Source organism: Chenopodium album, chromosome 9, assembly GCF_948465745.1.
Source record: "Chenopodium album chromosome 9, dcCheAlbu1.1, whole genome shotgun sequence".
Lineage (NCBI taxonomy): Eukaryota > Viridiplantae > Streptophyta > Magnoliopsida > Caryophyllales > Amaranthaceae > Chenopodium > Chenopodium album.
This window is the reverse complement of record NC_137842.1, coordinates 8,923,274-8,995,362: the sequence shown is the minus strand read 5'-3', so window position 1 is coordinate 8,995,362 and position 72,089 is coordinate 8,923,274. Positions and strand designations below refer to the sequence as shown.

Below are 72,089 nucleotides of genomic sequence, written 5' to 3'. Positions count from 1 at the left end.
TGTACCTTGTGTTTAGTTCGGTAATTGATTTTTTTTCTTTTTTTTTTTTTTTTTGCGAATGAATTCGATGATCGATTGCAAAGGAAAGGAATGCTCATTGATGGAAAAGGTAAGAAATATGACACATAGACAGTACACATGGATAACGGGAACCTATGCTAGACTTATTAGGGGAGAGGGTTGAAACAAAAGAAGAAAAAAAAGCATGAAATCTTGTATGGAAACTTGTCTTGTACTTCGTCTTCATGGTTGCTTATGAATTACTTGTTACCGCTAGGGGGGACAAGAAATTTTTTGTTGTTGATTCTTTGATTAGAAGAAAAGAAGGAAGGAATGACGTTCCCCTTATTCTTCCAACTATTGCCTAGTGATTTTAGACTCAAGTATTGTATAAGGATGATTTCACTTAATGCATTCACTCAATACTTGGATTGGAAAGGAAGAGTGTATGAAACAATTTTGAAATCTGATGGGAAATACTCCACTCATTCCTATTACGACGGAAAATGACGTATGCATGGTCCTAATATACGATCATAAACAATATAGTGCATTACTCGAAGACAAAGTGTGTGCAATGACTCAACATGTGAGATTAGGTGAGTTTATTAAGACTCATAGTATGATCGCATGACTAGACATGAGGACGTTGTGAAAAACAAAGGACCTAATGACCAAATAGCACGGAAGACTAAAAGACAAACTAACTTGATTAATTTTGTCCAATTTTAATGTTTATGCTATTTACTAGGTGAAAACGGTCCATTGGCAATCGTTAGTCATAAACAAGATCAACCACAATCAAAGACAAAGAACACATGTTAAGGTTAGCACAAAAATCGATCACAAGAAACTAGGAAGAGGACTAGAATTCTAGAAGAGTTAGGACTCAAGGGTATATATATATTAAAAAAAAAAATAAAAAAATAAAAAAAAATCTATAATCCTATGTTATATGAGTTGACACGGATTAAAAGATTTGGCTAATACTAGCTTGACACAAAAAAATATAAAAATTTTTTTTTTAAAAAAAATAAAACAAAAGAAAGTTGACGCTAAAAAGACACCTAAACTGGACAGGCTGTAGTATATCGGTTATAACTTTTGATCTGTGACTCTGATTGGGACGAAACCAATTTCAATTGAAAGATAAAACTCTGGGCTACAGATCCGTATGTGTCACGACACGTAATTCTTTCTAGAACTCCGGATATGACCAAAACAATTTGACTCTTGTGCAGTATACGGGAATAAAAATCCGGGTGACTCAAAAATTTAAAAAAAATCTATGACTCGACTCTAAAAAAAAATAATAAAAAGGGTTTGATAAGAGAAAAAAAATATATATAAATAATTAAAAAAATTTAATAAAAAAAATGCACATATAAGCATATTGTCACGCATGATGCAATGAAGTTCGCAACCTAAAGTCAAGTTCTATGTTCGACTATGGTCAAGCTTTTGGGTGTCAAAGGGTACCATGGTTAAGAGTTTGGACGCGTTAGCAAGGCAGCCTCCCTTGAGGGTGCATGCCAACGGGCGGCTCTGCGAGTTCGTGATGAAATCGAACTCGACTCCATGGTTTGGGTGGATTTAAAAAAACTCGGATGAACCCTTATTGCCATGAGCGTTTTCGGGTTGATAGAGCTTAAATCCCCCGGGCTAGCCACCTACGTAGAACACGTACTATTGTGGCAAAATAGATAACCTAAAATGCATATGCATATGTGACAATGCCAATTAAATCGCAGGAATACAATTCAAGAATCTTTCAAGTCTCATCCACTCATCTTAATTAAATATCGATCACTCAAATCGATAAATAACCAAGAATCCTCCTCAGTGGAGTCGCCAAATTGTAGGCGTCGCTTGAAGTGCGCCTACATTAGAGCATGTGTGAATATGCTTGGCACTCTTAGGAAATAGGAATTGACATATACGATTAGGGATAAGGAAAGTAGGGAGCCGCCAACAAGTTTTTAAGGAACTTGTAAACCGTTTACGGATCCTTTAAGGCAACTACGAATAAGGGACAACGAAGGCAACAACGATTGACCCGTGAAGGTTACACCCCATTCATAATCCATGAGATTACTAACTCCATATGGTTCGGAACCACGAAAGGAGGATCGGGAATGATGGTACGAAGTGAGTCATGGAGTCACATTCGCCCGTATTGGCCTCTACTCGATTCTTAAAGTGAAAAGTGATTCCTGCGATCTCAAAGGCATACAAACAAAATATTCAATTTGCTCTAAACTATTATTAAGCTAAATTGGTTGAATATTAATGCAACACATAATTATAAAATATTTTTGATCACTTGAATTAACAAGAAGATTAAAAAGGAACCTAAACCGGTTGTCCAAATTATCTTACTAGGCGTGATTTTCAATTACATATTCCCTTTAAACATGCAATATGGTGATCAACAAATAATAGAATAAACATTAATATTGGAAGCAATTTAACCATAATATCATTAGTCAAATCAAATATAAAATAACCTAATCATGATGCTAGCAATATTAAAATAAAATAAGAGTAATTAAATTAATTAATTACTCACATTCCGCACGTTCCTTTAAATTGCTACATCATGAATAAACTATTAGTAACTTCAATAAAAGTAAGTCAAATGGAAATTAAATTAAATAAAGGTAGAGTTGATTTGGTCCAAACCCTAAGTTATTTGTACCTTTTACGCCTTGGTTTAAGGACGGAACCTCGGGTTAAGTATGGACTCCTTGGAGTGCTTAAGGGAAGAATGGTGTAATTAGGAATATAGGTTTAAAGCTTAGAATATGGGAGAGAGAGAAGAAGAATGATTTTTGGTGTAAAAGAGAGGAAGAGAGAAGGATTTGATGATGAAGCTTGTTGATTTTTAAAAAAGGGGTGATATGACCTCTATTTATAGGGAAAAAATAGGGTCGAAGAATCAAGAAAAGATCGAGTTCGAATCGGATTAAAACTCTTGCGATAGACAGCAGTTTTGCGGTTTTTGTTTTTATCATATCTTTTGATCCAGAAATCAGAATAAGATAAATAAGATATCGTTGGAAAGATATTGAAGTCAACTTTCTAACCCAATTAGAATAAAATGAAAATAATATGTATAAGTAAATATATGGCCGAAATAGTGGCACGGTGTCAGTTTTGGATAGAGTTTGACATTTTATTCATATCTTTTCCGTTATAACTCGGAATTGATATTATAATATATCATTGGAAAGATAATTTCAAGGGCTATCCAACCATATAAAATTTGGATAAAAAATATAAGGCACGAAAATAATATCTGTCTATCTTTGAACGTCTTTCAATTCGGATATAAATAGGACTTTAAAAAAAAAAGGAGTTTTATTCAATTTCAAACTCTTTAATCTTATCTTCTCAAAACGGATAATTAAGATCTTTTAGAAACTTATAGAAGCTTCCAATTAATCCTAATTGTTTTAGGAATTGGATTAAATCATTTGGACCCTCCACATGATCATTGGGTCGTAGGTAAGGTGGGCTCAGGTTCGGTTTGGGCTCAGTTTAATATTTTGGTCATAACTTATTCGTTATAACTCGGATTTGGGCTTATAATATATCGTTGGAAAGCTCTTTGAAATCCCCATAAAACTATTTAATCATTGGACCCAGATTATGGACCAAAATAAAATGGATTAAACGTTTTATAAAAAAGACACGAAATGAATGATTTTAAAAGACACGAAATGAACTATTTTGGGTTTAAAGGCACGAAAAGAGGAAAATAAATTATGGTTTGGGGAAATGGGCTAGAATTTGGGTTGTTTTATGAAATGGAAATATGGATTTAAGCACTCCAAGATTAAATACTCAACCCGACCAATAATAGCGGTGAAAGGTTGTTCATCTTCGGGTTTGGTTTTGGGGAGACATTTTTAGGTGTCTACAATCATCTATACTTTATATACTAAAAAGCGTTCCTAAAACAGAATATGTTCCACGTGTCACCTTTTTTAAGTTCGACATGTCAGCAATATGTGTCACATGTCATTATAAATATGGCATGTCACTTTCACATGTATTAGGTTTGCATCTAAAAAATTCTTATAACAAGACTTGAACTCAAGACCGACAAATCTTAAGTTAAGAGTCTTACCATCTTAGCCATTCATTATTTGCGTTTTTTTATCCAACAAAATTATAGTTAACTTAGATAAGTTAATTTGTGTCTTATTATAATATGTGTTTCCATTATGTAATGATTGAGTTTGACAACTAAAAAAATATTTATAATAAGACTTAAACTCGAAACCAACATGTCTTACTATCTAAACAGTCGGATTTGATTAGCAAATTAAACAAGTACAAACTAGCAATTCGGGGCATTGCGCGGGCCATACACTAGTTTAATTGATTAAAGGTTCGTATAAATATTTGAGGTAGAGTTGATAAAGGTTATTTTCATAGTACAACGTGTAATGTAGTTTTGAACTACATTTTTAAGTGAGCTACTTTATTAATTATTTTTGTATTATGATATGTAGTGATTACTTAGTTTTTTGCTGACGTGTGTCTGTCTGTTTGTTTTTTGTTCTACTTGTGTTTGTGTCCATGTATTTTTCTTATGGTGGCCATGCGACGGTCTATATTGGAATTTGTCCTGAATGGTGAGTAGTATAGATTATAATAGGTTGTCAAGTGATGACGTAGCTAGATAAAGGAGCTCGGGTGTTTCAATTAGTTCGTTATAACGAGTTTGTAAAGTTGTATAAATAGCTCACTTAGATTTTGGGTTGTACAGTTGGGATTATGTAAGCCTTAACACTTGATATGTTGTCAAGTGTGGTGGTGATACCTCCGATTAAGGTGTATGCTTTTGCAATTTTTGTAACACCCCAATAATTCTCTCGTTAAACCTGTGAGGACCCTGAACAATATTCAAGAGAACTACCGGCGTGCTACCGCCACGTGTTCAAACGTTAAGGCTTTATCAGAAAATAGCAGCGGAAAAACTAAATCAGTTATAAATAAGTTTCAAAACCAATGAATGAAACCATATTAAGTCATACAACTTGGAACCATTAAGGCCCTTATTCAAAACCCAATAAAAGTAGTAAGTGATTAAATTCAGTGTTCAAATAATTTCAAACCCAAAAGAAATAGTGTCGAATAAAATCGAATTAAAATAAATTCAAACTTGCAAAAGAAATAAAATGCAAACAACCAACTCTCTACTCAAGATCCCACAACCCTGATGAATGCTGCATGTGTAAGAACCTGTGGTAATTCTGCTCCCCAATATTACAAGTGTAATTGGATCGTCACAGGGTCATTGAAAGGCGAAGGCCGTGACCAAAGAAAGACACACACAAAAGCACGCAATCAGCAAAGCTGAGTACATACAAGCTGCAAAATAAATTAAGAAATCCATAACATGCTACTAATAATCAATCATCATGAACCATTAAATTATAGACTCAACACACGACTCAACTATTTATATTACTAAGACTCCATTAATTAATAATAGGTAAATCATTATTTTTATTCATTGGATTACGTAATAGACAAGGTTGTCCAACCCATGCTCCATTTGGAACATCAATAAAAGAAAAACCCCATGCCTCCTTTCGGAAACATCAATAAACATCCAACGACCACGGGCGCGACTCCGTGACCGTAGTTAGTATGAGATCTCACCTAACTCCTAGTTTTGAAAAATATTTGAAATAAGAGACTCGTAGATCAGACGGCCTCGAGAAAAGTACACGGCTAATACCCCATGTACCCCAACCCCTGATTGTCATTGCTCCAGAAGTGCACCAATCCAGAGTTTTATTGCTCATCCATCTTGCACTTTACGTGATTTACAGGTTTAGACTTGGTGATGACTCATATGCATAACAATACAATCAATCCAATATCAATTCAATCAAGTAAAACAACTTTTCAATTTCAATTCTTGATTTATTAGTGGCAAGCAACATTTATTATTTATTCCTTTACTACCTCGGTGTATAAACACCTTGAGTGCATAAGGCACCCCAAAACCTTAACCTCGTCTTAGAAGACTTAAATTCTTCCTTTACTCATCCTGCTTGCATAATCATGAATAAGTAATAAATTAATCATTACACCAATCATATACCTTTGCCTCTAAGCGCACCTTGCATAATTAGAGCACAAATAATACTTGCACTATAAAATAGTGCACGTCATACGAAATTCACAATGTATAACCAAACAATTTAACTCAGTCATCCCTATACATGATACTAAGTTCTCGATCCGTCGTCCTTAAACATGCACCTAAAAGAAAGGTTTCGTAACTTGTACGTACCTTGAGCAAACAAATTGGTATGCCACTTTACTAACTAGAAATCACCTTCAATAAACTCCTCTCCTAACCCAAATAATAACATCTCAATCAATACCCAATCAATCAAATTTACAGCAATACTAACTTACTTTAAAACCTTCAAAATCCAAATCAAACAACACTTTAAAACCTTCCCTTTAGTTTAAAATTAAAGGCTTATATATAGTTCTTTAAATTAAATTCATAAAAACCTTAAAATACACTCTTATACATGAAATTACAGCAAGTTTAAAGTCTAATAAAAATCTGAAAATTATTTTAAAACCCCTAATAATCTCCCTTTTTAATGGGTGATTAAACCCTCTTTATAAAACATCAAAAGTAGTACTTAGAAACTATTTCCAACACTTAAAAATTCAATAAAAACAAATATTTATGCTTAATTAACTTTAAACATAATTAATTTTATTAATCAAACTCAAGGATAATATTTTAAGTATAAAAAAACTTCGTTAAAATCAAAAACTGCCCGAAAATCATATTTAGAGGCTGAATTTGGCCACGAAAGGGTGGTGCTCACTACCAAAGGTAGGGTTGTACGCAGTTTGGTCTGACCGTAACCAAACCAGACCAAACCGCATTTTAGCGGTTTGGTTTGGTTTACGGTTTAGAAAAATACGGTTTTGATTCGATTTTTTGGGAAGTACGGTTTGCGGTTTGGTTTGGTTTTTCAAAAATTATAAACCAAACCAAACCGTAAACCAGTAAACCGCATTTTAATATTTATATAATTTCTAAATAAATTAAAATAGTTATTATATATTATAAAAAAAAATTAAATAAAAAAAAATGAAAAATTATTAGAAGACTATACAGTCAGTATACTACTATACTCTATACTCATTCTCAAATAGTTATTACATATTATGTATAATTTTTATTATGTGTTAGCACTTAGCACTTGATTAGTTGGTTGTTATTTTGATTAAAACTTTGTAGTATAATTTAATCCCTTTGGCCTAATTATTTGAACTTTATTATAAATTTATTAATATTAGACAATTTTTAGGAAAAAATGTCTCATCATAAACCGCAAACCAAACCGCACCAAACCGCATTATTACGGTTTGGTTTGGTTTGGTTTCAATATTAATATGGTTTGGTTTGGTTTGGAAAATTGACCAAACCGTATTTTGCGTTTTGGTTTGGTTTAGACTCAAACCGCACCAAACCAGACCATGTTCACCCCTAACCAAAGGTAGTGAGTCTTTCTTAAAACGTTGTTTCCACATGGAAAACACTACTTTTTCATCAAAATCGGATGAGTTCAGAATCTGATCGGGATTAAAACGGGATTAATATTAACGAACGAAAACCTAAAAATTAAAACACGAATCTATGTGTTCAAAATAATCTGGAATTAAGTTAAACTAATCAGTATTTATAATCACCAAAATTTCAAAACATCATTACTATAAAAGCCCTAAATCAATTGTTCATAAAAACCCTAAAATCATGATTTTCAATAAATTGAAACCCTAGGTTTATAATTCATAAAATATGAAATTTATAACATAAATATAATCTGAAATTTATAATATTTATACCATTAAAATATAATTTGATACTAAAAATATAATCTTTATACTAAAATCAAAACCCAAAACAATTAAATTAACATTAAGCAAAATAATGAAACAAAGGAGGATGAAAATAAGACTAACCTTTTTGTGTGGGAAATTTTTGGAGATTCATGGGGTATTTATAGGAGGGAATTATTGCAGGGTAAAAAGAAAGATTGGGCCTCATAAAAATAATGGGTCGATTAAGTAAACAAATGGGTTAGGCTTGTGTGATTGGACATAAATTGTAGAATAAAGGTGCATAAAATAATTTGTTCAAATAATTTTCGACCCAGATTAATAATTTGAAACTTTTGAAATTAAATTATGAAAAATAACAAATAAATATTATAAATAAAATAATTTTTCATTTATAAAATATTTAAAAATACGGGGGATTACAATCTACCCCTCTTAAAAGAAGTTTCGCCCTCGAAACTTAACCCAAAAGCCATAAATTTTCCAAAACCATTCAAACTTTTGTGTTTTATATTGCTGTAAATTGATTGATTCTCAACATGCACACTCAACAAACTGAACTTTATGCTTAATAGACTCGTACTTGGCCAAAGTTTACATACTTTAATTGCATGTAAATACAACAATAGTGCATATTAATAAGCAAAATAATGCAAACTCAAGCAATAAATAGCATAATTGAGGTAAAAAGCGCGAAATTACATCGCATTCTACCCCTCTTAAAGAAAAGAGTTACGCCCCCGTAACTCACCTCAATAACATCATTAGGCATTTCTTTTTCATTTCTTCTTTCTGCAATAATTTATCCATAACTTGTTATTCTATAATTTCCTCAAATTTGAATAGTTCAATTCATAGGCACTCAATAATTCCTTTAGCTCTCCTTAGCTAACAACCGAAGGCTATTAAGATCTGTAAAAATCTGACAGGTGACGCTGTATTTCGAATGAATCTCCAATGTAAACAATATATACGCAATCTCAAGATCATGGTAGGGTAATTGGTCTCATAAGACTTGTCTTGGAAAGAAGCATTATAATTTTTCCATTTTGTTGCAACACACCTCCATTAAGTAAAAACTTCAAGTCCACCACTCCCATTAAGTCGTTTTAAGAGTGTTTCTCTCTATATGCTTGTGCTTTCTATGTGTTTTTTTTTATGTGGCTAACTTTGAGTTCGGGGACGAACTCTTTTTTAAGGGGGACAGTATGTAATACTCTAATATTTCAATACTATATATATATATATATTTATAAAGAAAATTTTGGTTTAGTTTTTACTTTCTCTTATATTTACAAGTTATTTATTTTTTCTACTTTAAGTTTCGGGACGAAACTTGCTTTTAAGGAGGGTAGATTGTAATACCCTAAATTTTTCTACTTTAAGTTTCGGGGCGAAACTTCTTTTAAGGAGGGTAGATTGTAATACCCGAATATTTTATGAGTTTATATAATGTATTTTATAAATAAAATAGTTTATTTTATCTATTAAATAACTTTACTAATCTCATATTTTTTATTTTAAAGTTCGAAAAGGTTTAAAACCCTATTTTATTTTAAATAGGACTCTTTATTTTTAAGCATATATAAACTATTCTAACCCTATTAAGTTTTTGGGATACAATAATATTATGCAGCCGTTTTGATACAAAATTCCTAGCTTTCTCTTCTTCCTCTTTACTCCATTATGTACGTTCGTGGGTTTATACCAACAGCCTGCTATTAATCTTTGGAATGTTTATCTTCTGATAATCATATGGCTAAACCAATTGCTTTTATTCCAAAGGTAATCATCCGCATCTTTTTGTTGTTGTGTCATCATACCACAATCATGTTTGCAAATTTGTAATCTAATACTTTGAAATAAATAAGTTAATCATGTTTTTCTTTTTTTAAAATTTTTATATATGCAAGTGTATTTGATGATCAGTGAATTCGTGGAATTGGAGTTATGTTGATAAATATATGATTCTCACGGCAACATAGTTTATATGGATTTATTTGATGTAAACTTTTTGATTATCTTAGTTGTGTCGAGACAGTGTATTCGAATATAGAGTATCATTTTGAGGTTAAAGGGTAACTTGTATTACTTTTGAGTTGTGAGTTAATTATTTTTGGGTTGAGATTTGATTAAATTTGGGTACTAGTTTGATTTTCCTATAAGAGTTGAGATATGTTATGGTTTAATCGAGTTTGAATTGTTGTATTATTTGGGAACACATGCCACTGTTGAGATATTATTTAATATATTAAATTGTGAATGGTTATTTGATCAAGTATGAGATCAAAAGGTTGAGAATAATTATTTTGTTCTTGGTTTGAGGCTCGGCGTTGTATAACTTAGTCCTTGGCTTGTTGGTAAGAGGGTAATAATCATGAGTTAAGAATGAGGTACAATCTTTATTATCTATTTTTCTATGGTCCCCTACAGTGGGAATTGGCCCGTATGTGGTCTGGTTCAAGGTGTTTTCTAGTTATTGGGAGTATTCAAGTTTTTATACTTGTTGGTTTTATTCGAATTACCCATGTCCAAGGCTAGGTATAGAACAACGAGCATGACACACTTATTGGTTATGAGTTGAGTAAAGGTTCGTACTATTATTCGAGGTTGAGTTTGACAAAGGTTATTTTCAGAGTACAATGTGTAATGTAGTTTCGAACTACATTGTTTAATTGATCTAATAATGTTAATTATTATATTATACTCTATATTCTGATATGTGGTGATTACTCAGCTTTTTGCTGACGTGTGTGTTGTTTTATTGTGCTATTTGTATTTGCGGCCATGTCTTTTTCTTATGGTGGCCCTGCGACGATCTATTTTGGAATTTGTCCTTAATGGTGAGCAGTCAAGATTTTCTAAGCAGGTTGATCTAGTGGTCGTAGCTAAAGGAGCTCAAGTGTTTCGATTAGTGTGATGTCATGAGTTTATAAAGTTGTATAAATAGCTCACCTAGTTTATTGGGTTGTAATTATTGGGATTTGGTAAGCCTTAACACTCGACAGGTTGTTGAGTGTGGCGGTAATACCTCCGATTTAAGTGTATGCTTCCGCAATTTTATTTAAAGGTTGTTTATTTTTCCTTTAATTCTTATTTATTTTGGTTAGTAAATCGGGGGTGTTACAATTTTATTCAAAGGTTGTCTATTTTTCCTTTATTTATTGTTACAAGATGAGTAATCTCCGAACCCGAGCGGCTAGCCCGAGCCCCATGAATTAATTTGTCCTTCGAAGCTTTATTCTTCATTCCTGAAAAAACATTTGCAACCATAATGAATAAATAGGGAGAAAGGGGGTCTCCCTATCGAAGACCTCTAGACTGTTTCACAGATCCACAAACCTACCCATTGACAATCAAGGAATATGAAACAGATGTAACACACTCCATCACCATCTTCACCCAACGGTCCGCAAACCCCATCTTTCTAAGAGCACAATCTAAAGAATACCACTCCACCCTATCATACGTCTTACTCATGTCAAGTTTCATAGCAACGGTTCTCTTACGCCCTTTATTTAGATATTTCATCATATGAAAGAGCTCAAGAGCAATCACTACACTATAAGTTATCAACCTTCCCGGAACAAAAGTACTCAGATTTTCAAAAATAACTCTCGACAGGATCGATTTCAATTTCAAAATAATTGCTTTACAAGAAATCTTATACAGCACATTGCAAAGGGCAATAGGACGAAATTCAGAGACTTGAGTTGGAGATTGTACCTTTGGGATCAATGCTATGTTTGTGTTGTTAATACTCTATTGGGAATAAGTGCCATCGAGAATGTTACAGACCATATTAGTCACATCGTCACCAACAATATGCCAAAATCTTGGATAGAAAATGGCGTGCATTCCATTAGGTCCCGACGCCTTGCAAAGATGCATGGAAGATAAAGCAGCAAATATTTCATCCTTCGTACAAGGTCAAAAGAGAAAATCATTATCCACACTAGAAATTGTAATCTCAATCGCCTCTAAAACCCCTGAATAAGAATATGGAGAAGGACCAACCGTCGTGAACAATTGAGCATAAAAATTTTCAATTATTCCTTCAAAGTTGTCCTCATCCGAAGTCCATTTTCCATTGGCATCATAGAGACCCCATAATCTCATTTTTGCTTCTTCTTTGGATGATGTATGATGAAATTACTTCGTATTCTTGTCCCCGTCTCTGATTTTCGACACTCTCGAACGCATGTACAAATATGCTTCGTGTTTCTTATATAATTCCTCTAGAGCCTTCTCAATTTTTTAGCATTCCCGTATTAAGTCATCAGAAATGGGCAAGCTTTGAGCATCTTTGAGAGATTTCTCCATGTCGTCAATTTTCTTCTCCACGTAATTAAAATTTTTCCTATTTTAGCGGACTATCTCCCCACCAAGTAAATGCAATCTTACTCTCATGTCTCCACCCTCAGCTGACCCACGAATCATGGACAATTTGTTCACAATTGTTATCCAAAAGCCATGCAGATTCGAATTTAAGGATCTGCGTCGACGTTTCTTTCTCTTCTTCTTTGCTTATTCAAGGGTCAACAAGATTGGTGTGATCAGAATTGAAGCACACTAAATGGAAAACAGATCTGACGGAAAGAGTTCATGCCAAGAAGAATTGCAAAAATATCTATTAAGGCGTTCACAAACCTTTGAACTGTTTGTCCTCTCTCCCATGTATACCACTGTCCAATAAAGCCAAGATCGCGGAGAGCACAATCATTTATCATCTCTATAAAGTCATACATTGCAGGTCTATCACAATCATTCCCCCCCCCCCATTCTCATCAAAACTCAAAATTTCGTTGAAATCACCACTGAACATCAATGGACCATGGTACGAGGAAATGAGAGTCTTGACAAGTTCCTAGATTTTATTTTTTTTCTAGACCTCCGGCCAGCCATAAATACCCATGAAACTCCAAAAGAGTCTTGATAACAAAGTCACATCCCCATATATGTGGTTTTGGGAGTATGAGACAAGGTTAAAAGACAAATTTTCCATCTTCCAAAAAACCCACAAGCCACCAATAAGGCCTATACTACTTACCCCAAAAGAACAAGATTTCGGCGGTTATTACTTGAGTATTAGTTATGTTGTTATAGATAAACCATTACTGTTACCAAGTGTTTGGTTAAAAGGTTTGGATAATAATTACCATTACCCAGGGGAAAATGAAGTTAAGTTAAGTGATACTTTTTTTTTGTGAAAGAATCCTAAAGGACATTAAATTTCATTAAATAAAGCCATACGACATCTACAATTGACAATTAACGATAATAAAAACAAATTTATCAAAATCAAATAAGAATTAATCGGGGAAGGGCTAAGAATCCAAATACATAAATATAACAATTCGGCACATTCTCGATTCGTTATCTCATACAACTTTTTGAGTGGATCCGTTGTCGCTTCGCAATTTTGTGAGAAAGTTAATTCTTGTGCTGATTCCGTAACCCGAATTCGAGCTATAATCAATCGTAGCCCCACACAACCGGAGACCAAATTAAATACAAATAAAACCTTGTCTTTCGAAAGAGTCCGAAAAACCTTGTCTTTCGAAGGAAATAGAAAAAACCTTGTCTTTCGAAGGAGATAGACCCTTTCTTTCGAGAGAGACATTATTATTGTAACCTAAGAAACAAAAAGCTTAAAAGAAAATAAAGATTAGGGCTTTCCACCAGTGAAATCCGATGGAAGCCCCTTTAAAATTAACAATGGAGGCTAGAGTTTAGGAGAGAGAAGAGAGAGAGGAGGCTAGGGTTTTTTTAATCGTTTGAGAAATTGATTTTGATTGTCAAAGTTATGTGATACTTTTCTATGATTAACCAAACAAATTAAAAAGGTAAGAGTTAAATAATTCTTTTCCTCCTTATATGCTTTCTTTCCACCTTATTTTTAATATTCATACCAAACAAATAAAAAGGTAAGCGTTTTTTTAAAACAAATTTCAATTTTGATACATAATTGTTAAATTCAAGTATTCCGACTTCATATATTGTACTACGTATTTCATTTTCAAAATGATTAACAATTATATTTCGTTCTCAGATGAAACATAATTTTACATGTAGTTCATATTGGATCAATTTGGATATTATAGTTGTAAATTCTTGTTCAGAGCCATTTTTTTTCCATTTTGGGGAGTTTTTAAGGTTGTATACGTTTTATACATACCTCTAATGAGTTGCACTCCCAAATCCCAAATCCCAAAACCCAAATTAACAAAATACGAAGTATATTCCAAAAGCTAGAACACTAGCACGAACACGGTACGTCTTGCACAATATTTTTTTGAAACCTATTTCATTTCAAATTAATCACAATTAGTTACATTAGCTGCTAACCTATAGCTACAATAACAGTGGACTGTATACAGCTTGCAGACCCAGACTACTATAATTCTTAATCCCAAGCTGAAAATAGGATCTAAGAGTTACAACAAATTAAAGGTTAGGGAACCTAGAATGTCACGATAATTAATCATCATCAGATAAACAGACCACATCTCCATTTTGTAAATTAGACGAAGAAAGTTGCACATTTGTTGCTTCCTCAAATCGGGATGTGTCAGAACTTCGCACATTATCTGGCAATGAGGGTACGTTGTTAGAATGAAGATTTGCATCATGTCGCCTTGTAATATCCATTAGCAACTGTGTTGCACTCAAGGATAAGCTAAGTGGTGTACCCCTTCCCATTGATTCTTCTTGGCGAGACTGACCACGAGAATTTAGCTGTACTGGTGCTGACAGTGGAGGTGGCTGTGGTGGGAGCTGCTGTGCTAAGTCAGAAGTTGGATTGTTAGGTGGCTGTGGCACCAACACATCAGAAGGCATACAGCTGGAAGAAATAGCAGATGAAGCAGATCTGAAGGGCTGTATATGAGGGGCTGGGGCACGTGCTTCACGCCTAATTTGTTGCTGTTGTCCTGCCGTTAGTGCTACAGGATCGACATGAGAAATTCTGGCTTGAGCACTTAAGGTCATAGAGGGACGAACAGCCCGTAAAGGTGGTGTAGCACTAGGTGGAACACTGGAAGGCGACGTAGCAGGAGAGAAAGGTCTTGTAGAATGTACTTGCGAGGCAATCTCTACAGAACTAGAAGAGTTACCTGTAATATCAATTATTGTGAGAAGCAAACAACAATGAAATCAACTATGAAGCAGCTCCTAATAAAATCAGGCAAGTATAACTAAAAAGTAATACCGCCACCTCAATACCATCTGTACTTTTGACTTTAACATCAAAATTTTAGGTCAAAATTCTTCAAACATTGACAGCACAAACAAGGGGAAACGGAAAACAAAACAATAAAAAAAAATTAAAAAAAAAAAAAAAAAAAAAAAAAAAAAAACCAAGATTATGTAGGGCTAAGTAGATTTGTTATCATGAGTAAGGTGTCCTCTCAATCAAGCCTTTCATACTCTCTCTCTTTCCTTTTTTTTTTATAATTATATTTTTAAGAGGGGCTTCTCATTCGACCCTAAATTAAACAAATGTCATTAGTAAAGCCAAAAAATTAAATACCTAGCTGTGGCATCTTTGTAGCTGCCTTATAGTCGGTGCATTTAGATCGAAAAGCCTCAGCCAGCATCTTATGCATCACGACCTTGTTCTGACATGTTTCAAGTTCCTTCCTTTTAAGTGAAAATGCTGCCTCAGCTTCATCAATCTTCTTGTCATAGTTTCTCTTAATTTGAGCAACAAGTTCCTCAATTTCTTTATCACATTCTGATTTCAGTTGTGACTTCTGCAAGGCCCGGTGGGGAAAAATAATTAAGAAAGGCAGACATAGTAAAAAAAATGGAAAAGAAAACGAAGGCAAGCATGCACTAACCTTTTGCTCATGAATGGTCATCAAATTACCCATCTCTCTACGTATTCTATCTACTTCAAATTGAAGTGGATCAAAATGATTGGGTGTTGTAAACAAAGAGTTAGTAGGCATTTGCACTCGATTTGCATGGTCGGAATGTGCAGGGACGGCTCCTCTTGCTACTGGTGCATTAGTTTCATACGGGATGAAAAAATTTGCAGGAACAACATGAACAGGCATCTGTGAAAAAGGCTGTGAAACAGGTTCACCTAAAACACGGCCCCTATTTTGATCTTGTTGCCTTGGAATTGTGGTATCCACAATAGATCCATGATTTACTATTGGCATATCAAGCCTACCATTTGGAGCCACTCCCATTTGATCCTGATGCCTTGGGGTTGTGGTACCCACAATAGATGTATGATTTCCAATTGGCTGACTATCAAGCCTATTAGGAGCAACTCCCAACTGATCATTGTAATGTGTAACCCACTCATTGAATGAAGCCTCGGTAGAACAGCGTGCTTCTTCATTATGCAAAAGGTCAGATGGCACATGATTGGGACGATTTAAAGATGATGTATCACCTAAAGGCGCAGTATGTGTCCTGGTAGCAGGTCCTACTTGTTCTCCCACTCCAATATGAGATTCATCTCCAAGCCCCTAACCAGGTAACAGCAGTAAGAGAAGTGAATATGAGATAATATAAAGGAAAGGAGAATAGATAGTAGCCAATAGCCCACACAATCACATTTTGGGACAAACCAGTGATCTCTCACCAGACCAAAATCAATAATAGACAAAAAAAATCACAACAGCCAATGGAGTGTATTTTCAGTCTCCCTTCTACCCCACGAAGAAGAGAGAAGAAAACACCATTGCCATTTTGTCAAGGGTGCTCAGCTAACAATTACTCAGAATGTTTTTTTTTTTTTTTCTTAGTTGTTACTTACCAATTAAATTCTTCTTAAATCATTTAAAAAGATACTTATAAAGTGGTCCCTAAATAATCTGAGAAATGCAGCCCTTTGTGCTAGGTGAAACCCAAGTCCAAAATACACAGCATAAATGACTGACCAAGGCACCTAGGCATAACATCTTGTGACAGAGCTCAGATAATTAAAAATATCGAAGAAGGGAACAGAAAGTAGAACAGCAAAAGGTTGGAGTAGAAATGAGAAGATGCTGAAATTAACACACCACCCGGTCTACCCCTAACCCCTTCAAAACAATACAAAACAAAACAAAACAAAACAAAAAAAAAGGGGGACAGAGGATAAAGCAAACCTGACTCTCAACAGCATTTTGGTGCTCCGTGAATGAACCAATTGGAGAGAGCAATGGCCCTGTTGTACTGGATCCATTAATTTGGTTGCTTTCTACAGCAGTCAACCTATCTACTATCACGTCATCTATTTGAGTGGTATATTTCTTAATTTGTCCAGTAGGAGCAGAAGGTTGTTCAGGAGAACATATACTAGTATCAGGCCCATTAGATGCTGGTGCGCTCTCTATACCAGTTATAGCATCATTATTCCCACAATTTTCTATCTGTTCTTCTGTATTCTCCAGATTTTCAGCTAGCACAGAAACTATTGCTTCTCCCTCAGGATTTTTCTGCTTTGCGAGATTTCCATTGATACCTCCAGTTCCATTTGATTCTTTATCTAGTCCAATAGGTCCCTTAGACGCTGGTATATTTTCTATGGATGCTACAAAATCATCATTTGAGCAACTCACTCTCTGCTCATCTGTATTCTCCAGATTTTCAGCAAGTACAGACGCTATTGCTTTTGCCTTGAAACTTTGCTGCTTTGAGAGGTTCCCATTGATACCCACAGTTCCATTTGATTCTTCATTTGGTCCAATAGGTTCAGCAACTTCAAAATTTACTCCACTCTTACCATCAGGTTCTTCCAAAAGCCTATGGCACCCCAAGGAGTTAAGTCGTTTCACATACCCAGCTAGTGTCTTCTCTTCTAAATCCTTTTCAACCTTTTGCCTAGCTTCAAGCTCTTTACGTTTGATGGATTTTTGCTTTTCTAGCTCTTCCCTTTTCTTAGCATAATCATTATCCAAGGCCTTCAACTTATCAATTCTAATTGCAGAATTAGCGTGAGTATAACGAATAGTGGTTGACTCTGCTTTACACCACTTTTCTAGCTTCATCGTCAAATCCTCCCAGGATTTTTCAAATTTCTCAAGTTCTTCATAGTGTTTATTTTTTAGCTTCTCCATTTGTCTGCCACATTTCATTTCAACCTTCTTCATATGTTCCTCAAGCTCTACAGTTGCATTATTCATGTTGTCTAGTGGTGATTCAATAAAATTTCCTTCCGACTTGGAATTTTTCGTTCTCAAACAAATAAAATTATCCATTATTGGCTTCAACCTTGAAATTATTTTCTCAGTGTCACGTTCTAAGCAATTAAAGCCCAACCTCTCTCTGGCAATGGTAAGTGACTTTTTGTGATCAATTTTGTTCTTTAGTTCCTCAGCTGCAGTCCAACACTATTAAAGACAGCAAATCAAAGTGAGCAAAAGAAAACAGAATCATTCTAGGAAAACAAAAACAACACAAGAAAATTTACAAAAGCAGCTTAACAATTTTGGAGGACCACATATCTATGGATGAGACTACACCAAACTTCTCTTGAATTACAAAGAGCAACACATGCTACAATAAATTATTCTAAATATACGAAGCTTTTTGCTTTTTAATTGTTGCAGCCTATAATCATACATGCGAATTGATCTTGTATTGCTATTTCCTTGGCAAAGATTTCATGTAAATTTCCATGAAGGATGCATAAATGCTCTTTGTAAATATACATAACACAACCAAACAATACTCCACCAAAAAGAATGCAACACTAAAAAAGTTCCCCTGGTGCTATTTGGGAAGATAAAGATATATGATAACTTGAATAATTTGGAAATCAAATGGCAAGGCAAACCCTAGGTAAATTTTCATTCAATACATAAATGAACAAGGGTTATATAAATAAAAATTATCAAACAAGGCGAAATGGCATAAAATAATCTCATTCTATTTTGGCCACCCAATTCAAGGAAAATAAAGAATATAAAATATAATCCAAGGATAGGGACAGGATTAGAAGAAAAATCCCACAGCATAGAGACAAGGAGGATTACAGCCCACTAGGGACTCTTTAGGGATGAGGATTCCCTTATACAACCCCCCCCCCCCCTTCTCTCCCTCCCAATGAGTCTGACATGCAAAGCTGGACTATATTGACTTGTGAGAGGTGCTGATTCATTAGGGTACTTCATACCATTAAAATAATATATTATAGAAAAAAAAACAAGGCGGCACTACATACCACTGAGAGTAAGAAAGCTTGTAATGTAGTCTCGGGCTCTCTTGTGACTCGATAATTTTTCACCAGATACTCGAGAAATTCCTCAGCCAATCTTTTCACATTATCCTGCACAAAGTTCAAATTTCAATCACACTATCATTACTAGGTTAAGTCTCACAATCTGTACATCATTTAAAGTTAACATAATTGTATAGTCACTGCAGCTAACCTCTAAATAATTGAAATCCTTTTTGTCTATTCTATCCAATTTAAAGTTTGATATCTATCCCTTGTTCCAAATTAGTTGAATGTTTTGACTTTTGACACTACTCATATTATTTACTTTGAATAAATTTGTGAATTATAGATATATAAAAATAGTAATGTGAATTAAAATTCAAGTTTAAGAATTTTTTACAATAGTATAATTAAAGATATATTCGATTGAGTTTATGCGTTGGGACACGTGATAAAAGAAACGTACCAACTAATTTGGAACGAAAAACAAAAAAAAGCTATTTAATTCAACGTTTGATTCAAAGATCTACGCTAACCAGATCCCCCCCTCCTCCCGAAGCGCATTTCCATTATGTTACCTAGCCAAACACACCACCTCCAGGGCATAAAGCATATTTTAAGGTATAAGGACTTTTACTAGTTTAGCTTCCGGTTGTGGACTATGACAATGGAAGAAAGAATGACCAACTCGAGAAATCGCTGATGTTCGTGATGAGCTTACACTTACATAAAGGCAAATCATGATTATATATCTCTCAGATTTTATCCACTTAACATATTCTTCAAAAACAATAAGCTGGACCAATTGGTAAAAAACACCAACTATTGCACTGCATCTCATCACATGGAAATGTTTTACGGACACAGTATAAAAGGAAAAAGGTAGCACAGGCTTTTCAAAAACATCATAAAAAAGGTCAAGTTGCCAAGTCTCCAGTCATTAGCCCCAAAGACTACAACTAGTAATCAAACCCCTCTCAGAGAAAATACTCAGGTATCTCTCTTGGTCTCTGACATTTTTCTCTGTCATTAGCCCCAAAGACTGCAAAATGTCCAAACCATCTTAGACAATTCTTCTCCATCTTATTCTCAACTGGTAACCCCTACTTTTGTCCTGATTATCTCATTCCATAATTGATCCCAACATAACATACCTTGATACCCTTAACAAGATGATATAGCACACCCAAATCACCTATTTACTCCATTTCACAAATGTTGCAACAATTACCATTTTAGGAGGTTTCACAAATATTGCAACATTTCCCTATTTGCACATGCTTTATCTTTCTCTCTCCTAATCACATGGGTCTCTATCTTTATTCCTCTCTATTTCCCTCCTCTTCTTAAAATCCACATCCCATCCCCATGTTGCAATAATTGGGGAACAGAGGAAGTATTACATAATAATTAGTAGGGCAGAGCATTAACAAAAGGCATATGAAAAGAAAACATGTTTTGCAATATCTAATCAAGATATCCCAGTATCCCACAGAAAATTATGCAAGAGAATACTTCCCATTAAACAGCCACACATAATATCAAAGCATTATAAAAAATTCCCACAACACATGCACTATTTTCTCGACTCCGTACTAAAAGCATACCTCAAGTAGCAGAGCTTCACAAAGGTCTAATAGAGTTGGCTTCAATATTTCAAAAAGATCCCCCAGCTGGTTATGCAGATTCTCTACATCACCAGACTCTGTAATAGATATAGTTTCAGGTTACAATTGATTACGACAAACAAGGTTGTATCAGCATTTATATGAAAATAAATAAACAAAAGCTTGGGACATTGTTTACACTGGATGCTAAATTAGTTACTAGGGTTATCCAAATTTTGATGCATTATGAATCAATAATATAGATTAAACGAGTAATAAAACCTACAAAGGCCACCATAGAAATAACTGAACTATACCTTGATGCTCCTTGCTCCCAGAATCTTGTTTCTCTAGCCTTGGCTCAGTTTGCTGGGAAGGAGAATCAATCTTAGTACCATCCATTTTCTTGCGCCTCTTTGATATTTCATCACTATGAACTTCTGAAGGAGACTCCTCAGAATAATGGACACGCTTCCTTTGTCTCTGAAATGAGCCTGTAAGATACTTCCACTGAGGCTGCTTTCCTTCCAATAACTTAGTCCAAAACTCAGGTGGTGGAACTTCTTCTTGCTGAATTTTCTGCTCTCCAACCAAGGGTATACACTTGAGATAACATCCACCATTTTGTCGTGCTACTGATATATATTTACTTGAGTAAATATTATTACAATCTTGAATTAGAGAAACGATCTCTTTACTAACATCAATCATAAATGAAGATCTGAAAACAATATTGTCTTTGTAGTCCAGAATTTTATCCCGATGAAACTCATCTAGCCTTGAAAACAAATTTGAGGAGCCCCACATCAGAAGCATGTGCCTAGTACTTGGACTAGTACCCTGCAGAGTGCTATCAAGGATCATATCATTCTTGGCAAGGATAAGAACTTTCTCTTCAACAGTAAATGGGCAATACAACCGAAAGACTTTAATCATTTCAAGCTTTGAATCTATTGTGATTTTTTGAAGTGCCTTTAGGTCATTATGAAGATTCCAGTCACTGTCAAATAAAATAACAGCATCTACTGTCGAAAGTTTAATGGCTGGACTACAAACTCGTGTCTCCAGTAAAAAGAAGGATCTCTCTCTTAATCTGTTGAACTGGTTGCAAGCGGCCAGCTTCTTGGAAGGGATAACACAACTTGTAACAGCTTCATAAGAATCTGAACCAAATCTCCCAAGAAAATCTTCAAGAACAACTGAGGTAGCATCCCTTGCAGTACCACCAGTTGACTGTCAATTGTCAAATCAAACCACATAGATAAGAAGACAGAATACATCAATAAAGGCAAATCAAGGACTGAATAAAATTAAAAATTAAAGCATGTAAGCATACTAAATACAAGACAAATTAATGAAGAAAATTACATACAAGAAAATTTATGAAGAAAATTACATACAAACATTGGTCAAAGTAAGTCTAATGAATAGTGCCAAAACTCCCAATTGAACACTTCAAAAAAAACAGGAGTACATTACTTGCACCGTTTCTGTTTTCACATTTGCAATCACATTACTTCAACTATTAATAAATTAATTATGTAATTGTAAAATTTGGCATTTGATCTTAAGGGATGCCAAAACTCACTTTTGGTTCATGTAACCGACAGATAGGCTTTGATTGATTAGTAAAATTTATAAAAATTAAATTTAAATAAAGTACACATTGAGACGAATCTAACAAGACTTTGTATGACTATAGATTTCTTTTAGTATAAATTCCAAAATGTAACTTAAATGGAGTATGTAAATAGTGTACACTATAAAAACGTTGCAAATTTTTTAAAAAATGAAAGTATTTCACAAATGATCATATTAGAGACGAGATTAGATCATATCTTACCATATAATTTTATTTGTGTTAGCTTCTCTTTAAATATCTTTAATTCCATGACAAAAAAAAAATGATATTTGCAAAAGTAAACATTTATATGAATTTAATGAAATCAAATCAGAAAATTATGAATTAAATCAGGTAAGCTGAGAATAGCCGAAGACTGTATTAAAGCAAGACTAGCAAAAAGCATGTTTGAAGATACTAGTTTTGAGTCTTGTCTGTATTATGAAAAATTCATATCAAGATTACCTTTGACCCTAACAAAGATGACAAAGGGATACATAAAGAGACAATGAATCCAATTTTCAACAGTGTAATTTGTAGCCAGGGAGAACTTCATTTAAATATTAAGGGCTTGTTTGGTTGGTGTAGGAAGTAAATTCCCATGGGATATTCTAATTCATGGGAAATTACTTCCTTTATTAAAATTCCTAGGAATTACATAAATATGTTTGGTTGTCATATGGGAATTTATAAATCAAATGGGAATTGTGAATGACCAAGGGAGGGGTGGGTAAGTAACTTCCCATGTTTTGTGGGAAGTGAAAATTCCCATGAATTGTGACTTCCCCCATTTTTGCTTTTTAATATCAACCAAACAACATACCCAAAAGGAAATTCATGGGAATTTTGAGTGCCCATGGAAACTAAAGGCAACCAAACAAGCCCTAAAACTAAGTACCTGGAACAGGATAAGAACTTTCAATTTCCGATCCTTTAACTCAGAGAGAAGATTTTCAAGAAAATGTAGCTTGCCACTAGCTCGGATATCCACATTCATCCTAGCATCCGGGAGAAGATCTTTGGTTAGGGATTCTTGCAATTGCCAATCCACAATATAAGGATGATCACAGCACTATAAAAACATAAAGAGCATCAGAAGTGAGAAGATAAGAGAGTATATTAACATCCTTGACTTTTTCATGTACTCTTACGAGAAAATACCTTTCGTAACGAAATTATAATATCACGGAGGGAGCCCACAGGATCACTCTTCCAAAATGTGCGAAGGGCAGAGAATTCTGACAGCATAGAATAGCAATACCGTTCAAGCTGAATATTTGAGATCTCCACTGGTACCCAATATTCAATAAATCTTGCACAAATAATGAAAGAGGACAATCTATCTTTCAATGCTTTAATGTCAGCATTGGAGTTAGAAAGTAGTTTAAGATCTTGATTGACACCAACAGGATCCAGCAAGGACAAGATGTTTAAATAATCAGTTATGCTATCCTGCACATTCAACACTGCTATCAGGACATGTTTGATAAAATTAAAAACACTTCATGATGAAAGTAATCTTACCCTTAACTGGGCATTCATAAGAAGTAATCTCCATCCAGTATCCAAATTATTGATACAACCAGAATGAGTCAAAATACAGGACTGTTGGGAGTCATCAATAATAACAGCTTCCCAGCGAATGCCTTTCAGTTCTTCAACATCCTGCACATCATCAGTATGTTTAGAACAAACCCCATTAAGCTACATGATAGAACATAACAACAATTCAAACCTAAAAAGTACAGAGGAAAAACACATAATAATAGAAGTACCATTACATCAAATCATGTTAATTTGAAACCAAAAATTGTTCAAGAGGATCATACGTAATAAAGCCATAGTAATTTCTGTTGGCATCTACTTCGTATATTTCAATGCTTGACAACATGAATATAACCTTTTCTTTCTTTTTATTTTTTTTATTTTTTTTTTGGGGGGAGGGGGGGGGGGGTAAGTGAATATAACCTTTTCTACGATGCACACATCCCATGGTGTAATAGACAACTCTGCAAATAAATACTCTGTCCGTCCCATATTTACATGACTATTTCTCAATTTTCACTGAGAGATTCCTTAAAGTTTATCATTGGAAGTACAACCATCATGTGGGTTGTCATTCAATAAAGCAATAAACATTGAAAAAATCAGAAAATGAAAGGAAAGCTGTCATTTTTCTCTCTCCTCTCTTACTTCTAGTAATAATCCCTCACCAAAACTTTACCTTCTCCCTCTAGATTAACAACAATGGCATCCTCTTTACTATACCAAGTCATCTCCGCCCGTACTTCCACATTTGGCCACCCATCAACACCTCCTAACCACCTCCCGGCCAACACATTTTCTTAATTTTAACCCTTGTACTATACCCCCACCTTCATCTTCTCTCTCCATTCAAAAGCTTCAGCTATGTCCAAGTAGAAAACGTATAGTTACCCACCCAAACAAAACAATCAATCAATAATCCAAAATTCTCCGGTTCTCCCTCAATTTTGCTCTGCAATTTCTTTTTATCTACCCCTAAAGAATCATATCTGAAATTTTTAGACGGAGAAAATGAACATTGCTCTATTTTTTTTTTCCAGATCTAATTTTAAATAGCCAGCATAAGGTGAAATTAGTTGAGGGGTTTTGTAAAAGGGAAAAATTAAAGCAAGAAAATTAAAATTTCAAGTGCAACACAGACGAAATCGAAAGAAACGGAGAGAGAGAAAGAGCATAACCAAGGTTGAAGATGAAGTTTCCAAAGAAATTAAGAGAGAGAGACAGAGAGAGAGAAATAAGACTGTTGAAATAATAATGTCAGCATTAAAACCAAGGGAGATGGCACAAGTGTCAATGACTCAATGCCAACTCAGCAAAAAAATGAGGATAATTAAGTCATTAGAAAGGGAGATGAGGGTATTCTGTCTAAAAGTATAGTCTAAAAATGGAAAGATTATCTAATAGGCATAACATTTTGGGACACCCAAAATGGAATACAAGCATATAATTATGGGATGGAGGGAGTAAAGTAAAATAAAAATAAACAAATTTTTATAAATAAAAAATAACACCAGCATACATCAAATTTATTTATAGAAAAATCCCTTGAAAAAGAACCAACTTGAAATGGATTTATTCTCAACAACACACCTATGTACAAAATTATAAAAATAAATAAATATCCTCACCGCAAAGTCCTATTCTCCCTTGTTCAAAAAAAAAAAAAAAAAAGGTCCTATTCTCTCAACATACACTCGGGTATTTACTATCAACAAGATATTAACTGTAGAATTTAGGTGCTGTTATCTTTTTGAAAGTTCTGAGCTTGTGAGAAAGAAGTTAGGCCAAAAGAAGAATCAAATGTATGATGTTTCAGCTTCTCTACAAGCCCAAAAGAACAAAATATAGATTCCGGAGAGGGGAGAAGTAGAAGCTCCAAATGAAAATTCTAAAAACTTATGGCTGAACACTTTGCTCAATAGATGGAACTTTGTCTGGCCAACAATTTTAGAAATCCTCAATTGACCAAAAAATAATCCATGTCTTCCATCATCTTCTTCCTCACCCCTACAATAGTATTTCCAGATTCATCTTCAAATGATTTAAAATATGCAACTAATCCCACTAGACTACTAAAGCAGAGGAGCAAACAGCAAAATGCAAACCCAAAACAACAAAGATCAGGAGCCCCCAAGAAAGTCAACAGTTCATTAGGTTTGCCGACCAACATCAATGGAAAAAAAAAATCAAAAAATTTTTCATCCAAGTAAAGCTACGATGTTTATCATCCACCAAAACGACCACTCTTTTACTCCTCCATTTCAAAACTATATATATAATTATATACGTGTCAACTTTTACAAATACACAAGTATAAAATTTAATGCAAATGATTTTACAACAGCAACATTAATGAAGTACTCCAAACAATTATTTGATCTGACTTGTGAAGTCATTTGTGTATTAATACTTACTACCCACCCTTTTGCCCAAAAACTAACTGTTTGACTTCATACAAAATTTAAATCTCAAAGTTAAACCTTATCCAAATATTCCAAATTACATACCTTGCCTTCTTTCACGATACAGCACCAATAACAAGAATTTTAAAAAACTCATGAAACAGCGCCAATCAAGCAGCTAATACAGTAAATTAATCGAATTACACAGCATAACAATGCATGTGCTTTTGATATATTATAGATAATGGACATACCGGCCCACTGAAATTACACAGTTAAGCAAATAAAACATTCAAAATAAGGGTAGGTTTCCCATAGAATTAATGTCTCGTAAACAGAATTAAAACAAGGAGGGGAGAATCACACCCCTACTTAAAAGTGTATTGCAATTGCTGCAAATTTGATTAAATCAGAGGCAAAATTGAAAGCAGAACACATTAAGTGAATCGCACCAAAACTGAAAGTAGCTTGAATTCATCCAGATTTTACATTTTAAATGGGAATAGGCACATAAACACAACAAGCATTATCAATTTGCACAGAAGCCAACTCCTAAACGCTACATAGCAAAAAGGGTATTCCCATCTTTTTATAAGGAAACTAAATCAATATAACTGCACAGCCCAAACTTTAAGTACAACAAGAGGATAAGGTGTTCTAGGAAAGAGACTGAAAATCAATTATCATGATACAAGAAATTATAAACAAGTCAAAGATATCTGTTAGAATCCAAACAAAACATTACACCAAGGAGCCATAAACTTTTATAAAAAATAAAAAAAATATATCATGATAAAGAGGGCCATAGCAAATATGCCCATAATCATGAGATCCAGAAGGTTAAATAAAAATAAAAAAATACATGATGTTTCCCTGTAACAAATATATGTGAAATGAAATAAAAAGACCAATTTTTTAAAAAAAAAAATAAAAAAAAAAAAACTAGACCTACAAGGCTACAAAGGCCTTCTTGGATCAGTCTTGAACTCCTGGAAGAGTACAAACAATTTTATCTTATTATTCAAATGCACATACCTCAGCAATAGCTTCAGCACTAGATAGAAGTACTTGAAGCAATACTTCACCACCATCTACATAAAGCTCCAAACTTCTTATAATATGACGTGCATCTGCATTTCCACCATAAACCACAACATTGATAGATGCTGCTAAGTGCAAAAACTCAGCCTCCCAGGATGGCAGAGATGCATTAGGACATATGATGAGAAATGGCCGAGAACCTTGTGTCACTAGGGAAGAAACAAAATGGATTACTTTCACAAATCTATCCTGCAAAAACCCATTCAACCAAAACAAAAAAGTAAGAAACAGACCCTTCACTTGGTAAGAACAACACAGAAACAGCGAAAATTTGGAGATCTAGAAAAAAGAATGCAATTAGGCAAATAGCAATCAGCCAAAACATCACAGGCTCAGGTTCAAAAAAATTACAAATTAAAATTGTTTTTCAGAATCTAAATTCATGGGTCCAGGTTGAACATATATCCATTAAAATGCTCTATGGATAGCTCAAAGGCCTCAAACACGCACCCCCTCCCCTTCCCCAACCAAAAAAAGAGTGTAAAATTAATAATAGCAGTAAAGCACAATAGGTTAAAGTAATAATTACCAAAGGAGGGCAATTGCAATGTTTACCAAACAACTAAAGAAAGATATAATGTTTCATTACAGCCAACGTTCCTTTTTGTCCCCGTATTTAATTAAGATTATTACATAAAAAAATAAAATAAAGAAAAATTAAACTAATGATTACTTTGCAAGGGAAGATAACACTCTCCTAAATAGGGATATAAATGGGAAGGGGCGGATGTTGGCCTTCCCATCCCCATCCCCATCCCCAACTAACATTTCGTCTCCATCCTTGCGGCGAGTCCAAAATTCATCCCCATCCCGCCCTAGCGGGTCCTAAAGGGAAATAATTTAAGGACCAAAGTAAACACAAGAAAATTCAAGATAAACAAATTTGCCAAATAATGACACATTGTCCACGCAAAGAGAGATTCAATATTCAGAACCCTGTAAAATGAGTTGTTGCACAAAAAAAAAACCAGTTCAAAAGATGACAAAAGAATTTAAAGAATAGTAAGGTTCAAGTACAATGGAAAAATGTGCAGAAAAGGTGAGTACGCAAATGCCCAGTCAAGGAAGACAACTATCTTAAAGAGAATGTATGCTCCAAATGCAGCAATCTCTCAGGTATACCTAACTTTTTTTTGAGGGCAAGGTATTCCTAACTTTGTCCTGATCAAATAGGACTAATCAATTATCACGGCAGTCAAGTCCTTTTATTCTGCCTCTAATATATCACGAGTCATGGAAGGTTCTTCATCCAAAACCTAACAATCTTTATAATAATTAAGCAAAGCAACTTTGATACTAGCTTATACATTACATTCAGGTAGCTACAGTTTTAAATTGACACAACTGCAATTTGGCATCCACACTTTAAAAAGAGCTCAAACCTACTCATTAAAATCCTTTAATTTTGAATTGATAATAAGATTGCTGCTCAAAATGGATTTTATAAATAAAAATCATTAAACCACATAGTACAAGGACTAGCAGTCCTCCAAATTCTGATAGCAAAATCAACATTTTTTTCAGCTAAACACTCGAATACAGAAACAACTTCCAAGAGTCGAACATGGAAAATTGATTTGCATACCAGAGACCATCAAACAAGGAAAAGCCCATATGTCCATTTCAATTTCATGCAAATAGAGAGATCAATTTTAAAATACAGATTTATTAATACAAACCCTAGTCTGAAAGAAAAAATGAATAAAACCAAGTATAATTAGTGAATTTAAATAAATAAATAAATAAGTGTTTCCATTTAGTTGCTTGCAACTCCCTAATACATCTAGTACCAAGACTCCAAGCATCATAGCTGTTCAGCACCTATATCTACAAAAACTTACTTCAATCATACCTAAACTCTTTGATAAGTACCACAAACGTAAGAAAAACTCAAACAGGCACGTTATGAAATTAGATGCCCACTTGGCTTGGATGCTTCTCCAATTATCCCAGCAATATTAACCAACAGTTACCACTAACAACAGGGCCTAAATCAAAAGATCAAACAAGAACTGTTTTGTCAAAAAAAAAAACACCAAAAAAAAAACACCAAAAAAAACCCAAAAAAAATTTAAAATAAAAAGCAATTGAGGTATGGAGCAAATAGCCACAAAGAAAAAAAAAAGTATGCTGAAAATTTGTCAAGTATTTCAGTCTATGTCCAACAATACTCAGAAATGTCGATAATTCAACATAGTTTTGCCAGTCTGACGTGTCGGGAGTCTGATCGCATCAACCGACGTTATCAAAAAAATTTAACCATTATTAAAGAATGTTTGGAAGACCAGGAACCTTAATTTTACAGTGACCGTTATACGCACCCGCGCAAGGCACAGTTAGGCAGGAGAACTGGCGCCTTAGCTCTGCAAGACACAAATACCTACAAAAGGTGCACACCTATGTGCTTTTTTCTAGGCGACCACTTCAGCCTTTGCACCTTATGTTGCATCAATAGCTAACTTTGCAAAAATAAGATTTACTTCTTTACTCCCTCGCTTCATAATAATCGCAACACTTTTCTTTTTCATCTGTTTCATAATAATTGCAACACTTCCCTATTTGGTAAGACCCACCAATGTTTTATTATTTCTCTCTCCAACCAACCCCACTTACAGCACTTTTTTATTATCTCTCTCTCATACTAACAATTAAATAAATCTCCACTAACTATACTTTGTATTTTAATATTTCCATTTGGTCCCCACCCAATTATTTTTTGAAACTTTGTGCCCTCCCTAGTGTTGCAATTAGAGGTGAGCAAAAATTCAGGGTACCCTGAATCACCGGAACCGGTAGAAACCGCAGGTTCTGAAACTGGAACCTGTACAAGAGGTTCCGATTCCGGATAGCAAAATGGAGAACCTATTAGGGTACCCTGTAACTAGATAAAAGTATAACTTAGTTTTTAATTATATACCAATTCAAACTTATTTTTTAATTAATAAATTACATTTATAATATATGTATTAAATTTGTTAGACAACTACTTGTTTTATTTGCGAGTTGTAAACATTATAAATTAGTAACCAACCAGTTTTTTGTTAAGAAATCTACAAATAGTTAGTATGTATAACAGTTCCCAATTTCAAGGAACCTTGTGAAGGGTTCCGGTTCCAATTTTGAGGAACCTGCTCCAACCGGTTCAGGTTCCAGGAATTTAAACAGGGTACCCTGTTTTGCTCACCCCTAGTTGCAATTATTACAAAACGAACGGAGGACTAATGAAGAGAGAAACCTCACATCCCCTACTTCCATTTGAAGGACCCTAGTGATTGATCACAAGCCCGTTCACCTTTTCTCATAATTCTTTTTTTATGAATTATTTTACAAAAATAAAATATAATACCATACGAGTTAAGTGCACCTAGCCTTTCGCCTAGGCTTCAAGGACTTTTGCGCCATGTCGTGCCCTTTAGATCTAAGTCGAGCCATTAAACTAGAAGAAAAAATATAGACCGATTAAAAGAGGGGGGGGGGGGGGGGGGGAGCTAACAAGGCAACTTAGTCCTAGTATAAAGATCAATTTAATAAATTACCCCTCAAAATTCAAATTTATATTTCCTCCATCAACAAAAAAATCTTCCTATATTCCCTTTTTAAATGTCCGCAAAAAATCTTCCAGTTACATAAAATGGAAACCTAACACACTCAACATATGTGTGATGGGCCTTCCTACCAGCTCTCTTTCTTTATGCCATGTGATGTAGGCCCTCTCACTCAGTAGCTATCTTCCAATCATTACTTTTATATACAAATTCCTCCACTACTTACCAAAAACCTTACCCAACTATAAAACTTAATATGTGTGCCCAAACATAACAGAAAGATTGTCGTGGTTAGTAACAGTACAACAAAACAAGGTGCAACGCATCAACGACATTATCATATCAATCACCAAGCAAAGCAATGTAAATGTAAGAAATCAAGAAGCAGCAGACATGATAGAAATAAAGGCATACCTGTTCATCTAGTAGAACAGCATTATGGCCCTTATGGTGATACTCACGAAGCTTATTGACATGCGAATCCTTTCTCTTTTCCTGAGCCTACAAATCATTAATAGACAAAACCAAATATGAAAACTGATGTCCCATTAGCAAGAGAAACAACTGGTTGCGAAATCAAGAAAATTGAAACCAAAGAAGGATAAAACAAGTCCCAAAGCACACAAGAAAAAACAGTAGATGAGAATATTGAGTATGCTGTAAATCATATAACAGTCATGCATAACTAGAAATAAAACTGTAACGTATAAAAGGGGGATAAGAAAAGAATTATAAAAATTAATAAGTGCCATAAGGATTTATGCATCTTATCAAACTCACTCTACCTCCCCCTCCTCTAAGAATGGCACATTGGCACTTCCCTTTATTAAGAGGAACCAATACATAATTGTATATGGAAAAAACTACTAATTGTTCATAAGTCTTCAACAACATACAAATTGGTAGAGACACATCTAGATATGAAGCCGCATAAATAACAAACCTCATTATTTCCAGATAATGGTGGGTTCCGGGCTTTGTTATGACGTGTTTCATATTCTTCAATCAATCGTTGAGTTTCAGGTTTCTTAAAAAAAGACAAATCCTCAGGTTCCCATGTCGCTAGATCATAATCAAGACCACACCATTTCACCAGCCATTCGTGCTGGCTCTTTGATTCAAGACTAATTTCCTGATCAATTGGCTTATCATCGACAATTACTGATCTTCTCTGCAGTAAACGATGAGGTAAAGCCAAAGCTGGATTCCACTGCGAGTCCTAGAGAGAAAGAAGCATGTTACATTAAACCAGAGGCATGACTCATAAGGAGAAGCTTCTATGCACATGCACAGCCAACTTTGATTCACAAGGCACCAACATTGGCTGCAAACAGCTAAGAGATGTTTAGTATACCTCTTTCTGTTTGCCAAGCTTTGCGTGAAGTTCTGAGGCTTCATGAACCAACAGTAATTCTGGTACCCAGCGATTATGAATATGAGCAAGACCTTTAAATTTGACAAAGCACTGCTTTTGTTTTTGTCTACCTGGAACAACACACTATCATGTGAAGCATCTGTCATCTTCATAATATATGCAATAATAAAAAAGTAGCAGGTACATATAATAGTCGCTTGTTCCTTTTTTTAACTTTCAAAATAAGCAGTGCAAGACTGAAGGCCAACGAAGCAATACTTATAGTCTTTTGTTCACTTTTGATGGTAATGCTAACACTATGAAAACAATACGGTACCCATTACACTAAGTTTGTCCTAAAATGAGATCAATTTATCAGTACCTTCAGTGTTTGACACATCCACTTCTCTAACATCCAAAATTGATTCTATGCCTTCAGACACAGAATGAACACCAAGGGTCAACTGTTTCTTAGTGCAGTCAGAACAGTACCAATTTGAAAGATATATATTTTCCTCGGGGTTCAATGAACAAGGAGGATGATAACTTCTTCTGCATCCTTTTCCGCTACAGTGCCTAGAATTTAAAATTTTAAAAAATCAATAATTATTACATATATCATAGATAACACAGCATCTAAACGACATTTATAATTATATAAACTGGATATTACAAATTAAAATTATGGAAAATTCTAATAGGAAGTTCAGTGGTTTTGCACTTTTCATATAGTAGCCATAAAATCAAGGAAATTTAATTAAGAAACATGCAATGCTACTGATGATTAAATAAAACAACAATAGTGATGATTTGTCTGTAAAATGATGAGGTAGTGAACTAGTGAAGGCACATTGGGTGGTTTGCAGTGAATTTATTCTGAATAACAGTGCTTGGGCTTAACAGGGTGGTGATGTTAGGTTTCAATAAATGAGTTTAGGTGTGGCAGTTGATGGGATGGGGAATCAATAATGCAGGTGGTTATTAATGATGTTGGTGAGAGTGTTAGGGTGATGATCAATGTTGGTCAAGGCCTCAAGGGTAACGTGTGTGAAGGCCGCAAATGATGGCCATTTGTGGTTGCAAATCGGTATTGTTGCTAGTAGGGTAGGAGGGAGAGGTTTGTTATTGAGATGGACATGGTGTTGGTCAAGGTACGGTATTATTTGTTCTTAAACAGTATAAAGGGAAGCATAATATTTGTACCATTTATTAGCCAAAATTTCATCTTTAATGTCACGTTGTTAATATAGGAACACCCAATTGTTATTAGGTTTTCATACAATTTTGGGCTATCAGATATAAATGCAGAAAACATAGAGCTACAAATGAGGATTTCCCAAAATTTTAGTATCCAGTGAATTAAAAAGCAGGAGAGAGAAGCTCCGATGAGGATTTCCCAAGCTTCAAAAAATATAGGGCTAAAACTGAGGATTTCCTAAGCTTGAAAAAATATTGGAATAGAACACACAAAAAAATCAAGCCCAGATGTTCAAGCATATGCACAACGCAATACTATTCTGCTCAGCTTGCCAAGACAGTATTTACCTAAACATATTACATGCTTTAGATCACCAAAAAGTTGAATACAGCTTAGGCCACCCCATGGGACCCACTTCCCCACATTGTTTATAGGCAGTTTCTCTCTCATGTAAACAAAGGGCCCATTGACCTCACTTTTATCACTTCCCTTGGCATGTGAAGCTACATCATGAAGGAATAGCTTTATAAAACGGATGGAGTATATAATTCAATAATGTTATTGAAAATTTACTAATTAGAATTGCTTTTTACAGAAATATTTTTAGTTGAAGAGAATGGGAGGTGAGCTGCAAGCAGAAAACTTAGAAAAAATCTTCAACACTTTAGCTAAGAAATGTAGAATACTTCCTAAATCCTAATAAACAAATAATCACAGCATGAACCAAAGAGTACAAATCAAATAGTGCATGTATGAAAGAACTGAAATTTGAAGCAGCAACCTTGAGTAAACCCTTAGTATAAAAGATCCTAACTACATAAAGGAGAAATTGGCCATTGCCTCAATTTTGATTTAAGAGTATATGATTGTAGGTTGAAGTCTACAATAACCCACAACAGGATCCATTAGAAGAATTGCATAGAGGAAAAGACAAAGCAGACAGAGAGAAAAAGCAGGACAAAGTTACCCACAAGAGTTTTCCTGCAAGTTTGCAAGTAACACAAGTACTCCGCTGAATATCAAGCTCAGAAATGCTTTGCTTGACACCTCGATCAAGGTCCTCAGCAAATTCTGTAGTAACAACAGTCCAGCATTGCCTTCTATCCTAATTCATTATAACAGATAATTAGGGATCAATACGAAACCCAAATAATACCTTTAGATGCCAAAGAAAAACAGAGTACATATAAACACTTAAAGCAATGTGATCTGATCATTACAGAAGTAGAATTTCCACCATGTAGGAAATGTACCCCTATGTTTTAAAAAATTACTACATACAGACTATAATCCCAAGGTTCATTACACTAAATAAGTGGCGGAAAAAAGGAAACTGATGCCAACAGTCCAAACTATGATCACTTTTCTTTAAACAGTCCCAAGGGGCAAAACTATATGTGCACTAATAAATAATGGACCTAACTAAAAAGTGGCCTACTACAGCAGGTAAAAAAGGGTCATGTGATAGTCGTCACATACTCACATGATTTTAATGAACCCCTTTTTGACTCAACAGTTTTGATTTCATTGCTGTAAATATTTAACTGATTAACTACCATTTAAACCTACCCTAATTCAATACATAACCTAACAATTGACTCCCTTTCTTCACTTCTTCACCTCTTCCACTTCTTTGCATCCTTCTTCAACCTCCTATAAACTAGAAACCAGCAACAAAGACAATAGTCGGCACCAACAATTATTTTTTTCCATAAATAAAACACATTCAACTACTTTACTAACAATTAAACTTCACCTACAACAATAAACCAATTATATTCCCAGATTCTTGAAAAATATGGAAGACAAAATTGTGAATCCATGCTTTAGTAGCAATAGGGCAGTTGAGGAGAAAAAATGAGCAGCCTCGGGAAGAAAGAGTAGGGCCAGCATCAATTAGTTGCAATACAAATCCTTGTTCATGTGTATCCCAAATTTTTACAGCACTTGTATTGAAAATTTGGTTCATAAATCAAAATTTCAATTAATTAAATTATTACACTAGTATAATATTGACATTATAATTTACAGTACACTTGTACCAAAATTTTCATTCATAATTTTAATGTATAATTAGTTATACTAGAGCCCTTTTGGCTCAAAAATAAGCCCATCAGACCTCATTTAATTAAAACAACAGTTTCAGGTCTTTCAGCATCCCTTATTTTTGTTTAGCGACTTGGTTATCTGCAGGTGAACTGGTGGAGTACATGGGTCATTGATTTTGGGTAATGCTAGGGTTTTCAAGGCAGTTGCAAAGGACAATGTTTTTTTTTTTTTTTTGGGGGGGGGGGGGGGGGTGGTTGGTTGGCATTTGGCAGTAGAAGGAAGGTGATGGAACGATGGAGGTTCCAATCAGGTTGAACGCTGGGAAAGGGTAAGGCGAGTGGTGGATTGGGATCTTACTCATCTTAGTTGTGGTTTCGATAAATAGTGAGCAGGGGTGAGGAAGTAGCACGAGGTAGCTGACAGGGTGAGGAACCAAAAGAAAGATCTTGTTGACTATCATATTGTTCATTGTTTATGGTAATTATGAAAGTCAAATGAGGAAAAAAAAAGGGAACAAAATTATGAAGGTCATTTGAGTGTCATCGGTGTCATCAGCCATCTGCCATAGGTTTAAATCAAATTGCCAGGGTCCATTCCCATAAAAGACTGAATATAGTAAGGACTGTTCTTAGGGATTCAAAAGAATGGACTGTTTCAAGATGAATGAACATAGTTGGGATCATTCTTATCAATTAAAAAAAAAAAAGACATGGGTGTAGAATTACAATATAAACTGAAAAAAATCCTTTTCAAAAGACTTTATGCATGAAATTTACCGTACAAATGCATACTTCCTCTGTTTCTCAAAAAAAACCCAATTTACCCTTTGCGCTACTTTTTTTTGCTAACTTGGACTTTTTTTTTTTAATATGTAAGAAATATGTCATTTTTATTGTTGTAAGATTAGTCTCATAGTATAATTTCAAAATATCAACTATTAAATTTTTATCATTAAAAATTTTATTTATTAATAGTCAAAGTTGTTTCGCTGACAAGAGTAAAAGACAAAACAGTACATGTATTATTAAACGGATGCAGTATACACACATTTTAAACTGACATCATTGTTGAATATATTGTAATGCTTTTTTAAGCCTAATGTGAGCACATATTGCACACATTCTTATTGCCATCTCATGGTGAAAATATATGACCGCATCATTTCAATTGGAGCATATCTTATAAGATTTTCAATTGATCGATTATTACTATTGTTGTAAGATTAATCTCATTGTATCTTTTCAAAATATAAACTATTAAAATAATTTGGGTTTTTCTACACAATACCCCTGAGATATTCACTTTTCCAAGCTGTGCCCACCCATTTTCAAAATTCCACGCTGTAACCCCAAATTACCTATATTGTGTACGATGTAACCCCTCCACTAATCCTAAAGTTAACACCGTTAACTTTGGCTAAAAAAATCTGTTAAAAATTAAAAATAAACCCCTTACTCCTCCAAACCCACCCACCACCAACCTCTCTCTCCTCCAAACCCACCGAACCACCCAGCGAACGCCACCCTAGCCACCGGACTTCACCCAAGCCACCGCACCCACCCTACGAACCGCACCCATCCTGCGAATTGCACCCAGCAACCACCGCGCCTAGCAAACCGCCGCACCTAGCCACTAAATGTGTCACGCACCACCGCCGTTCCTTAGCTTGGAAAAATTTCAACCAAAATTAAATGCATAGTCGTGCATATTTTAATTGAAAAAAACAATTAAAACAAGTTTTATGTATTTAATCTCAAACTAATTAAACCAAAATTGATGAATTTAACAATGAAAATCAAATTGGGGAAAAAAATTAGGGTTTTCTATTTTTTCGAACCAAATCTTTGATTTCAAAACGAAAACAACAATTAACAACTTAATTTTGCAATTCGAATCCGATGAAACTAAAGCCCTAAACTAATTTGTTGAAAATTTCTGCAAATTTTCGAACAAAATTCCTCCATTCTTGCGAACACTTTCTTTGGTGTAGGTGAGGTGATATGCGATGATGGGGTTGTTGGTGTATGGTGGTTGTTGGTGTGTGGCGGTTGCTAGGTGTGGCGGATGCTGGGTGCTGGGTGCGGTGGTTGCTGGGTGCGGATAAATAAAACTAACAAAATTGGCAAACAGCGACTTAACGGAAGGCTACAATGTAGACACTAAATGTACCTTGAGGGTACATTGTAGAATTTTGAAATTGGGTGGGCACACCTTGGAAAAGTCAATACCACAGGGGCACTGTGTAGGAAAACCCAAATAATTTTTATTATAAAAATTAAATTTGTTAATAGTCAAAGTTGTTTTGCTAACAAGGGTTAGTGTCAAAACAGTGCATGTATTATGAAATGGATGAAGTATACACGCATTTTAGGCTGACATCATGGTTAAATCTATTTAAAAGCTTTTTTAAGCCTATTGTGAGCACATATTGCACACATTCTTATTTTCCTTTCTTGGTGCAAACATATCAATCAAAGCCCTAATCCCATAAGTGGGGTCTGGGTACATGAACCAAAAGTGATTATTCAGTAGTCATCCACAAAAAATCTTCCTCCTAACCCTTACGATCAAATACCTCATTCTTATGCAAATCCATTTGTTTCATATCCTTCCTAACTACTTCCAACTAAGTCAGTTTCGGTCTCCCTCTACCTTACTCTCCACGATCCCACTCTTCCACTCTTCATGTTTTCGTATTAACCTACACATCATTTCAATTAGGGCATAGCTTATAAGATTTTCAATTGATTGATTACAACTATGTTCTACAAAAACCGATGACATTGTCCGAATCAAACATTCCAACCCCAAACCAACCCCACGTCGAATGTTACATCTTGAGTTTCACTCAAAAGTTGCTTGCTATTCAGAGAGACATTAAAGACTTCCCATGTCTCCTAATAATGGCTTGAAGCCCCTAATAGTCTACTCAACAACTATTATGGCTTTTGAAATAAAATTCGTTTCACAACAACCACAACAAGAATCAATCAACTCACCATTTCCATTACCGAGATAATGTGACCATTCCCACAATCGCAACCAAAGCCATACTTTTAACAATTATTTTCCATCTATTTTAACATTTTTCACTACAGTTGTGTGGACGTGTGGTATAAGATAATTATTAAAGTATCTGATTTTTCATTAAAGTGTCATATAACCATACACTTGTCAAAAATCCCAACATCAAGACACAAGTATGGAGGAGAAAATGTAGAGTGGAAGTAGCATTGATGGCCAATCAAAATGATGATGATTTCAGTGAAGATACCTTAATTGAACCTCATATAATATATACACAGTATTAAATGTTGGTAAATTGTACATAATACTCTTGAAGAAGAACCACAGCCACAGGGGTGGAAAAAGTAAATCAAAAAAGCCAACAGCGCATAAACTAAAAATATAGTAAAAGATAAAAACCAACCTCAGAATTATCGATGTCATTTATAGTGTTTAAAAGACAGCAGCAAAGCTCTTCCTCCAGAGAATCATAGTCCAGCCTGCCACAAAAGGAATTTTATTTTATAGGTTGCAAGAAAGAGAACAACAGTCTGTTGTCTGTACAGATGTTGTAATTAATTTTAAAAAACTAGGAATGACAGGTACACAGATTGACAAAAGAATGGGAGCACTAACATGTGAGGGAAAATTTCTGTTTTGATAGGAGTCTAAAGCATATTTTGAAATTTCTGAACACATATCTGTGTACTTTGAGCAACTTAAGCTTGAAGGTGCCCAAAATCGTGCACCAGGTGGCCAAGAGTTGCATTCTTGTTCAATAGGTTCTAGACAACTATTAACGCATACGAGTTTTGACTACTTAAATTATCAAAGTCCACCTTCATCTGCTAGAGCTTATTGCATGGCAAGTTGAGTTGCACAGAGAGACACATGGAACATTTACTTTTTATGCAAAGAGAACAATTACTTGCTTTCAAAAAAAGAGAACAACTTCTTAGTGGGTTGTAGCCTAGACAAACACTCACTGACTCACACGAGTAGAATACTACAACATTGTTCCCATACCACAAATCAAATCACATACCACATACTCTCTAAACAAAAGTTTACCTTCAAAAGACACTAAAACAAAGCAAGCCAAACAGAATCATAAGTTTGAAGTGTAGAAAGAAAAAAAAAAAGAGAGATCTTTGTGTCTAAATCTCGCGGCAATATATAGATGATGAAGAGAGAGGGAGTAGAAAAAGAAATATGAAATTAATCGAAGTCGAACCCACTATGCATGAAAAACAACAGATAATAAAAAAAATGGAAAAGATAATATTTTTTATATCAACTAGAATGGGAAGCTATCTTTTCTTCAAAATAAACGAATGGGAAGCTATCTTTTCTTCAAAAAAACAAGGGGAGCTATCTAACCAAAGAATTTGTTTTGATAATGACCACCCTTTGCAAAGAACAAAGACAAGAATTCAGAGGATTTAAAGTGGTGTCAACAAGCAAACTTTCAACTTCTTGCCATTTGTACATCAAGTTATTCAATCCACCAAACGAAAAATTTGATTCAAATCAGTTATTAGGTTATTTTTTCTGGGCATTTACAATATAATAATGATTACAACAATTAACGGAAAGCAAGACATGGTAACTGTTGAACATAGTTCAATATGCATTCCTCAAGTTATAGTGAGGATTAATGACTTACACCAACTACGAAATGAAAAAATCATTACCTTCGCTTTCTTAAGCATTTGGCACAGTCCTCGGCAAAAATGCTTAAATTGCATGATGATGATACTGAGGAAGCAACATCCATGGCACATTTGCCTGTACCTTCACTTCTAACAGCAGAAGCCCCTAGACTTATCCCTCTCTCACTACATCCAGATCCATCACCATCGTCAGATAGCTTGTCCAGAGTCAACTGCATTTTCTGGTTGGAAAGATTTTCCATTGCAGAGCCATTCACTGGACCTTCTTTAGATTTGTCGGATTTTTGCACAGCCTCGATCCTAGGAGAGGATGGAGAGCCAACATCATGACCCCTAGACGCCAGAAGAATTACTCCATCTTCAATTTCACAAGAATTGGAATCTCCAGCATCATCATCTATGTCCTTTGCACAATCTCCATTCATTTCTTCTCCATCACTACGCTCTTGATCCTCTTCTTCGATTTTCTCATGACCGCTACCTCCACTGTCATCACAATTTTCCAGCCTGCTCTTTTTATCAGATTCTGAATCTACAGGATTTTACAAAAGGATCATGCAACAGCATTTAAGTAATAGCGAATATAGCACAACAAGCTTAACAACAATACAACAGACTTGTGAAATACAGTACATAGAAAATTATTACGGAAAAAAAAAATGTAAATGAGGAGACCAAGAGTAATTAATAGCTCACCTGATACTTTGCTCTTCTTAAGGGGCTTAAACATGTCTCTGTAACGCCGAGCATCTAGCCTCTTTTTCCTCTTATTACCAACTTCAGAACTGCAATTCTGCTTACCCCTATCTTTAACTTCCTGTGCAATCTGCTTTAAAGTCTTATCTTGCTTCTGATTCTTCTCGTTTGAAGAGTCTAACACAGTTGAACCCTTAGTTTGCTTCTTCGAACCTTTAGAAGACGGTGAACTCTTCTCCCCCGTCTCCTTGGAGCTTAAAGAGTGAGACTTAGTCTCCCTCACCGACCTTCGTAATGGGCTTGGATCCCCAGCTTTCTTCTTCTTAGAAGTGGGTGGGGTGGCAGGTGGCGACTGCCTTTGTAGTCTCTGAGACTTCCTCAGACTAACCGGACTCGAATTATTCTGACCCCTAGTTGACCTCCTCAGCGCAGAAGCATCTGAACCTGAGACTGAGGCTTGTGAATCACTTTTACCACTACTCGAGGCCCGTCCCTGAGCCGGGGCGGCCGCCCTCGACTCAGGGAGAGAAGCAACATTTTCATTGTTCTGCTCTAACATTATTAAAGGTTATAAACAAAATCCTGCAACACAACAGCAACCAAATTCGACTCAATCATCAAATTAGGCTCAAAAGATCGCATAAATTTCTTCACTTATGAAAATCAACGTAAATTACACATAGAATTACACTAGCAACAAAATCGATGATTACAATTTATCAAACTTCAGTAATTATACAACCAATAATTCGTAGCAATTGCATGAATCTAAACCCTAGATTGTGAAATTAATAATGGACGATTCCAAAAATAGAAAGAAAAATATACCTTAAAAGCTTCTTCAATGGAGAAAAAGCTCAGAAGTGCGCTTCAATGGAGAATTCAAAGTGCGCTACAATGGAGGAGAGAGGGAAAAATACAGAGGGATGCAGCGTTAAAGTGAGAACTTCCATTGAGGGAAACAAAGTGAAAACATAAGAAAAAGAGGAAGATTAATGACACGCATATAATGTAAACAGTTACATCTATTTTTTTTTTTTTTTTTTTTTACAATAATAATTAATAATACTCTATGGAGTATTAATTTACTTTGTAAATACGGGATTAATAGTATGACTTCCTTCGATTTTTTTAATTAGAACCATTTGAACAACTCGAAAGGGAGCCACAATCCCAAGATTTCTTAAAATTAGGAGGGAGTTATAGGCACTTGAGTTATCTCATTCTCGAATTGATTTGTTACGTGTAAACTATTATGTAAGTGGGAATAAATTATTTTTGTAAAAAATGGTAATGGGAAAAATTATAGAGTTAATTAAAGGAACAACCAACTCTTTCTTAAAAAAAAAAAAAAAAAAAAAAAGTTCTTTACAATTGTTAAGAAGGTCCAAGAGCTTCTCTTTCCAACCTGGTTTAAAAGAAGTAGGTTCAAAGTAGATTAGCATCTCAACAAGGAGAATTGCCATCGAGCAAGATGCTCAACGAAATTCAAGGTTGTTGAAGAGTTGTTCAAATGACGAGTGATTTGGTGGATGTGATCAGAAAGGAAATAATGAGAATTTCATAAATGGACTTTTTAATAATGGGGGAGAGGTTAGAGGAGTTGACGAAATAGGGGAAGAAGAAAGAAAGGGGAAAAAAAATAAGAAAAAAGTTCATGCTCCAGAATAGGAGAAAATGTGGGAAATGAGTTATTAAATGTAACATGAAAGGCACTCGTGACACGATCAATGTTAAAGAACTAGGTTACCAATGGAGATCTAGTAAAGGTAGTAACTTACAACATTAATTTATGCTTTGTAAGGTATTTAATCACAACATTTTTTGGGGAAATTTGAGAATGTAGGACTATACTATAACAGAAGCTCCTACAATATCAATTGTCATACATTGCTTCCATACTAATACTAATAATAATAATAATAATAATAATAATAATAATAATAATAATAATAATAATAATAATAATAATAATAATAATAATAATAAAAATAATAATAATAATAATAATAATATATCAAAAAATAAATTAAAAAAAGGGAAAGAAAAGTACTATATTAAACAACTTTATGTTAAAAGATTTATTTTGCGTGAAAAAAAGTTAAAAGATTTATCTATTTTTTTATTCTATATAAATTTAATATGTAATGAAATCTAAATATTATTGAGTATTTCGTTATCTTTAAACGATCAGCATAAATATATTACTAGTTTGAGATGATTATGGTAATATACTTTATATCTTACTAAAAGCAAGTAATTAGACATTATAAGATATTCTTTTCGCAAAACATAATTTTTATCAATCAGTTTTTAGATATTATAAGATAATCTTTTCGCTAAAGATAATTTTTATCAATCTTAATTGATTCACTTGGTAAACAAATAAATTAAACAACTTTTTATGTTAGTCTGATAGGGAATTAAGTACTATATTACATAATTTCACAAATTATATTCGTTCGCAACTAATCAGGATCTACAAGCATAATACATAAATTAAAGAATTACATGGAATTTCACGAATCATATTCATCCGCAACTAATCAAGATCTACAAGCATAACACTTAAATTAAAGAATCACGTAATTCATACCTTAGACACGTGATTTCCACGAATGATTGATTACGATGGAGGGAGAATAAGAGTCCTAAGTGGTTCTCCGTTACTCAATCAACGAGCTAGGATTGAACCTCCACTAATTCTAGATAATCGGGCATGAACAACCTTCGAACCACCTTCTATGGAGAAGATGGAGTGAGAAACCACCAACTACGAACACCATACACACGTCAAACACATGGAGGGGGTGAGAGAGAGAAACATTAGGGTTAGGGTTTTTTTATTGCTTGGTGAATCAACTAACTAATTAACCTAGGCTACTCTAATTATATATAAGTAGAGTCCAATATCAAGCCCAAAACCTCTCTCTATACTCCATATGGCCCCTTAGAAGGGCCCACTAATGAGACTTTTTCTTTTGTTCAATCCATCATCACAAAGTGTGACCTTATAGGATCTATTTTATTGGGTTTTGAATTATATGACTAACCTAAAGATCATTGATCATGTCTAACAACAGATAATGACGACCCAAGAGAATGAACTAATTATCTCCATATATAATTTGATCCAATACTATATCTAGTAATTGCACTTAACGAAGAATTCAAGTTTTTTGTTTTATATATTTAGGATAACATTGTTATTTTATTAATGGATACGTATAATACATTAAAAATCTAACAAAATCTCAACATCAATTCATTTATTATAAATGTTTAGGAAAAATATTTTAGAATAACGAAGTATGTAATAGAAGATTTCGATAAGATAAATTCCAATTTTATTTTATTTTTGAAGAAAAAAAAGTAATACAATTATTGTCAATACATGTTACTTTTTGTCAAGAATTTAATCAAAATTTGCAAAGAAATGAGACTTCCCTACCTGAATTGGATTTAGTCTCTTTTGATAAAATACTTTAAAAACAATTAAATGATACATAATATTGCAAAAACTTTCATGTATATTAGGCTTATAATAACATTTTGTTCGTGTAAAAAAGAGGAGAAACCTCAAAACTAAGCAACACACAACAAATTAAAACAAAAACAAGCAATGAGAAAATAAAAGGCTAGAAAACATAAACAAAGCAAAATGAACTAGTGAAGACTACTAGTCTTTAAGGTGCTAGAGGCGGAACCTTCCTCGCAATAGTTACACAATTCAAATTCTCCAATAATACAACCCATAGATCCATTAGGATATCCTCAAGAATAACCATACATTGAGAATGTAACACCCTAGAAATTCCATACCTTTAAAATACATGTTTTACTCTTTTTAAAAATACGAATTAGGAAAATCTAAAACATTACCGCCACCGTGAAAACAACTAAGACAAAATATCAAAGGCACATAACGGAAGACTATATTTAAAAACCATTTAAAGCTAGTCAACTTTCAAATCAAAACTCATCGAAAGTAAAGTAAAACCAAAGTCAAACAAAATCAAACATAGTCAAACAAAGTCAACCTACAACTTGGAACCATTGTAAGCCCTTATTAAAACCGAGTAATACCAAAACCTTTGCGTTAGTTGCAATAATAATAATAATAATAATAATAATAATAATAATAATAATAATAATAATAATAATAATAATAATAATAATAATAATAATAATAATAATAAAAGCATCATGTACTTATGAAATGAATCGCCCTTCACTCATGCCCATCATGAATATGCTTCATCACATGAAAAGAGCTTCACTCTACTTTTCCCACTACTCGCCATTAGAAATGGGTCGTTGTAGGGTCAAGGTAAAGACAGAGTCAAACAAACATACAAACACACAATTAGAGCTGTCAAAAGCTAACCCGACCCGAAATACCCAAACATACAAACACACAAATAGAGCTGTCAAAAGTTAACCCGACCCAAAATACGGGCCCGGACCCGATTATTAATCGACCCATCTAAACCCGAAAAAAATGGTGACTCAAACTCGTTTTAACCAGTCAAAACCCGCCAAATTATTACAAACCCGACCCGAAATCAACTCGATTTATTATTGACCTAACCTAGATTCAACCCGAATTGTTATTGACTCGATCCGAATTTTACACGACCTATTACTAACCCGACCCCAAAAATTTAACCTGATCTATTACTAACCCGACTCGAAATCAACACGACCTGTTATTGACCCGACCTAAATTCAACCCAAAATGTTCCTGGCCTGATTTCAAATCACCTTAAATTCAATTTAGGCCACCTTATTATTGTTAATCAAAGAATTTTGTCTAGGGAGACCAAGTCGGTCCAGGCCAGCAAAAGAAAAGAGCATCATCCCTAAATTTAAGAGTTAAATATAGTATATATTTGTTGTATGGTCAAAGGAGATAATTATCTTCCTAAATTATAAACTATAGTTCCCTAGTATGTTGCCATATATATTATAGTCAAAGGAAATAATTAGATTGATAAAAATGATAATTATCTATTTATAGTTAGTTAAACCCGAATATGACCCGACTTGGAAATGATCCAATTTGATTGTAACCCGCAAAATATTGACTTGAACATAACCTGACTTAAACCCGAGAATGACCCGATTTGGAAATGACCCAACCTGATTATAACCCGCAAATTATTGACTTGACTTGAACCCGAGAATGACTTGACTTTAAAATGACCCGATCTCATTATAACCCACAAATTATTGACTTAAACCGAACCCGACTCAAACTCGAGAATGACCTGACCTGATTCTAACCCGCAGATTATTGAATTGAACCGAACTCAAGAATTACCCTAACCCGTTTTAACTCGTAAAAACCCGAATTAAACCCGACCTATTGTTCACCCGACCCAAATGTAACCCGACCTATTATTAACTCAACCTAAACCCGACCCAAACCCGATAAGATGTATGACCCGACGTGACTCGACTCAAGCATGACCCAACCCGAACCCGAACCCGACCCTCATAGGTTATGACATTAACCCGAATTAACTCGACCCGAGTTGACCCGACTCACTCTTACCCGACCCATTTACCCGAATTGACAGCTCTACACATAATCAACAAAGCTGAGCACGTAAGCATAACAAAACACTCTAACATGCTTTCATCCTATCAATCACACAACTTACCTTGTTGCACTTGTAACAAGCATTCAAGCCACTCAACATTAACTAGAAAAATAATAGATGTCTATTTAAATTTGATTACGCATCGAACAGGTTTCCAACCAAATCCCTGTCCCAAATAGATTTAGGTAAACTACACCGGGAGCTAACCAGGTAGGAAAATGTCACATGAAGAGACGGACGTCCTGCGCATAATAATAATAAAAAGGAAAATACAACATCCTATACTCCCAGTAGAAGTTATGGTTAAATATAAAACCCCATAACTCCCCCATATATGTTCATACTTGAGGTATATATGTTCCAAGAGTTTTTGTGCGTAATCTCTTTCACTTTACGTTGTTTTACATATTATTCAACTTGATGATGACTCTCAAACCATAACATAATCAAACATTATAATTATACAATCAATCAATCATATCAAATTAATTCTTAAATAATTAGTGACCACATAACTTTAATGTTGAATCCTTTTTTAATCTACCTAGGTGTCAAAAATACCTTAAATGCATAATGCGTCACAAATCCTATCCCTCAATGTTAGAAACACCTTAAGTGTACATAGGCGCCGCAATATAATTTATTCATGTGTACTAAGACACTTGATAGCTCAAATCAGCATCAACAAAAATTATATGAACCATAATAAAATTCCCTTTTAATATTCCAAACCAAATTAAACATATAGTTTAATTAAAAATGCTTCCAATCATGTCAATAATAAAAGTGTGGTTCATATTTTACATGCCAATATAATAATTACCAATCATCAAACCATCACAAATTATTAATCCACGGTTCATAATTCAATCACCAACATTAACCATATAACAAATTCCAATTAATACCTATCATGATACTACATGGAATCAATTATTCAAAGCCTAGCATATTCCTACATCAGCCATTAAATACCAATTACGCAAACGTACCTTGAATACAATCTCAAAATCGCCACGACTACACAAAATCACTCACTTGGAAATCTCCTACAATCCAAAATTACAAAGAGGCATTATACTCTACACAAATTTCCAGTTGTATATCCACTCCTTAATTCACTCATAAATTATTTTAAAAAGTTAAAATTTAATTTAAACCCCCTTACTTTAATCCTAATTAATGGGTAGTCAAAAATCCCTTCAAGACACATAATTATGGCTTACTAACAAAATTTCCAGCTTTATTAAATCATTAAAATTAAACTTGTTGTAAATATGTTTTAAAACACCTATTTCAATAATTTAAACCACCCATAATCAATTTCTATCAATATACAATAATTTAGAAACCTATGGTTTTCAATTTGGGGCTTTAAAATTCAAAATCAAATCTGAAAATTTATATACATTATATTTATAATCAAACATCATAAAATCATCACAAAACCCCAAAATTAATAATTAGATAAAGGATTAAAACAAAAAGAATAATTTTTTTGGTTTGTGCACAAAAAAGGGAGAAGAAGGGGGAGGGTAGTCAGTGCCACCTCGCCCGCGGTTGTTGCTGCTGCTGGGCCGTGCTGGCGGCCGGCAGCGGTCGGGTGTGGTGGTGGTGTGGTACCTGGTTTTTAGTGGACAGGAATTAGTCTATAAAAGGTTCCACTTAAGTGTCTGATAAGACTTATAAACAAAACTTAGAGTCGCCACCTTATTTTTATCCGAATAAGGACGGATTTTAGAACAATCAATTTTAAGAAATTAAAACTTAATATAAAAAATCAACTGCTAACTCCATAATAGGAAATAAGGCACAGGGTTCGGGGTTTAGGTTAAGAGAATCGAACGTCTGGAACTCGTCTTCTCTTTCGTTCTATGGAACGGGCTCTTACTATTGCGTTGTCAAAAATAAAGTTTTAAGACATATTAACCACATAAAAAAAAAAATTAATACAAGGTAGGTTTGAGCACCAAAGTTGCACTACGTACCGATCATAGTGAGATTTTGAATTCACTCACGAATAAAAAAACCTTCGTAGTTCGGACAAATGCCATATTTTAAATAACCAATTCCATTAGGTTTTTAATTTGGGTTGTCGACATAAATGTCATTTTTGTAAGTGGGATTTTAGTGATCTTTGACGGATTCACTCATAAAAGTAAAATGAACCACCTTTGTTGAGGAAGATCACCCCGATTAGTGATCACCAAAAAAATTGTCTTTTGAATAAGACAATTCAACAAATGCGTCCCAATTGACGACTTTTAGTGGGTCAAGGTATTTTTTGGAGCGAAACTGTAAGGGTTCACTATATAATCTCACCTTGGGTTTAAATTCACTCAAGGTTAATTTTTGTAAGGTTTTAAGGGTTATGTGTTTAGGCTTAATGGAATTGACCAAATAAAATACGACACCTGTCTAAGCCTTATTTCCAAATAAAAGGGAACAATAAACTATTTAATCAATCCGATTGTCAATTAATCCATCGGGTAATTATGATGGGATATAAGTTTATTTCTATTTGTGGAGATGGATAATTGTTACAACCTTATACAACTAAATAATTAATCTTAACCTCATGTTTGGAAATGAGGCCATAACCTCATATTAACTATCATTACCTAAAAACAAACAATCAAAGTTATGATTCATTCTTGTTCACAAAAGGGTTTGAAATAAGAAGGTTCACAAAATTATAAAAGAAAATAATGCTTGTTAAAACTTTTATTTCTGAAGTCATCTTAAAAGAAAATTAAAGTCCTTAAGACATCATTTATTTCAAAAGTCGTCTTAAAAAAATAAGATTAAAGATTTTAAAATAACAAAATTTAGAATTAAAGACTCTTGATTTGGGTATTTTATACCCGGCTAGGTGGCCCAATCAGAAAGCGCCACGTGTCTTCCGTATAGGTGACATTTGGACCTATGGAATGATGACACGTGGAGGGTGGACTCTTCTCCATCCTACGTGGACTGAAGGTCCAGCAGGGACCATTCAGGGGGCGACACGTGTCACACAAAAAGTGCTTCAAAATCCTTTTGGGCACAGTGACACGTGTCACTCAGGCATTGGCCCTGAGATGGCGGCCTTCTAAGGCCCAAATCCCGAGGCACCGCAAAACGGCGTGACCTAATTCCTAGGTCACCAGATCCTAGGAAGGCACACTTTTCAAAAGGACCCTATAAATAGGGACATGATGTCATTTATGACAGAGAGAATTTTTGACACGCAATACGAGACAATACGTCACTTACCACAGAGCTGTCGTTTTCAAGGAACACACAGCACTTTACCTGAGCTTGGAATTCAAGCAGATAACTTTACTTCCGCACGTTTTATTTCCGAACGTTTACTAACTTAATCTTCGGAGGCGGACCACCGACCATCCGGCGGCCCGTTTGCTTTGCAGGTACAGGCATCCTCAGTTGAATCCAGTTTCAGTGTTGTAACTCTCCCGAGGGACAAAAACCCCCAAAACATTTGGCGTCGTCTGTGGGGAGAGTACCTCTGAAATGGCTTCACAAGAGCTTGTACCAAATCCGGAGGCCATTCGGCCTCCAAATGATGTACTGGTCCAAACGGACCATGACTCAGGTGACGACGCTGATGTCGAAACCTATGTGGATCCAAATGGATCCCTCATCTCTAAACGCATCCGCAGTAAGGAACGGCGAGAGCGTCCCCATGTTCAGGCAGGACCAAGCAAAGCTGCTGGTCAGCCAAAGAAGCCCTCGGGGCGGCCGGTTGATCCTTCCCAGGCGGCAGGATCAACTCCCGTCACTCGGGATGAGCTAATGTCACTCTTGAGCAGCCTCAGGGGTGAAATCAAGCAGCTCGCCTCAAAGAAGTCGCCTACTCCTAGAAAGGAGCAGTCGGCCAAGAAGCCAGCCCAATCTGGCAAACAGAAGTCGGTCAGGGGCCGTCAGCCGACTCCTCATCCTGCTCCTAAGGAGAAGGCCAGGCCCCAATTTGACCTTAATCGGCTCCGTTTCCCAGAAGCGGGCGCAAGAAAACCCATCCGGCACATACAACCGGATGGTAGCAAGAAAACGTTCTCTGACGCTCGGCAATACATTGAGGAGAGGAGAACTCAGCAATCAGAGTCGGCTTCAACGTCGACTTATCATGATAGCTTTCGGAATACCTCTGTGAGGTGTTCCCAGTCTGTACATGAGACTCCAGCAAGCAGCCAAAGGGTTCAGTCTGGGCCGCATGTGATTCAGTCCGCCCAGTACATGGCACCGCCACTGTACCAGGCGCTAGTAGTACCTTACATGCAGCCTACCCTCTACGGGGGACAGGCGGCATACGGCTATCAGCCGATGGACTGGCAGCTTAGGCTGCAACACCTTGGAGATCAACCCTCTGCTTTCTCCAGAGAAATAACTGAAGCCGTGCAGCCGGCTAAAGTTAAAAACGTTCTGGTTGGGGCCTATGACGGGACCTCCAACCTAGAGGACCACCTGTTGGCATACACCCACCTCATGTATTTACAGGGGTTGGATGATGCTGCATGGTGTCGTTGCTTTCCAGCCACCCTGAAGGGCATAGCCCAGTAGTGGTTTGGCAACCTGCCGGCTGGCTGCATAAATAGCTTCAAGACGCTTGCGTTCTTGTTTGCATCAAACTTCTCTATGAACATCCCTGCCAAAAAGACAAGTCTTGACTTGGGCAATGTACAGCAGGGAGATAGAGAAGGTTTGCGATCCTACGTCAGGCGGTTCAATCTGGTCCGAATCCAGATTCATGGGCTGTCTGATGAGGTCGCCTTCACATACTTCTTTAAGGGTCTGAAGGACGGGTCTACTTTTAAGTATGAACTCGTCCGCAAACAAATCTTTACCCTACAAGGAGCCTTGCGAGAGGCGGAAGCCTACATACAGGCGACCGAACTCTGCTCCTCCAATAAGCAGTCGGACCATAAGAAGTCCGACCGGCAGAAAGAGAGTCGGCCTGCTCAGCCGGCTCCTAAGCCAGAAGAGAGCAAAAAGAAAAAGCAAGTCTGGGCCATTGATAACTCTGATCAACCGGCCCAGAAGAAGAAAAAAGAGTGGAAACCGTACGTCCCAAGGTACGAATTCCACAAGGACTGCTGCTCCATCCTTTTGGAAATTAAGGATCGGCTAACTCTTGAAAAACCGACTGCTATGAAAGGTTCCGCTGAAAATCGGAACAAGAACAAGCATTGCCATTTCCATGAGGATGTTGGCCATGACACGAACGACTGCTTTAGTCTCAAGCGGGAGCTCGACCGTCTGGCCGATAAAGGACAGCTGAAGTCCTATGTGAAGTCCAAAGTGACTTCAAAAGCAAATCCGGGGCAGTCCAAGAAAAAGACTCCCCAGCCTGCTGTGAGTGCCGAAACAGATGAAGAACCGGTGTACACCATAGCAGGCGGATTTGCCGGTGGTGGCCCGACCATTCGGGGTACCAAGGACCATCTAAGAAAGATAGTCAATTCTGTTGAGGAGGGGGATACAGCTAGCACATCCACCTTCCCTAAAGTTGTCATCACCGAACAGGACAGAGGCAAAGTCCGTCGGCCGCATGATGACCCTGTTGTCATTGAGTGTAAAGTCGCCAACCAGCTGGTTGGCCGAATTCTGATTGACACAGGAAGTTCCTCTTACCTCATTAGCCTCAAATGCTTGTCCAATCTCAAGTACAAACCGGATAGCATGATGGAGGTCACCCACACCTTAGTTGGGTTTGGGGGAGGACTTGTGCACCCAGTCGGACGAATTGACCTACCTGTCCGCCTGGGAAGCAGGGGAGACGGTCGGCACATGACCATCCGTTTCCTAGTGGTTGAAGAGCTCACGGCTTACAACCTCATCTTTAGCCGACCCACTCTTAATGAGTGTAAGGCCGTCATCATCCCTGCTCTCATGCTACTCAAGTATGAGAAGGATGATGGAACAGTTGGTTCCCTTAATGGGGACCAAAAGACGGCTCGAGAGTGTTATCTCTCGGACGTCAAGCCTGCGGCCGCAGCATCCGGCCGGGGCAAGCAAATGATTGACCTCGACGATGTCGAGGAAGAACAGTCGGCCCCACCAGCCGAAAAGAAAAGAAAGACTGATCAGCTGGTGGTGGTCAAAAAAGAAAAGCAATAGCAATCACTGACCGGGGAACGGTCGGATGATCTTCGTCCCCAGCCTGCTGGTGAACACATTGATATCCCTCTGGATGACAGCCGTCCAGAGCGGACTGTTAAGGTGGGGACGATTGCCTTTGCAAAGCTGGGTGAAAACCTTCACCAGCTGCTCAAGGAATTCAAAGACATCTTTGCCTTTGAAGTGGAGGAGATGCCAGGCATCAGCCCGGATCTCGCCGTCCACAAACTCGCCGTGGATCCTAAAAAGAAGCCCATCCGGCAAAAGAAAAGAAACCACTGCGAAGAAAGAAGTCAGGCGGCAGCTGCCGAAATAAAAAAGCTATTAGATGCCAAGTTCATTCGGCCGTGCAACTTCCCTGAGTGGGTAGCTAACGTTGTGTTAGTAAAAAAGCCGAATGGAACTTGGCGGATGTGTGTTGATTACACAGACCTCAACAAGGCATGTCCAAAGGATAGCTATCCACTGCCTAAGATCAACAGTCTCGTCGACTCAACAGCCGGACATGCCCTGATGAGTTTCATGGACGCCTATTCAGGTTTCCATCAGATCCCCCTGTGGAAAAAAGATCAAGAAAAGACGGCATTCGTCACTGATTAGGGGTTGTTCTGCTATACGGTGATGCCGTTTGGTTTGAAGAATGCGCCTGCTACCTTCCAACGAATGATTAATACGGTCTTCATTAATCAAATCGGAAGGAATGTAGAGGCGTACATTGATGATATGATAGTCAAATCCAAACAGCAGGCGGATCACCTTGCTGATCTCCGAGAAACATTCGCCACACTCAGGCGGCACAAGGTCATGCTTAACCCAAAAAAGTGTGTCTTTGGTGTTGAGTCTGGGAAGTTTCTCGGATTTTTGATTGACCAAAGGGGAATAGAGGCCAACCCTGAGAAAATACAGGCGGTGATCGACATGCAGTCGCCCCGTACTGTGAAGGAAGTGCAAAAACTAACAGGTTGTCTGGCGGCCCTGGGGAGATTCCTCAGCCGTTCAGGTGACAAGTGTCTCTACTTTTTCCAGGCAATCAAAAAGAAGACAAACTTTGAATGGGGGGATGATGCAGAGGCGGCCTTTCAAAGGCTAAAAACTCATCTGCACTCTTTGCCGAGGCTTGTCAGCCCTTTGCCTAAAGAGAAGCTCTTCATGTACTTAGCCGTCTCTGATCATGCCCTCAGTGCCGTCCTCTTAGCTGAAAGAGACGGCATCCAGCTCCCGGTGTATTTCATAAGCCATTTTTTGAGAAATGCGGAGCTTCGGTACCCCATGGTTGAGAAATTCGGCCTTGCCCTTTACATGGCCATCAAGAAGCTTAAACCTTACTTCTTGGCGCATGCGGTAGAGGTCTATACTGACCAACCGATCAAACGGCCACTCACAACCTTGGAGTCTTCTGGACAAATGCTCAAATGGGCGATTGAAATGCAAGGATTAGAAATCACTTACGAACCAAGGAAGGCAATAAAGGGACAAGCATTCGCTGACTTTATTGTCGAAATGACAAGGCCGGTTGTTCCGGACAATACTGACCAGGTTTGGAAAGTGTATGTGGATGGGAGCTCCACTGTGAACGGCTGTGGTGCGGGGATTATCTGTCAATCTCCTGAAGGAGATAAGTACGAATACGCACTACGGTTCAAGTTTCAGGTCTCTAATAATGAGGCCGAGTATGAGGCCCTGCTGGCCGGCATCCGGTATTGCAAGGCGGCAGGGGCGAAGAAGATATCCGCCTGCTCTGATTCTCAACTGGTCGTACTCCAAGTTAATGGAACGTACGAGGCCACTCATCCGGCCATGGTAAAATATTTGCAGGCGGTCAAGAGTGAAGTTGGGTCACTTGAAGAATTTCTTCTAACTCAAGTGCCCAGGTCTTCAAACAATCAGGCGGATGCTCTGTCCAAGTTGGCATCATCCGCCTCCTGTGAAACGCCTCGGTCAGTCTTCTGGGAGGTCATGGAAAAAAGAAGTATATCTGAGGAAGACCCCATTGGAATTCTTGACCGAAGCTCAACCTGGATGGACAGCATCCGGGCCTATCTTGCAGACGGCACGCTCCCTGACTCACCACGGGAGGCGGCTGTTCTAAAAAAACGAGCAGCTAACTTCGAGTTGCGACTAGGAGAGCTCTTCAGGGCTGGCTTTTTGAAACCCCTGTTGAAGTGTGTTACCCCTAAAAAGGGGAAGGAAGTTCTCGAAGAGTTGCATTCGGGATTCTGCGCCTCCCATATAGGCGGCAGATCCCTCGCGGCCAAGGCCAGGCGGCTTTACTTTTGGCCAACTCTGGAGTCGGATGCCATGGAAATGGTGAAAAAATGTGACAAGTGCCAAAAGTTTGGCAAGCTCATCCATCGTCCGGCTACAGACCTGACGACCATCCACAGCCCAATACCCTTTGCCAAATGGGGCATGGACATTCTGGGGCCATATACAACTGCACCAGGCGGCAAGCGCTATATATTGGTGGCTGTGGATTACTTTACCAAATGGGTAGAGGCTGAGGCAGTAAAAAACATCAAGACTAAAGACGTCATTTCCTTTATCTGGAGGAACATAATCACTCGTTTCGGGGTGCCCATGTCTATGGTTTTTGACAATGGTCCTCAATTTGAGACGCCTCAACTCAAGACTTGGCTGAGAGACCAGGGGGTCTCAAGCTTCTTCGCATCAGTCGGCCGGCTGCAAGCAAACGGCCAGGTCGAAGCCTTCAACAAGTTAATCTCAGACGGGATTAAAAAGAAAATTGAGCGGGTTGGTGGCCTTTGGGCGGATGAATTACCACACGTCCTTTGGTCCATCAGAACGACTGCTAAAGGGGTAACGGGAGAAACCCCATTCCTAATGGTGTATGGTGCAGAAGCTGTTCTGCCCATTGAGCACTATGAGCCGACCCTTCGAATCATGTTGTATGATGAAGAGGCGAATTGGGAGGCCATGCGCCTAGCATTGGACTCACTTCCAGAGCGCAGGGGCAATGCTGCCTTGCGTCATGAGATATACCGTCTGAGAATGACTCGGGCATACAACAAAAGAGTACACAAGCGTCCTCTCAAAGTGGGGGACTTTGTGCTACGGAAAATGGAGGCAGTCGGTAGGGCGAACGAACAGGGAAAGCTAACCCCAAATTGGGAAGGCCCCTACCAAATCTATGAGGAAGTAAGAGACGACACCTACCGCCTGGAAGACCCAGACGGCAGACAGCTGCCCAAAACTTGGAATGTAGACAACTTGAAAAAGTACTACTTCTAAGTACGAATGTAAAAACCTCAATTTTGTAAATCTCACGTATTGTTGATGAGAATATGCCTTCATTTCCCAACTTATCTTTTTATTTAAGTTTTTTAAGTGTCGCCTGTACCAAATACAGACGACCAATATGTTTGGAAAGCGTCTGTCCCAACAGCAGACGCCCCAATCCCTCTGAAGGAGCCGATTGTTTTAGAGCAGTCGTTCCTACTAAATTCATCAAGTTTACACCAACACTTGACGAATATTTACTTAATCATTAAAGAGGCCTAAGGCCAGATAAAATCATGATGAGGCCCATGGCCGGATGTTAATAAACAAAAAGAGACCGAATGGTCACAGTCTGCTCCAACATGAGCATGACCGTCTGCTCCAACATGAGCCAGATAACCGGCGACGTCCATTTGGGCGAATTCGTCGAGGAGAAGCATCTCCCATTTGGGTGGCACATTGCTCTACGAACATATCAAGCAGCCCTACCGAATGCTAAGGCAGCATTCGCAGTCGTTTGTTTTAATCGAAAGTGAAATCTAAAAGACCTGAACTTTCTGTCTAGCGCAGTTCAGAAATGGTCACTGTTTCATAAGTAGAGGCTAAGCGAGGCATAAAGCCGGATGCGCCTGTTATTGCTGAGGGGCAAAACAGGCGGAATATTTGATTAATATACAAGTTAAGTTAACTACTTAGCACTTATTGAGGCTATTGGCCGGATGACGCCTGATCCTTGTCCATGGGGCAAGACAGGCGGACAATTATTTTTAAAGAAAATTGGTTAAGTTACAAACTTAGCATTTTATCTCAAAGAGGCCTATGGCCGGAGGCGCTTGTTTTTGCTTATGGGGCAGAACAGGCGGAGGTTTACCCTTAGCAAATTAGCTAAGTTGAAAAGTTGAGTTAGTTCGAGCCAATGGCCGAATGAACACTTATGTTTGCCAATTCTGGATGGACGTCTGCCGCGTGGTTTGGGGCAATCACCATAGTGATTGATTGACTTAGAAACCATGCATACTCTTCTAAGTATCAAAAATTTCTAAGTCAATCAATCCAATAAACCGAAACCACTCGACATCCGTCCAGGGGCAAGAACATTCGCATGGTAAACAGGTTATAATACTTAGCCAAAAACATGCAATGAAAAATTAAAAATGCAAAGGACAACAATATGGATAACTTCAGCCAAATGGCCGAATGATTCAAATTAAAAAGACCAATCGTCACCAGATGATTCGTTAAGATTGTTATCTGGCAAAGCCAGAAAGATTGTCAAATTACCCGACCCCTTGGTCGGTAAAGATACAAATACTCGGCACGCAGGCCGGAAAATAAAAGTACATGGCCATTCGGCCGCAGAAAAGCATAAAAGCTTAAGTGATCAGGGGAGAGCCTCTTCATTGACAGCCGGTCTGTCGTCCTTCGGCTGCTCTTCATCCTTTTTCTCTTGCTCCTCCGCCTGATCCTCCTCCTCGCCACCAGAGGACGACTCCCCAGAAGAGTCGGACCCAGAACTTTCCTCGGCCTCAGCATTCTCAGCCTCTTCAATAAGGCGAGCGTCGAATGCTTTGCTGGCTTCGTCAAATTTGGATTTCCAAATCTGATAGTCCGAGTCCGGCTATACAGCCGCCCAAGTGTCCCGCATGATGGCTTCATAATCGCTCATCATTTGCTTAACAAGAGCCTCTCTCTCTTGAACAGCCACGGACTCAAACTTGGACTTCAGCTGATGCTCCTGGTTGCTGAGGCACTGCTCCAGGCGGCCCACCTTCTGCTTGGCTCTCTCGGCCTCTTCTTTGGCATCTTGAAGAGGCTCGAGCTTCTCCTTAAGAGTTGTAATCTCTTTCTTAAGGGAAGTGATGCGCAGGCGGGCCGAGTCCAGGTCCTTCTTCACCTGCATATTGGCTTCCGCCTGCGAATACATCATATCAAGCGTAAGATGCTCATTCTGAGCAATATCAAATTGAGCTCGATCCAAGGCGGACTCGGCCCGAGCTTTAGCGACTGTTACCTCTTTGGATTTCTCCTTGAGGGGTTGCCTGAGCCCTTGGACGCGCAGCATGGCCTGCAAAAGAGCCGAATGGTTGAAACCAGGCGGAAAAAAAAAAAATTGCTTGTGCTAAGACTCATACTTCGCAGAGGTTCCCCAAGATGCCATCCAAGTCAAGGGTGCCGACTCCTCTGACAGATGCCTTGTCGTCAGGATCAACCGCCCTCAGCATGGACTTGGCCATCTGGACTACAGTCGGCCTCTGCACAGGAACTGAGAAGGAAAGAATGTTAGAAAAATAACTCAAGTACATCTAAATGGAAGAACAATAGAGGCGAATGGATTTTACCGTCGTCCTTCTGTTCCTCCTCTCTCCCCAGGCTCCTCTTCTCTCCTGCTGAGCCGACAGCAGTGGTGGGTTGCTTAAAGCCACCCTTCGATGCCCTCTGGGCATCCGGTTTGCTGATCTCCTTTTCAGCTTCGAGAGAAGAGGCGTCTGGGCCCTTCTTGGGCCTATGAGCAATGTGCTTCCGGCCGCCCTTGCCGGATGCGCTCACATCACCCGCCCTAGTCTTTTGGATTTTAGGGTCGGATGGTTTTGAAGGAGATTTGGAAGGCGCACCCTACATCAACACAAGATAAACGCAAGTTAGAAATCATTCGGGCAAATTTAATATTGGTCAGAAATGAAAGTATAACAATTTTTTACCTTGGAGGTGCCGCCAGTTTTCTGCTCGTCCACTTTGGTGTGAGTGGGTACTTCTGCCCTGTTTAGGACATTCGACCTGTATCGAGCAGCAGATACAGCCGGCTTCCTTGTGGCCGAGAGCTTTTCCATTGCTTTGTCTGCAAAAATGAACAAGTGATTAGCATCATTAAACAAGTACTGAAAAGCAAAAGCAAATTGCATATAAAACAGACGGCCGAGTACCTCTCGGCATCTCAGAACTTAGCCCACAGGCGGCTAAGAATGTCCCTTCTTCAAACCACTTGTACAAAGGGAGATAGCATTGAGGGGTGACCTCCTTGTCCCCCTCATCATTCGTCCACACGGACACGGTAAACAACCCCGCGTCCATGATCTCCTCCTTTGCCCGCCTGGGAATAGGCGGCAATGCGCTCCTGCCTGCTAGGAGAGGTGGATCCTTATTCCACCTGTTATACTTTTGGTTCAGGTGGTTGTCGGCAGACTTGACTATGTAAAACTTAGTCCTCCAGTCTTTCCACTTGTTCTCTTTGCCAACAGCCATCATGTACCCCTTGCAAGTGGTCAAGGTGTACCAGCCTTCACCGCCCCTAGCGGACGCTTCAAAGCTCGCCTCCACCTGCAGCATCTCACAGGCGGCAACGTACCCCAGAATATTGATCCAGGAGTTGGGTACAAGTTGCCAGATACCCAGTTGGTATCCGTCCAAGATCCTCTCCACGGCCGGATGGAGAGGGAAGCGGAGGCCAGCCTGGAAGGCCGCTTCATAGCTGGCCAGGCTCGGCCAGGTTATGGTGTCGCCCTCGTTAGGGACCGACAAAGTGTAGCCATAACCTAGGACGACCTTGCGCCTAAAATTGGCAAGGTCGGATGCCATGGCGCTCCGCCTGCCTGGCGGAACATGTTGATAGTAGGGGGCTCTCTCCAAGCGCCTGGAAGCACTCGGCTCGGCCCAGCTTTCCCCCCTATCCACTGCCAGGGACTCTCTGGCAGAATTTATGTTTGATCTAGCCTCCTCTGAAGTTACGGAGGCATTCTCTGAAGAAGATGACGAGGCCGACTCGTCATCAGAGCTCTCATCAGAGCTAGGGGACCGCCGACTGGTGCCAGCGGGGTCCTCCCCTAGACTCTCTTCCGGCGCCTGTCCAGAAGGCCCGGGTTGATATTCTTCATCCGCCTCCCCCAGGATTCCATCACTGGGAGTTCCACTAGATGTGGGCGAATGGTAATAGGTGGGGGTTGGAGGAAGATAGGAAGGGCTGTCAGGGTGTTCCGACAGCTCACTTCGAGGCACTCTTATTGAGCCGTCTGAATAAACAGTCGACCCGTCCGAATGGTAGAAAACTCCATCGGAGCTACACTGCCTTGCTGTTCTTTTGGTCCTGGCCATAGTGTCCTGCACAGACACGGAAACGGTCGGATTCGGAGAAGTTCGCAAAGCAGGGTCTTTGGCCAAGCATTCGGCACTGCTAGTTCTAGATTCAGCCGTCCCCGGTGACCGGCTGATCACTATCCTACGCCGTGCCGCATGCAATAGGGGAGCCATTTTTTCGAAAACAAAGAAAAAATGAAGAGTAAAAAGAAAATACAGGCGTTACCTTTAGAAGAAGGGAGAAAGACGCCTGGTTGACTAAAGAACGGTCGGACTGGTAGCCGAGTGTCGGATGCTTGAAAAACGCTTAGGGAATTTTGAGATTCTTTAAGTCAAAAAGTCCAAGATTCTCCAGAGATTCGCCAAGGTGTGAATCCAAGGGGGGGGGGGGGGGTCAAACCTTACTATTTATAGTGGGGTAAAACCCTAATTTTTTCCCTCCAGTAATTTTTGAATCTGACCACTCAGATACTGACACCTGTCACAGGAGTCACGTACAATGCACGTGACCCCTGTGAGGGGCAAATGATTTGGGTATTTTATACCCGGCTAGGTGGCCCAATCAGAAAGCGCCACGTGTCTTCCGTATAGGTGACATTTGGACCTATGGAATGATGACACGTGGAGGGTGGACTCTTCTCCATCCTACGTGGACTGAAGGTCCAGCAGGGACCATTCAGGGGGCGACACGTGTCACACAAAAAGTGCTTCAAAATCCTTTTGGGCACAGTGACACGTGTCACTCAGGCATTGGCCCTGGGATGGCGGCCTTCTAAGGCCCAAATCCCGAGGCACCGCAAAACGACGTGACCTAATTCCTAGGTCACCAGATCCTAGGAAGGCACACTTTTCAAAAGGACCCTATAAATAGGGACATGATGTCATTTATGACAGAGAGAATTTTTGACACGCAATACGAGACAATACGTCACTTACCACAGAGCTGTCGTTTTCAAGGAACACACAACACTTTACCTGAGCTTGGAATTCAAGCAGATAACTTTACTTCCGCACGTTTTATTTCCGAACGTTTACTAACTTAATCTTCGGAGGCGGACCACCGACCATCCGGCGGCCCGTTTGCTTTGCAGGTACAGGCATCCTCAGTTGAATCCAGTTTCAGTGTTGTAACTCTCCCGAGGGACAAAAACCCCCAAAACAACTCTTATTTCTGAAGTCATCTTTAAAATAAGATTAAAGTTCCTTAAAATAACACTTAGAATTAAGGCTTGTTAAACCTCTTACTTCTTTAATCATTTTTAAAATAAGATTAAAGACATTTTCATTAAAACTTCATAAGTTAAGAAGTATATAATATATATATATATAATATAGTGTAATATAGGTTTCATATCACCGTTAGGTTTTTAAAAAGAAATTAATAAAAAAAGTTTTTTTCAAAAAAAATTAAGAGAAAAACGTGCATATTTCATCTTTTTGATAGCTTGAACTAAAAAAAATCATTAAAAATCATAGAAAAATCGAAAAAATTATTGTGAGATATGGTTGGAAAGCTCTTGAAAATTTCTATCACTTGATCTAAAGAACTGGAACTGATTCTAGTCGTAAAGGTTCTTTAATAGGCCAACTTTGGGACGTGGTAAGTAGTTCTTTACTCTTGAACAACCTTTGCTTAAACTCTTAATTCCTTAGGTCTTTAAGCTCACTTTAAGAAATACATCATTCTTTAAAAAATATATTAGGTAGTCACGTGAATGTATTAACCTTTCATATTTGAAATGCATTATAAAGAGATACAATGCAAAATGCAATTAACCCCCCACTTTGTAACCTATCACCTCACCAATAGGCTTGGCTTTCTAACGTGGAGTAATGAAAGATTTAGGGCTAATTTAGCACCTAATATCGTCATTACCCCTATTGGTAACACCACATGAAAACAAACACATTGGTTAGCAAAATAATAATAATTAAGGAAATTAAGAAAGGAATAAAGATAATACCTTGAACTAGATGTAGCAATTTTTTGGATAACCCTTCTTACTTATCAAGAATGAAAAGATGATTACTCCTTAGTTAAAGTGTAATAAAGAGACTAAGTGATTTTTTTTTGGAATTTTGAGATATTAAAAGAAATTAATGCAAAATAAAGCTAAAGAACCTTTTTTTATGATTTTTTTTATTATAGAAAATAATCTTGAAAAATAAAACTAAATCTTAAAAAAGAAATTTTTTTTGGTTTTTTTTTTTTTTAATATAGATTAGGATACTTGAGCAATTAAACTAATATTTTTAACAAAGATAATAATAACAACAATACTTGAACTTGAAATATTTTTTGTGTTTTTTTTTATAGGAATTAAAGATAATAACAATACTTAAATACAAAGCAAATAACAAAGATTTTAACTAAAACAAAGATTAGAAGAGATTTTACTTGAACTTGAAATATTTTTTGTGTTTTTTTTTTACTTGAACTTAATTATAAGATGCTTTTAATAAGCTAATAACTTAAAAATAAAGCTAAATTAAAGAGATTTTAACTAAAACAAAGATTAGAAGAGAAATTTTTAGAGAGAATTTTTAGAGAGAGAAGTTGTAAGAATTTTTTGATGTCTTTAAAACTTGAGAATTAGGGGGTATTTATAGGAAAATAAAGGGGTTAATTTGTAAATAAAAGAAAGTAAATAAATTAAAATTTAAGGATTATTTTGGTAAATATCAAGATTTTGGTAATAATGAGAATCTTGATTTTAAATTCTCTTGTTTCACATGTAACAAACTTGCTAATCTGTTTTGCAACGCTTAAATTGATAAAATAAAGATAACCGTAATAAAATCAACTCTAATATTCACATAATAATAAAAAAGTTCTAAAATGCCATGGTATATATAATATATATATATATATATATATATATATAACCAAGTCGTGCCATAACTCAAGAAAAAAAAATACTCACATGGTATACAATAAAAGAGTGCCTAAATTTAATTAGTGACTATTATACTCACCAAGATGTTAAAACAACACTTATACAAAAAAAAAAAAAAAAAAAAAAAAAAAAAAAAAAAAAAAAAAAATTCAGCTCTTGGAGGTCAGCTCTAAAAGATACACAAAGACATCAGGTTACAATACTAATAGGGTTGGACAAAATATCTCAGAGTTAGTAAAAAAGTAAAAAGAGAAATAACACCTGCCCTCATTAGATGGTACATATAAACTTACCCAAGAATATCTAAACATACGACAAAACCTTATACATACGAGCATTTCAAATAATAACCCTTACAAACAAAGTAGATCATATAAAATCATAAGATTGACATGGTCAACGTGAAAATATATCATACAATATTAAGTCATACAACATGAATTTAAGGTGGTCAAGAGTAAAATATATTCCCTTGACCAAATGACCTTAAAAAAAAGTTGAACTCTTATCTTGCTTTACTCTACTAAAACACAAATTTATATTTATCATAGTCGTAAAAAACAAAGACAAAAGATACAAAACTAGATCAAAACAACAGAAAAACAAATAAAACGGAAGCCAAATTCACGTCGGCGAAGCAAATCAACGTAACGGAAATTACTATTTGGAATAGTGTCAAATAGTGTTTGAATAGTGATATGCAATACATGACGCATATGAAAGCCAGCCGTCCCAATTAGCGTCAGATAAATATTGATACAATTGATCCAAATTGAAATTTATTGGATACAATATTAACCGCTGGAGATAAGAAAAAAAGGTAACTTAGTTCACTATTGACGATTGTACATCAAAATTTGACAAAGGAACTCACAAACTAGACTGAAATATACAACATAAATAATAATAAGAAAAATAAATAAAATAAATAAAAAAAACAAAATACAAAGGAATGTCATACGTACCATGCATGCACTTCCAACAACAACAACACAAGAAAAAAGAAAAAAAAAGAAAAAAGAAATATAAAAAATGAAACCAGGGGGGCAAGATCCACCATCTTTGCTAGAAATAATACAAATCAAGATGGTTTCCGACATGCTCTATTGATAACAATGAATTCAAGCAAATGGCTGAACAGTGGAGTACATAACCGAAATGCTTCGTGAGCTTCCATAACCACTCAAATGCATCCCTATTTTTTCGCTCTTTCAGACGATCCCACTGACTTAGTGAAAGTATGGCAGAATAAATTAAACTTACGTGTTGTATTCATACATCCCACATGTATTCTCCTTTTCCTATCGTCCATACAATACTCTATTATACTTAGATAAATATCGATAGGATTGGTCCGAACTTATATTTATCGGATCAAGTATTAACTGCCGGACAAAAAGACAAAGGCATTATAACAAGCGTACATAAAAGGAGGTCCCTTTAGCGCTATAGCATATAATACTCATTTAGGTGTGGGAATGTTTGTCATTTCCATGTATTGGTTAGACATAAGTCTTTAGAGTAGTGGACTTTATAGCTTATGTAAACTGGTCATATAATAGGGTAGTGCACAAATCACACACAAAAAAAAAAACACTAGATAAAATAAAAAAAAGCACTCTAACAGTCTAAGTGAACATATTAATATACTTACTATACTCTAAAGGGTTAAACGATACTTGCTTATAAGGAAAATGACATATTCCACTGGCGAGACAAAAAATATTGTACTTTATACTATACGATTATTATACATATACATATAAAAATAGGGTCTAAAATACTTACTTTTACTAAAAAAGAAATTACCCTAATCCAAAATCTCCACTCACCACTTAATTCTTATCTTCTTCCATCTTCCTCCTTACCCGAAAAAATCAAACAAAAACCACAATTAAACTCAACCACCATGCTTCAAGAAAACCAGGAAGATCAGCCTGTCTTCACCTTTGAGGAAGACATGAGGATGAGAAGGGTGTATTTCATGTACATTGTGGGGCTAGTGGTCCTCCTAATGGCTGTATTAATTTACTTGTTAATCCATAAGTAAAAACCCGAAAATTACTTCGGTGGAGCAGGGTAGAAATGCATGTAGTGTCAGTTGTACTTAAATATTTTGTAATTTAGTAGTTTAGAAGTGCAAATTATAACATGTATTTTGGGAATTATGAATAAAAATCATTATTATTACTCGTTTTCTTTGTTTTAAATAATAAAACGAGCGTCATTAAGTTTATAAAAATAATTAGCAAAATAATAATAATTATTTGCAAAGAAAATGATAACTATAATAATAAAAGATAATTAATAATGACAATTACAAAGGTAAGATCAAAATTTGGTGTCTACAGGTGGCAGCCGGCCACCGGTGGTGGTGGTGTGTGTGGTGGTGTAAAAAAAGGGGGGGAAGTGGAAAATAAGAGGAGAGATAGAGTTACCTTTGGGTATTTTTCCACCTTGAGCAAAATTTGATTTTTGCGTATATGATGGGTATTTATACACTCTCTCAAAAAAAACCTCCTACCTTAATGATCCCTCCTTTCCTACCCTTAATGATCCCTTTCCTTATCCAACTACAATTTGACTTTCCATTAAATACTGTTGACTTCCAAAATTATCTTTTATAAAATCATATGCACCAATATTTTTAAATTATTAAATAAATAAATTGAATCTTTAATAAAACTCTTTAAATATATATAAAACCTCATAAATAATTAATTTCAACTTTAAATAATTCATGAAATACTATTTAAATTAAAAATGCGTATAAAAATACTAGGTATTACAGATTAAGTCTAATGTCATAGCTAACAAGTCAGTCCCCCGCATGATTAGCTTCACAGTAACAATGACTTACCATGACCCTCCAATTAACCTTGTCTACATACGAAGCAAGCTTTTGCATTATTGAGTGATGAAAAAGTAATGGTTTTGAGGTGTAGGTGTTGAGTACAATCTAGATGGTAAGTGATTATTGACAAGGTAGTCAGTAACTTGGTGAAATTCTTCATTACTTTCTTCATTACTATGATACTACCAGATGAAGAACTTGAGTTTAAAGAGCTTTTTTGAAACAACATTTGTGTTAATTATAGTAAAGTTTTGTGGATGATGTTTTAAGGGTGTTCACATGCTAAAGTCGTATCACCTAATCAAAAGTATTACCTAAGTCCTCTAACTAAAGTAGATAGAGAAGTAGGGTCGAATTCACAGGGAAACAAGTCTTTCTACTCCTAATTAATTAATATAACCTAAATTATTAAGTAATCAATTTGTTATGAAGGGAATTAAACTAAGGAGAATAAAAGTAGGGAGAAATCAATAAATAAAAGCCTCGGGCATAGGTTCACCAATAAATAATATTCCAGGGTAAAACACAATAATCAATCATCAATGCATCAATTAAACAGATCATAAATGGCTTTCGCTATGTATTACAATGACAGAATTAATCTACCGGTATTAAATCACATCTCTCGAATCTTGACTTAACGTTTTATAAATTAACCTGCCTATTGAAACTAAGTCTAAACATCAACTCTCATCTCTTGAATCTCGAATCAAAACTGCATAACTCATACAATTAAACCTGGCCAAATCTAATTGCGTAGCATTAAATTAATCAATAGGAAATTAATCAAGCATTGACAATTAACAATAATAAATTCCCCATTCATATTATTTATGGATCCCCACAAACCCTAGAAATAAACTACTCACACATAATAAAATCTAAATTAATCAAAGCAATTAAACAAAACATGATGAATCAAAGCAATTAAATTACTAAAAATAAAAAGGGGAAGAAATCGTTACCAAAGTTAACGGAAATAATGAATTGCATAAAAACCAAGAGTTGTAGAGAGAGATACAAGAGAGAGGTCTAAGCTTAAGAGATAATTTAGATAATGAAAGAGATAATTGTATCAAGACTAAACAAAACGAATTTACACAAAGAGTAAAAAATCCTAATTAGAAACTAAGTAAAAATCATCATAAATTAAGTCCAAAACACGCGCTCGGTCGGGCGGTGCATCGCCAGGCCGGGCGCGCCGTTTTCTTCATAGATGCATCTCTCGTGCCCGTAAAAGAGATAATTGTATCAAGACTAAACAAAACATATTTATACGAAGCTTAAAAAATCATAATTAGAAACTAAGTAAAAATTGTCATAAATCAACTCCAAAACACGCGCTCGGTCGGGCGATGCATCACCAGGCCGGGCGCGACTTTTTCTTCATAGATGCGTCTCTCACGCCCGGTCGGGCGCGAGCTCGAGCGAAGGAGCCTTCTTCCTTCTTCCGCACCGCCCGGTCGGGCGTGCCTACGGGCGAGCCTCCATCCGGCCGGGCGGAGCTCGTGGGCAATGTTAGACCCTTGGTTTGGGCTACAAACTTGGCCCAAATGCTAATTTCCTCTTTGGGGCTTTATCACTCGGTCGAATTCCTCGTTTTCTTCTAAGTTGAGCCCTTAATTGTCGGTTTGATGACTCTAACCGACCTTAGGCTATGAAATATGGTCAATATCTTCTAGTGCTGTAGTGGCTCCAATAATTCCGGGAAAATGTTCCAAATCTGCAATTTCCTACAAAACACTATAAAACACATATTAGTAATAAAAGTGGCTCTAAAGAGCTAAAAATACTCCTAATTATGATCAAGGGACGGGGGTAAATCACTGTATAAAATAGACATATCAAACTCCCCCAAGCCAAACCTTTGCTTGTCTCAAAGCAAAGAGTTCATTAATGAACAAATAAAACATACTTCACCCTAAATCAATCAAAATCAAACATAAACAATTCAGGCAAATCCAACAAGTATGCATCAAAATCAACCAATCAAATCCATCCAATCACTCATCCTCCCTAACAATGGTCAAATAGAGCAAACCACAAGAACATATAGAATTCAAGACTAGTGCTCACACACTCAACTCTCATTTATGTGGCGGATATATAATGTATCCGATCGCTCTCCATCCCAACCCCTTTATGTGAACAATGCCCTCCCAACTCACAACACTCGCGTGGTTTTGAAAGACACGCCCTCATGCTAAAAGAGTCGACTCGAAATATATCAAATTATTGTTTGCATTGATAAGCAACTAATTTCACATTCACACAACTCTATGCACATAGGTTGGAAGGTCTTTAAAGCTTGTAATGTAAGACTTTGGGAAAATGTGAGAGTAAAGCCATGCTTAAGGGAGCCAAATCCTAATAAAACAAGGTAAAAAATAAGTAATGACTAATCATCTCCAACATAACTCAACTCTACCAAAAGTTCACCAAACAACCAATTCAATTAACAATAATAATTCCCGAAACATACGCTCGTAATACTCTAAGGTCTTGGTCTAGCCTCGACTAAGCTCCAAGAAGGGCTGTACAGGTCATGCTTGTGGGTGGACTTCGTAGGAGGTTCTCGCATTTGCGAAACTTGAGTAGCTTTTTAAGTAAGAACTCTTTGGGAGCAAAGCACGCGACGAGGGTTATTTCGTCTTTCCTTATTCTTGTCAATTATATATGTTATTAATTATGTTGTTAATTAATATGCTTATGTTTAGTTGCTTTATTTATGTGCGGGTCTTGGGGTCGAGTTTTGTTTTCGCATGGTGTTGAACATCACGAAACCCAACAAAGTTTTCAACTTGTAATTTCTACTTGGGTTTGCTCTGCCTCAATTGGACAAGTGGACTTTCTCGTAGGTAATCTTCCCTTTAGTCGCATGTACTACCCCTAAGCAATAGCAGGAGACTTATAGCGCTATTTAATCCAGGGTGAAAGTGGCCAATTATGCGTTGACATAAGTCAGACGATTTTTTAGGCCGTAAGAGTTCCACTTTAGATTATCTAAATCAAGCGGCTATGAGTTAATGTAGACACCCAAATGTGTCTCCCCAAAAACCAAACCAAGTGATGAATACTTTTCACGTTACTTGATTGTCGAACAAAGTGAAAGTGTGAAAAGTCTTGTGATGAGGTTGTTTTTCTTAAAAACATCTTTCTTTCTGTTTTCGAAAATGTACTCTATTTATGAAAATAGCTAGTACAATTTGTCTTGGTGTATGATAAGGGTCCAATAATAGTGTAGTTGGATTGAGCTCGCAAAGAACTTTCCAATGATATATTATAGGCCCAATTCCGATGAATAATGAGGAAATTATGGCCAAAATACTAAACTGGGTCTGAAATGGTTTTATGGCCCGATGATCTAGTGGAGGCCCATTAATTATTATTCCTAAATTTATTAGGATTGATTCTAATTTTCTAGAATAGTCTAGAAGGTTATTTTGAGTTCTAATAGAGTTAGAATTTATAATTTTCTTTTTAGAAAAATAATGAATTTGATTTAAAATAAAAACAAGTGTTTTATTATGATAAAATCTGATTTAAAATTGATAAACACGGAGTTTAATTGCTTAATTTTATTAAGAAGAGGATTTCGCCAAACGACAGAGCCTGTCACCATGCGCGATGTTTGTTGTTTTGCGCTGGATATTGTCACTGGCGACAGGAGCTAGTTTTATTCCGATTCAAATTCTAATTCTTTACAATCGTTTCCGAACTATTTTCTTTATAAATAGAGTCATATTTCCCCGTTTTCAATCAACATTCGCAATCAAGTTTCACAATCATCAATAATCATCCTTAATTCTCTCAAGCAATAGCTTATTCTTCTTCCTCTTTCTAAACCTTTCCCTTTTACAAAATTCCACATTCACAAGTTCTAGACACACCTAGCCAAGTTCGAAGTTGCCTTCGCCGTAGACGTGAAAGGTTGATAATTTATGAGGGTTTGGTCCCAAATATCTATTTTCAATTATTTAATTTAATTGTTTGATTTAATATTTTTATTGAAGTTACTAACGTGTGTATTGTTTTGATAGAAAGAGATATGAGGCATCGAAGTAAGTAATTTAATTATTCTTTTGATATAGAAGCATGCTTGTATTATTTTAATTCTTAGTATCATGTTTAGGTTGCTTGCTATTCTTTCTAATATCATGTTAGTATCATGTTAGAGATAAATATTTGATCTTTATTATTTAGTGACATGCTAGGATTTGTTATTAATCTTGTTAGTGTCATGCCTAGGATCTTGCAATTAATAATATGCTTTCATGAGGTTCAGATTATTGTTATGATGATGATAATTTGTGGAATCAATATATTATTGTTGCTTGATATATTATTGTTGTTATTGCTTGATCACGCCTAGGGATGTCAGTGGGGCGGATCAAGTAGGAGACCCGCCCCATCCCCGCCCCAATGGGGCGGGGATGGGTCTCGGTTTGGCGGGTAGTGGGGCGGGGATAGGGATAAAAACCATACCCGCCATGGGTAATGGGACGGGGGTGGATTTTAAGTTGTACCTGCCCCATCCCCGCCCCGCCCCACCCGCCCCACTTCGTACCCGCTCCATCCCCACCTCATACTCACATCTATATATCTTTTAAAGCAAAGTTACATACTTTTATTCTATTTATAAAATAACTACATGAAATACAATATTAATTATAATACTTTATACGACACTTATATTATAGCACAAAAATGTTTATAGAATGTTTTATTTTATAATTCGTATTATTTATGTAAGATTGTGTATTTGAGATACGGTTATTAGGTGGATCTTGGGTGTGGATTAGGCGGGTCTTTGGTGGGATTAGGTGGGGATGGATATCCAAGTGGGGGGGTGGGGCGGGGATGGTTTTGGAGTTGTACCCGGTGGGGCGGGGATGGGGATGAAAATTGGACCCGCAGTGGGGATGGGGATGGGGATGAAAATATTAGGTGGGGATGGGGATGGGAAGACCAACATCCGCCCTGCCCCGGCCCATTGACATCCCTAATCACGTCCTCTCTTGCAGGATTAAAGGAAATTTGTACTTATTATCACGCTTAATAAGATAATTAATAATCTTGTTTAGGCTAATATGATTTTAATTCAAGTGATCGCCAATAATAGATTTGTTTGTGCATTAATATTCAAACAACATAGATTATACAGGTTTAGGATAAATATAAAGATTGTATGATAGACAAGAAGCGCACATGAATATGAGAAGAATAAAGTAGAGGCCTATTTTTAGGGCAGGTTCAGTCTCTTTTAGGTTGAATTTGTACCTTCATCCCCGAATATCCAGTCATGGTTCCGGACCACTATGGAGGAGTTGGCGATCTCATGGATCGTGAAGGTTGGAGTTGGCGATCTCATGGATCGTGAAGGGGTGTAACCTTCACCCTATGAACGGTTTACAAGTTCCTAAAACTTGTTGGCGATTCTTTTGCTCTAGCTTCCTTCCCTTTGGACGCCACCATGCTTAAGTGTATGATCACAATGGGGCTCAAGTGTGGGATGCTTGAAATATTCCCTACAGTTAACCCCTATTGAGTCAATCAATTTGAGTCGCTTATATGTGCTTATAGAGCAATGTAACACCCAGATGGGAGATGCTCTTTACGACGGATTCACTAGGGTGGGCATCGTTGAATGTAGTACTCATGTTTGAGTAGACGATTGGTTTGAAATTGGCCATTCGCACGTTGCACAGATGGTATTTCCATTGAGAGTCGTATATATTTAAAGCGTAAATAATTAAAATTTTGAAAACAAAAAGCACCTTTTCATTCATAACTCATTGATAAGCTTTTTAATTATAAAAAATTTACAAGGCTCAAAAATAACATTTCTTCAAGTTATCTACATTCTAAGTTCTGACTAGCTTCCTACCGTCTGGAGTTTCTAAGTGCCTCTAACTTCTTCATAGATTTGATAGGGGCCTTCCCAGTTAGGTGTCAGCTTGCCATGTTTATTGGCTTTACCGGTTGCCTCCATTTTTCATAACATAAAGTCCCCCACTTTCAAGGGCAGTTTGTGTACTATTTTGTTATAGGCTCTTGTCATTCTCATACGGTAAATCTCATGATGCAAACCGGCATTGCCCCTGTGTTTCGGGAGTGAGTCCAATACTAGCTGCATGGATTCCTAGTTTGCCTCTTCATCATATAGCTTGACTCGGAGAGTCGGCTCATTGTTCGATGGGCAAGACGGCCTTAGCACTGTACATAATGAGAAATGGAGTTTCGCTAGTTGCCCCTTTTCTGTTTTTCTGATGGCCCATAGGACATGAGTTAATTCTTTAGCCCATAGACTCCTAATTCTTTCTATTTTCTTCTTTCTGCAGTCTGAGATTAGTTTGTTGAAGGCTTCAACTAGGCCGTTTGCTTGGGGTCAGCCGACTTATGCAAAACAATGTGAAATCCCTTGATCTCCCAATCAATTCTTGAGGGTAGCCGTCT

At 36.7% G+C, this 72,089-nt stretch overlaps 1 protein-coding gene across 1 annotated transcript; it reads right to left on the bottom strand.

The window, feature by feature from the left end:
* Positions 1 to 14,138: 14,138 nt before the first annotated feature.
* LOC145558366 (uncharacterized) lies at positions 14,139 to 41,825 on the bottom strand. The gene is made up of 20 exons (XM_081619588.1): positions 41,683 to 41,825; positions 40,855 to 41,436; positions 40,180 to 40,690; positions 38,910 to 38,985; positions 34,402 to 34,535; positions 32,615 to 32,808; positions 32,233 to 32,363; positions 31,822 to 32,097; positions 31,293 to 31,379; positions 27,268 to 27,522; positions 23,810 to 23,950; positions 23,447 to 23,737; positions 23,184 to 23,357; positions 20,982 to 21,897; positions 20,665 to 20,762; positions 19,061 to 19,165; positions 17,004 to 18,227; positions 15,738 to 16,379; positions 15,428 to 15,650; positions 14,139 to 15,011 (listed from the first exon to the last, which is right to left on the bottom strand). The coding sequence occupies exons 2-20, from the start codon at positions 41,411 to 41,413 to the stop codon at positions 14,377 to 14,379; spliced, it is 6,672 nt and encodes a 2,223-aa protein (XP_081475714.1). The 5' UTR covers positions 41,414 to 41,436; positions 41,683 to 41,825; the 3' UTR covers positions 14,139 to 14,376.
* Between the last annotated feature and the right edge of the window lie 30,264 nt (positions 41,826 to 72,089).

What these genes read in the sequence shown, in the direction of transcription:
- LOC145558366 (XM_081619588.1), bottom strand. Translation starts at nt 41,413, where the DNA reads ATGTTAGAGCAGAACAATGAAAATGTTGCTTCTCTCCCTGAGTCGAGG. An exon ending in AGCTTGGCAAACAGAAAGAG is followed by an intron (nt 32,098 to 32,232) that starts GTATACTAAACA and finishes CTTTCTCTCTAG; the next exon opens with GACTCGCAGTGGAATCCAGC. An exon ending in TGACCATTCATGAGCAAAAG is followed by an intron (nt 15,651 to 15,737) that starts GTTAGTGCATGC and finishes CGGGCCTTGCAG; the next exon opens with AAGTCACAACTGAAATCAGA.